Genomic DNA, 69,943 nt, shown 5'->3' on the forward strand with positions numbered 1-69,943 from the left:
TTTGTAACGGTAATTCAATGCAATTAGTGTTGACGCATCAACACTGAGTCAACATTCTATCAATGTCACCATGCTATATGGGTTTTTATCAATTTACACATCCTTGCTGACTAAAAGTATTATTTCTTTTTTTTTAAAGGAGAAATAAAATACTGACCCCAAACTACAGAAGTTTTTCATTTTAAATAAATGCTGTTCTTTTTTATTATTATTCATCAATGAATCCTAAAAAAAGTATCACAGGTTATGAAAAAAAAAGATATTACTGTAAGCAGCACAACTGTTTACAACATTGATAATAAATCAGCATATTAGAATGATTTCAGGATCATGTGACATGATGGAGTAATGATGCTGCAAATTCAGCTTTACCATCACAGGAATAAATTACATTTAAAAAAATATTAAAATAGAAAATCTTTATTTTAAATTGTAATAATATATTCACAATATTACTGTTTTTTCTGTATGTTTGATCAAATAAATGCAGAATCTGTGAACACAAGAGACTTCTTTCAAAAACATTAAAAATAAATTATTTTTAAAACTTTTGACTGGTACTGTATGTATGTGTGTGTGTATGTATGTATATATATATATATATAATTTCAGTTAACATTTATTTTATTTCAAGAAATGAAACTGTTTTTAGTTAAACAGTAGTTAACCCTGTATTTAAGAAATATATTTTATTTAGAGATAAGCAGTTAGGGTTAGGGTTATACATATAACTCTCATAAGTCAATGAGATCGACAAATGCAAAGTACTTGGAAATTAAATGAAGTTGAGATAATAAAGTAATGCCACATCACAATTTACTATTTTCAGACATTTTTAATTTTAAACCACAATTTAAATAAAAAAAAGTCAAAGAAAGTATATTTAATAAATTGCACAAATATTACTACTGTGATCTAAGCACCAACAAGTTCAAAGAGAGAAAAAAAGTTATTCATAATTAACAATATCAGAGTCTAGAGAGAATAGTACAAAAAGTTATATTACTAGAAATCAAACAAAAACACTAATTTTAACAACATACAACACAAAACGTATGGAAGAAGGTAACAAATGTTGAAGTGGAGTGAATACTGGTCCCACGCGGAATTAAAGTCTTATTTGGACAAAAGAGAATTTCCCATTAGTAAGGCCGGTCTCTGCGCTCATGCCTGTGATCTCCCCTGAAAAACACACAACAGAGGCACTAAGATACATTTGTCACTTACTGGTGAATATGTTGAAAATCAGTTTTCTACCAATTAACATTTTAAGATGTGCAACAGTGTGAATCATCAGAGCATTCACCTTGAGTCCATCTTGCCAGGTCCGAATCCACCGCGGTCACCTCCCTTCCCTCCTCTGAAGCCCCCTCGATCACCACCACGACTGCGGAAACCACCTCGATCGAAACCGCCTCTGCCCCTGTCTCCACCAAAACCACCTACAAAAATAGGTGCATTTAAGCAGCAATCCACTATCTCTAGTAAGTCAGATGCTGCCACAAAATCTAGTTCATTTTCACAGGAAAGATCCTCTTTACCTCCAATCGGCGACATTCCACCTCCACTTCCTTCCGGTTTGGGAGCTTTGCACTGATTACACTCATTTCGCCATGAGAAGTTTAAATTACCACATGTTCTGCATACGCACAAGAGAAAAGCACAGAAAATATGAATTTATCAAGTCAAGTGAAATTTATTAATACAGCACCTTTCCCAATACATTTTTGGTTTGACAAAACAACTGCTTCAAATCAGCCTTCCAGAAAATCATAATCTTAACGTTTATAATATCTTAATGCCTTATAGTCACATTTAGCAGTATTGGACATACTTTTATATCCAACTAGAGATGCATGATAATATTTACACCTTGCTACAAAATAATTTGTAAAGTAGTAAGTAAGTGCAAACGGATTACTTACGGATTTGAACATTTCCAGTCTCCTGCTCTTTGCTGGCCGCCACCGCCATTACCACCACCGCCATTACCACCACCGCCATTACCACCACCACCATTGTCACCACCACCGCCATTGTTACCTGGGAAGCCACCACCACCTCTGCCTCCCCCAAATCCCCCACGGCCCATTGGCCCTGCAAGAAGAGAGCGAAAACCCAAGTCAGAAAAACAAAACAGAGACTAAGAGAGGGAGAGAACCTAAAATACCTCCTCGACCACGACCACCTCTCATGCTGCCACCGCCGCGTCCAAATTCAGCTCTGCGAGTGGCGAAGGACACCTTGATTGGATTTCCATTAAAATCTTTACCTGAGGGGAAAAGATGAATGTGACTTAGACTGGACAGACGCTCTAAAAACTCCAGCTTTGTTTTAGAAAGTAGGCACTTGTGTGGTTCTCTTTCAACATACCATCAAACCAATCAATGGCTGCTTTTGCTGAAGGGGGGTCATCAAATGAAACAGTAGCCTCCCCTTTAAGCTTCCCTGACTCTCTGTCTGTATATAGATTTATCATGGGTAATCCTGTCTTCTTATTGATCTGTGTAAAAAATAGATATTATGACAAGGAGAACTATAAAGGTAGCTACAGCACAATGGAACTTTTTGCTTTTCCACCTTGATGATGCCGATCTGTTTAAAGAAGTCTGCAACTGAGTCCACAGTATAGTTGTCTCCAAGACCTTGCACAAAGATGGTGTTGTTGTCAGAGTTATCCTGCTCCTGCACTGTAACAAAAAATTTAAATTCATAATCATGTTTGAAAATCGTCTAATAATGCAAGTAGCTGCAGTAAGCAGTTGCCGTATACTTACTATTTGGCCCACCAGCTCCATGATCCCTGGGCCCTTTGAAGTGAAAGGAACAGTTATTAATATTACGCATGTACACAAAACATACGATTTACAAACACTTATTACTCATTCGTAATCCTTTGACTTTTCTTTAATGGGGTCATATACATCTGTACAATAAATTATAATTTATGCTCCAGATACAGAAAGCAGAACCTGATGGAAATCTGTAGCAGCATATTTGACTAAACGAGAGTGCCAAGCACCAACCAACACTTTCTAAACATTGTTTCTTATCAACATGACTCGTTTTCAAAATTGACAAAACTGGCCAAAATTCAAATAAGTCCAAGGACTCAATTAGCAGATTCTTTCCTCCCATACTGATAGCTGTAGCTTGATTTATCCTCATACGTTAACCGAAATACATGCCGGACAACTTCATGTACTTGCTTTTATATCACAAATCTCTCATTTTCTGGAAAGCTGTAAACCATGCAATAACCATCTGATTCAAACCCCTGCAAAACCATCCGACCATACGTTTACAGTCTGCTTTGCAATGAGCAGCTATTGGGTCTTTTGTTGTTGTTGGTTTTTGTCATCTCATTGGTTGTATGTAAAACATGCATAGCTAATAAGGACAACTTTGAACTGAATACCACTTTGCAACCAGTCACATGTCATTCACCTTTTTTATTAAGAACCTAGTAACTCCATTAGCACTGAACACCACAGCAATCTGTGACATTACGACCCATTTCATCAATGACAATATGTTCATAGGCCATGTGATAAGGTTCTCATTCTCCATCCCACAAAAGATGATTTCCAAACAGCCAATATGTCAGACACTGCTCAATGCTTTTTGTCTATGAGTGAATCTAGACATTGGATTTCCCAGCATAAGCAACCATTTTCAACTTTTATTCAACCACAAGTAATTTAGATAACCATTAGAATAGTTACCAACACCACTGATGTTTTAAAGAGATTACAATGATCAATGATGAACCACAATCTTACACATTATACCAGTCTAATCAAAAGAATAATATTGAAACCCAAATGGTATACTTTCAGTATTAGTAAATATGACCATGACTCACTGTATTAAACAGACGTTCCTCAACTCTAAAGCGTAACAGCCTTTAAGACCACCTTTAAGTTCACAATTCATCATCTTCAGCAAATATTCCTTCCACATGAAACCCATGACCATTTTTACTGGATCTAGCTTCATTTCAAATTGTATTGTAAACGACCCCTTGTTATACCTTTAGATTCTTTTTGAGGTAGTTACCAGTTAGAAACAGTGTAGTGAACACAAGCATGTTGGTTTCCAGCTGGTGCTGACATGTTCAAACAATTATGAACATGATATTCATATTTCAAACTGTGTGATACACTGTGGAAAAAAAAACAGATGTGTAATTTAAATCCTTCCATCTCCAGGCCTCCATTCCTGTTGTTTTAAATAACTTTTTCATGTACTTTTTTGTGTGTAGAATTATTCCATTAGGACCTTCAACAGACCAGTACAACCCTAAAACCACCGGACACAAATTAATTTGAACAACCAGAACAAAAGAATCCAGATGTTTGCCACATTAGAAACCTTTTGAAAAGCAAAAGTGCTCAGAGTATAAAATGGGTGCTCCAAAAAAGGAAATTCCAAAAAACAAAAACAAAAAAACCCACACATATTGGAATCGTCACGATAAATTCCAATAACATTTTAAAAAATTGACCAAAAATGAAAACCAGTAAAAGGTACAGGAATTTTTTTATTTAAGTTTGATGAATATTTTGAATGTTCAACATTCTCCCAGACATTTGAAGACATGCCGTCCCACACTGTACAGCTGATAAAGGTATGTGCATATCACCGTTACTGTCCAGCCACTAAAAAACAATACTGCCACAAGCATTGAAGTCTTTTTTAACCACAACTGACTTTATTGCACATCAGCTGGAGCATGGTGCGAGGGTCGCGGGATTTATTCCCAGGAAGCTCATACTGATAAACAAAAATATTAACCTTGAGTGCATTGTAAGCTTCTTTTTGATTAAACCGTCTGATGAATGCATTAATGTAAAAAAAAAAAAAAAGAAAAGAAAAGATTTTGGACTTTCAGATATACCTGCCCAAACACGTATTAACAACCATTTTTCATGTTTCTGATCAATAGATTCTACTTCATTTGAAATTCCAGATCTCCAATTCCAGTAATCGCCTGTGAAAATCCATCTAAAATAAATGAATAAAAATCTAATTTTAAACTCTGAAAATTACATTGTATACCTTGTCGTTTGTGTAGTAAACACTAATAAGAGAATGTATTTGCTGAAAAATTGCACTTACAGGGATAATTCACCAAAAAAAAAATTATTCTCTTATGTCTTCCATTGTGTTCCACAGAGGACAAAGTCATTGAGATTTGGAACTACATAAGACGACAGAATTTTTATTTTTAGGTGAACGATCCCATAAGGTCTTTTACTAGAACGGTTTACAGACGACTTTGTTTCTACCTTAACCGTGCATAATGAGAAAGCTGTTGCTAAATGTATTAAAGCGTAGTTGTTTACCACTTATATTTACCACACACACAAGGTGGTTATCGCATTCATTTCAGTGTATCCCTTTAAAAATATAACGCAAATTTCTATGTGACATGACCAGACACCCACTCCTCCCTCTTAGACCAGGCTCTCTTTAAACCCCTGAAGTTCCTTGTTTGAAGAGTTTGTCACTTACCACCAAACTTATTGAATCCTCCACGATCGCCCATTCTGACGGAGAAGGAGAGAGAAGCAAGACGAATTGAAGGTTGATGAGGGTTGTGCCCCATTTCACTCTTGAGGCTGGAAAGGGCCCACCCAATCTCCATCATCCTTTCTACAAGTTTCCCGTTGCCCCCTTTCTTTTCTGCTCCCTCTCACTAGGTTCATCTTTCCTCATAACCCATTAGGGAATTTTGGAAACCCATTTGATATTCCTTCCCCAAGTCATGCAGGCCCTCTATCATAACCATTTGGCCTATTTTGCTCAAAAGAATTACCATATATTTTTTACCATGCAGCTTTGCAGTGCATCTGTGAACTCAATCATTCTTTCACCAAATCAAGTATTTTCTTTTATCAGTTTGAAGGTACATCTTTAGCCCAGGACCTTCACCCATTATATACCAAACGGTTTCCGTGTTCTGTTTCTTTGGACAGAAACTGCATACACTGCATTCAGTTTTGCATTAAAATTAATAGACATAACTGATGTGACCACTCTCCCCCTTTTGGATTAATCCAGCTGTTCCATACTGTTTTGGGATCCTTTTAAGATTTGAAAGGACCCTTAAACTTTATTAATAATCACACATTCCTTGTTTATTCTTGACTAATCTTCACTTCCCCAGTTGTCTAGAGCCTGTGTTTCTGTTTTATCTTCTTCAATAGGAAAAGCCTAAATCGCTGAACCTTGTAGAAAACAGCCTAGGAGGAGATTTAAAGATTCATTAAAGCATTGCAACACACAATAATCCTGTAGGAGAGGATGGAGAAGGTTTAGAGAACAGGTGAGATCACAGCCAGATGGGATTGATCTGCTGCTTCAAATAATTATGCTAATGTAACATTTTAACCTTAACTTGCCCGAGTTTATTATTTTGGGGGGTTTGTAAAAGACTGTATGTTCTTGAAACTACGGATGCACCAATACTTTACTTGGCTGATACCAGTGAGACTTTTTTCCAAGCACATTTAGGGTTGAATGTTTAAAATCTTCCTGAACTGTTTACTTTGCTGATCACCAGGGCATCTGGGGATGACAAAATGGAGCACAAGCAAGAGTTTTAGCACTCTCTCACTTATGTTCTCTCTTTTGCCCATTAAAAACATCTGACTGAATGAATCCACTGAAACAAGTCAAACACCTCAACGTTACTTTTGAAATTCTAGAAAATTCTAGGAAAGCATCTATAGTCATTCACAATATGCTTCATGTTAACGTTTTTTAACGGCATCAGAACATTTTAATATTGTATCCAACCTGATTACTAGTATCGGTGCATCCCTACTTAAAACTAATTGCATACTAAAACATAAAACCATTACTGAAAAATGGGAAATCATAATGAAAACAATGTACTATACTGCTAACACTATATGTAAACAAAACGTAAATAAAACCTAAAAATACAATGAATTATAATAATAGTAAACTCCTGTCCTCGTCACAATGTGGACGTGTGAAGGAAAACGTGATGCGATGCACTCCCATAGACAACTAGTAAAATTATCAACTTTTTGCCACAGGACAGACCACCTATAATTATTTTTTTTTGTTTTTTTGCCGGTAAGTCAACGATTAACAGATTCTTATTAAAAAAAACAAAAAAAAAAAAAAAACCCTGGTCATTCATTGCAACTTCTGATTAGTTTTTGTTCAATATTATGTGAACCTTTGGCTGGTTCCATCTTGTGAAGGGTGTAGACACGGAAATATTCAGCACACTGGCACCGACTTAACGTCATGCATCATTTTAGGTAAATACATGAATATGAGGATCACCAATAAATCATACACCAGACCATTCTGGCTCCTGATTGGACAAATTTTCTGTATTCAGTATCACTTTTTGTCCATATTGCTGTTTTAAGTAGACCGAAACTTTACACCCCAAATCAAAACACTTTATCTGTAGTTTACCGTGGTCTAGGCCACCATTTACTTTCAGCCCAGCCAGTCGATGTGGTGTAACACCGTTGGCTCTATTTTAACCTTTTACCTGAAAGTGTTATTTTTTCCCTAAATGACACACTGATGCATACATGTGAACTTTATGTGGTGAAGGAGATGAAGAAGAAGTGTGTGATATGAATGTTTGCTTACCCCATTCCTCCTCTGCCACGGGGTCCTCCACGACCACCTCTGTCAAACCCACTCCCTCCTCGACCTCCAAAGCCACCTCCACGACCACGTCCACCTCTACCATCCAGGCTATATCCGCCATCCTGACCACCATAGCCTCTTCCTCCTCCATCCCCACCACTCACTGGTGGGGAATCCTGGTTGTAACCTAGAAATGAAATACAATATATTTAAATGGAAATACATTACATGTCTACCTTAAACATTTAAGCCTTTCATTGTAATCGCTTTTTGAAATAACTTTTTGAGTGGAGATGTACAACATCTTGATACCATATAGGTTATTGACCAGAATTAGGGCCTATTTACACCTGGACACTTCATGCATTTTCTCTGATCAGATAGCTATTCGATAGTGAAAAGACAAGGTGTAAATGCCCTCCGAAACACATTTGAGATGGATTTAAATCTCATCACTCAAACCACTTCAGGAGGATGAAACTGGACAAGCGTAAATGCATCTGGCTGTTGAAACCACATACATTTTACTCCTCCCAAAATGTTAAAAAAATAAACGTGTGAGCGTGTTATAGGCTCCCAGTAGCAACATATCACAGCTCTACTGCAACACGAATCGCCACAGATATGGCCCGACGCACACGAGTAGCCCATCTCTTCAGCAAGCCGACGCGCAAACTGCCACAAAAGAAACTGAAAGTTAGCTGTCGCATCCTGAAGCTCAACACACAATCAACTTCATTAAAAGTAGTGAGACTAAATTATCTTACCAGTGCTGATGTCACTTTCTCTCCTATTGTGGTCTTTGACCTTGAAATTGCCGATGATAAATAAATTGCAGCTCATATACCTGTTGCTTTCGTTGACGTGAACTCCATTCAATTTGCATATACCGTAGGAATTGAAGAACAAATTTATTTACGTTTTGCAGAGACGCATTTATGTGGCCAAGTGTAAATGGAAGTTAACAAAATGGATAGCTAGCTATCCAATCAGTAAAACGCATGGAGTGACCAGGTGCAAACAGGCCCTTCGATATCAAATTTTGCATGCTCATTTCCTCTATTTTTACATTTAGACTACCTTTGCCGTCATCTTAATACTAGAATACACTACACGACTTTTGCCCCGATTTACAGTCTAGATGGGTTTACGCTAGTTACCGAAAATCAGAGCCAGTCTGAAAATCCCGTAGTGTATGATGGGCACAGACTCATATTTTCTAGTTTCAGACTAAGATTTATTCCAGTCAGAGAAAATAAAAAAATTTAAGCCAATTTTAGAACACGATTTGATTACATTTGTCATGCGCATTTGTGAGGAGCGAATATATGCGTGAGTTTGTGTTTGTAACGACTTGTAGGGTGTGATCCTCAGTCGTTAAGTGTATGATGCCCAGTTTGTCCTCTGTAACCATTTACAAAGTCAGCAAGTGAATGATGTTGTATGATGTATTTTAAAATATGTTCAGATTTTAAAAGTTGTGTACACTGTTAAATGTAATCTTCATAAAATTTAAAAATGAATATGCATTTTTCATACTGTATATTATAATGTTGTGATGCCTAAATTCACTGGTAACATGATTTGATTTTTTTTTAATGTAGACAAAAAAGTATAGAATTGTAATATTTCTTTAAGAATTTTTTAATAGGTTTTTAGAATTCGATTTAATAGTCAATAAGGTCTGTGGTTACAATTACGTGTTTTGTTCTACAACATAAACATGAATATTCAGACCATTGAACTTTTTAAAAAAGCAAGTTGCTAACAAGTTTCTAAATATAGAAAATGCCAATTCTCTAGTCTTAGAATTAGAGACCGAACAGCTTTATTTTCTATTACCAAGATCGTTATATAGCGAATCAAATCAAACTTCTATATGTTAACTTGCTGAAGGAATCTCTCAAGCTCACCTCCCTGTCCGTGCTGATTTTGTTGCCCATAGTTTTGAGGTGGAGGAGAGCTGTAATTGGAAGATTGGTTGTAAGGACCTCCTCCATGCTGAGGGGGGGACTGGTGTTGGCCCCCGCTACCCCCATATCCACCGCTCTGTCCTCCACTGCTCCCATATCCTCCAGACTGACCCCCACTGCCACCATAACCACCCCCACCCTGCTGCTGTTGCTGCTGACCGTAGCCAGACGACTGGGAGCTGTTCCCATAGTTACTGAAACACAAAATAGGTTTAACATGTTCTTATCAATAATGCCATATTCTGGGCATAACAAACCTAGAATTTAGACACACTGACAAAAAGATTCACCAATGAAATCTCACCCAGAGACAGACGAAGTAGCAGATTGATGCTGGTTATATCCTGAGTAAGAAGACTGCTGGTTGTATCCTCCACTTTGAGCTGCTGGAGGCTGGCTGCTGTTATTGTAGCCTCCAGAGCTGTACGACTGACTGGATTGAGTATAGCCCTGAGAGGGGGGCTGAGACCCATACCCTCCTAAAAAAGATAAAGTCGCCATGAAATGGAAGTTGTGATAGTCTTTTCTTGCCTATTGTGAAGTATATACCGAGTGAAACTGCTTCTTGAACAAGAAAAAAAATGAAGGGCAGGATTGGTTCATTGTGGTTTGCTACTGCTGTGATCTCATGTGAGTGACAGGTTGCCCCGCCCCAGTAAACACATCAATGTTGCCAAATCCGTAGTTTTCCCACGTAATTGGACTACTTTTACACTGTTGCCACGGGTTGTTTTTTTAGTTTGTGGGTTTAAGCAACCCTCTCCACCCCCCCCCCCCCCCCCCCCCCCCGTTTTGGTTTGGTTTGGTTTTGGACCGGGTTTTGAATAGCATTGGACTGGTTTTGTTACGCAAACCTGGCAACCCTGAAACATCATTTGAAGAGTTGTAGCAATTGGTATGTGAAGTTATTTTGATGAAAGAATACGAGGGCACATGAAAACGGATAAATCATTTAATATTAAATACTGCATTATTCCATAAAAAAAAGAGAATTGTTCATTTTGATTTCATGTTGACTTTAACTTTCACAGCATTGCCGTATAATACCTGACTGGGACTGTCCATAATTGGAGCCGTATCCACTCTGATTATAAGGAGCAGAGCTGCTCTCTGAGTTTTGGCTGTATCCTCCTAAGCTCTGCTGGCTGTAGTTTTGGCCAGGGGGTTGACTGTAACTCTGGTTGGACTGTCCTCCATAGCCACCATAACTGGGCACAACAAAATCAATTCATTTTTTTAATGATAAATGTGAGAAATCTTACGATAAATGCAATATTACGATAAGACTTTGGAAAGGATGCATTTAACTTACCCATGGCTTGAGGTTTGAGCATAATCTAAAGCGAAAAGACAATGTACATTATACATGGTGTTTATTTTTTGTTTTTTAGTAATTTATATATACTGGCAAGATCATGAATCTGCATCTGATCAAAAGACTACATTGGCTTTGGGAAGATAGAGTACTAGTCTGGGGATAGTTCACCCACAAACGAACATTATGTAATATAATTATTTTAGAATCGTGACATTTTACCTGTATGAGTAACGTTTGTGGAACAAAAAATATGATATTTTGAGAAATTAGGCTACCCTTTTTTCTCCATACAATTAAAGTCAATGGTGACCAAAACTATATACCAACATTCTTCTTTCATGCTCCACAGAAGAAAGTCATACAGGTTTGGAACTACACGAGGATGAGTAAATGATAACAATTTTCATTTTGGGGTAATCTAACTATTCAACTAGACAAGCTCCCGTTTTAATAAATGAGCCCTCGCTCACAGTTCTGTAATCGTAATGGGGGCGTTACATTTTTTGTCGCGTCGCTACCAGTGTGATGTAGAGGATATGCCTGAATGTAGCTAAACTGAATTTAAATCGAGAAAATATTCAGTATGGGCTCAGGGTAAATTAGGTCAGTAATAGGACAAACCAGCTCAAATTGAAAGAGCTGCAAACAAAATGGCGGATGCCGACATGTTCTTTATTTCGCATTTTCACAAATATTATATATGCTCCAAATAGGTCCATTGCTTCTGTAACACGTACATTACATCACTTCGACATTTGTGAGTGAACAATACAAATGAAAATTACTAGGTACGTTTTGCATTAGATACTATGTTTCGTCAAAACCTAACGTTAGCGATTATAATAAAAGACAAATAATAATAGGCCTAATAAATACGTTGACCTATCTTACCATTTGACGCCATGATAGCGCTTGAAATCCTTTTAGGAGCTGATGCAGAAGCCCAATTTGAGCTCAGTCACCTTTGGTTATCATTTACCAACTGCGCAACTGTGCGGAGAGTGAGTGAGAGACTGATGAGTGACGCTGTTATGTTGTGTCGGTATGAGGTATGAACCTGCAGGCGGCGCAGGGTCATTCTGAGATTCGGTAATATTTCACCTTTTTAAGGTGGTGGTTCACCAAAATGGAATACTAAAAGCTTTTCACAATAGGCTACTTTGGTACGTTCATTATAATGAATAAAAAAATATTGCATTTAAATAATTTTTATCATAAAATAAATAATGTCTTATATCTGTACACTAAGCATGTTGTCATGTCCCTGAGGCACTTCACTGAATTTGTACTTAGAAAATATTTAACAAGATGTGCGCAGTGTCTAAAATGTTTGGCAATATTGTAAGGATTTATTTGTTACTTTCTTGTGAAAAATATTTTTCTAAAAAAAATGCAAGATATTTGATAAAAAACAGACTATAAAGTTGTGTCCCTCAGTCTGAACTCAACCCCATCACAACAACTATTCTCTGCACATAATAATTTAGACTCCACCCATGTGTGACATCATTTACCTCATTCAGGTCTCTTTAACAGATACCCCCCCCCCAACAAAAAAGGTAGGCTATATCTTTCACAGTGGTTCAGAAGATGTTTATGTTTATGTAGATATCATACTTTTTATTAATACTTTTGATGCTTATTATAGTCAAGGGAGGGTACTGTCAAATTTAACAACTCACCCCATCACATAAAATTTTATTTGAATCCATAAGTATATCCAATGTACTTAGTTCATTGTTGCCATACATGGTCTACTCTCCTACACTACAAGATGAGCATCACATATCTGTATATTTCTCATTGTTTCGGGATTGAAAACTTGTGACAGGGCTGAGTTTTTCAATTAATTTATGAATAATTTTAATTTAAAAAAAAAATACTCATGGTTTCAGTGAAGACATACTTACCAAAATCATAACTCAATTATTTTGTTATAAATAGAATATTTGATGTAATGTGTCTACTTAAAAAGCATGTCAGAAATGGCAGCAACAGCAAAGACAGTGTTGTGCATGCAAATATGTTGACCCGAAAGGAGGGCACAATATGAGAAAGAGACAAAACAAAAAATATAACATTGAAGTAAATGCCTCCCTTCAAACCCCGTCACGGTATTCTCAACCTTGTCACATTAAAATTTTTTGGGGGAAAAAATAGGTAAAGGAAAGCATTTCTTGCTGATTACCATCTGACATGTTAAGGATTAACACAATACAATTGTGGTTTTAGTTAAACATCTAAATTAATATAATATAAAATAAAGAGACCACAAACACACAATTTGTTTATTTTTAACTTCAGTCCCATAAGATTTTTAAAATTATCAGATATGTTACATTTGTAGTTATTAAATTTTTATGTGGGACACATGAGCAGAAGGTAGATGTTTGTTTTATAGCAAGTTATGTGTGAAATCCTTTTTAAACCAATTCCATTTTGTCCGTTGCGAGGTTGAGAATTAAAGGCATTTAAATCAGATTTTTAAAAAAAAAAAAAATCTTTAATGCCTGACGTGGGAAAATATAATTTTTGGGGGATTTGATATGTGCCTAATGATGTGGGGTATTTAGAAAATTAATTATATGTAAAAAATAATAATAATAATTAAATTAAATTGGAAAACAACATTTTTGTTGTAAAACAAAAATCCAAGTTGAAATATTACAGAATCCCAGGAATGACTTACAAAATATTTACACACTACAGTCAATTATACAGTAACCACATACAATTAAAAACCACTTAAAAACTACACTAAAAGGGTCTTTTGAAAAATGTATTTTCTTGAAATTAAAAGCATCTTTAGTTACGTGTGAGTCTTAAAGGGATAGTTCACCCAAAAATAAAAATGTTGTACTCCCTCGAGATGTTCCAATTCCAAACCTGTACGAGTTTCTTTCTTCTGCTGAACACAAAAGAAGATATTTTGAAGAATGTTGGTAACCAGACAGTTGATGGCACCCATTGACATTCATAGTATGAAAAAATAAACACTATGGAGGTTAATGGGTGCCGTCAAACTGTCTGGTTGCCAACATTTTTCAAAATATCCTCTATTGTGTTCAACAGAAGAAACTCATACAGGTTTGGAACAACATGAGGATGAATAAATGACAATATTTTTGGATGAACTGTCTCTTTAAAAGTGTATAATGTATGAAATAAATCAAGATCAAATCGCTTTGCAATGACTATTAAGTAAATATCATTAAAAAAATAATTAAAACCACAAGCAAAAGAGAAAACACAGGTGACATGCTAATTTAATATAAATTCTAAAATTATAGAAGTTGTTACAACACTGGTATAGAATGAATGAGTGAAAGCAGTATTTGTAATGTGCAATATATGCCTTATGCAGTCAAATCAATTTGATTTTTCATTACAAATATTCAGAACAAAAAATACAAAATCATACTGAATTTATCCTATATAGGATATTGGCATTTTAAAATGTTTTGAGATCTTGGTGACATTACTGCAATTGCATAAAATATATCTAATACACAATAACAACAGTATATAACAACTATATCTGTGCTTAGGCAGGATAGGATGGCCAGATCATGTCATATAAACATGGTACATATTACATTATTAAAAAATAATCTGCAACACCTCTGAAGCTTTGCATTGATTACATTTTTGCACCACAACAGCATTCAAAAACATGGCAAATCAATGCCCCACAGACAAAACTGGTGGTGTTTAAAAATGTAAGACTGTGTTTAACTTGTACATTGCATCTACTTAAGGAATCTACTATCTCCAAAAGACTACTAACGCAATAGAGAGGCCTAGAACCAGAGTTGTTTGACTTTCACTCCTCCAGGCATGACCAAAAAAGGGAGCTTCTGGAACTGTGGTGCGGATGAGGCTCGCAAAGCTTGAGACTCTGGAGTAGATACCTGGTCGGTTCTTCTGAGCACACCCAAGTCCAAAACTCACAACTCCTGCCTGAATCCACGTCCCATTGCCAACAGGACAAACCAGAGGCCCTCCAGAGTCCCCCTGAAAGAGGAAAATTATGTTATTTACATGGTAGGATGTCAGTGCGCCAGCAGTATAATAGTAGTAACATACCTGACAGGAATCCTTGCCTCCCTCCATATATCCAGCACAGATCATGTCTGATAGGACGTCAACTGTTACTAAATCAGATGACAAAATCTGATACATTGATTGGCAGGAAGACTGGTCGATAATGGGCACTTCCACTTCCCGTAGCGCCCCAACTCCAGTGAGGGAGACTATTTGAAAGGAAAGACAGGGAAAGCAATTTACAAAATGGAAATTATTATTATTAAACTGACATAACATGCAATGGGAATAGAAGTGTAATATCTATAATGCTTTGTCCAGACATTTTTTGTCAGGCAGCTATATCACACATAAATTTGTTACTGACACAAAGCAGTCTTATCTCTTATCTATCATTTCTGTGTCCTCACATTGCAGGACAATGAAAAAAATCTCTTAAATCTTATATGTTGCACGTCAATTTCATCAATTTCCATTTTAGGTTGTCAGAAATACTACTTAAACGTCTTGAAATGTTGTGAGTTTCTCATTTAGGGTCATGAACATGCCTGCAAAGTGTCAACACTGATGTGTTGTGGAATATGTGTTAAAAAAGTTTTAGATATTAAGAATCTGTTAAGAAGTTTGTTAGCATTAAGTAAATCCATCCACTTTTTATCCTCCTTTACCACTCACATTTCTTGGCTAACTCAATGCTGCTGCATATTTTCACAGTTAAGCCATTATTTAAATGTCCATGATTGCTTCTTCTGACTTCACCTTGTCCACTGTAACTACCACTACTGAAATGGTAAGAAATCCAGCTGTCCCTCCCAAGGAAACATCACATCCAGAAAACATTTGCCACATGTTTAGAGTAAAATCTCTGTTATTTGCTGTGGTTACCCCTTATTTTCTTGTTGATGCACTTACCGCCCTCTTGAGCGTGTCCCCAGCCCGTAACGTAGCATAAGGTTCCACTGTTGAACTGGAAGCCAGCATATGGCAGACACACAGGTTGAATCCTGTCTGACCAGGTGACCGGAGAGCGCAGCTGCACTAAGGCTACATCTCTGCCCTCCTGAGGACTTGAGTATCCTTCTGGAACAACCACCCGCTGCACCTGACTGACCATCTCAAACTGGTTATAGCCATTAAGCAGATGGCGTCCCATGTACAGGCGATATGAAGACACTTCTGAGGGGCTGAGGGTAGGAGATATAGAGAACATTAACTTCTCTATAATCAACACAGGCATTGATAATATTATAATAAAAATACTTACTTGGGAAAGCAGTGTGCAGCAGAGAGGACCCAATTTTTTGCAATTATGGATCCACCGCAAACATGACCGTTGGCTCCCATCTGAATGTCCACTTGCCATGGCCACGCACCTGCTGATGCTTCAACTCCTCCCACAATGCGTTTACCTAGCGGAGGCCTGCCGCACACTTACGTGAACAGGTCAGAGGAGATTTAGTGTACATACACAGTGGAGGGTTTTCTTACCAGTTCACACCTGCCCTACAACTCCCCTAGAGTATCATTACATCTTCTCACTAATAAGGAGTCACACAAACAGGGGCATGAGACGTGAGTAAAAGCTGTTGCGGGTAAGGTTACAAATTTAAAGAGAGAGGGAGGAGAAACTTCTCAGAATGATCTATTAAGCTATTCAAAAATAAAAATAAATGTATTTCTGAATCCAAAGTCATTGTGATATGTAATGTGAGGCTTAAAGTAAAAAATGTCTACTGTCTAAGCTGAAACAGTAGAGCATGGTTCTAGAAAGCTCAAGGTCATGGGTTTGATTCCTAAGTTGTTTTCCTTAAATGCAATGCAAGTCATTTTGGATAAAACATCTGTCAAATGCATAAATGGAAATTAAAAATAAATGTTGTTTAGCATATTTTATTATTAATTTAAAAAAAATTTCAATGTAAAAAATAAGCAACAAATCAATTTGTTTTAAATTATTATTAAAAGAAAAATAGGTAGGGAGGACACTTTTGTGATCATGTGACAAGAAAATAGTAGTACAACTAGAAGACCCATATAGACCCAGAAGATCATGATTTATAATATCAAATATTTTGGCCTTTTACTAGAAAGTTATGCTTTGTTCAAATCAAATGGGGTAGCCTTAATTTTGGTTTTTAACTTGATCAAGTATTTTATTACTACATTCAGATCATTTTCTTCATATCATTTTAAAAAATCATTATAAACATTTCAATTCGTATGAAAACAAAACAAAACATGACTACAAAGATTACATGATTTTTTTGTATAGATTTCTCTATAATCTCAGACACACTGTCACTGACCCATAAACTGAAAAATAATTACCTTGTGCCACACACGTTGACAGCCCTGTATTTTGTAGGACACAAAAAGACAAATAAGGAATTTAATGAATGCAGTGAATCCAATAAGACCATCACTACACCCTAACAAGACTTAGCCTACCTGTTACCATCAAGACAAGGAGCAGCTGCAGGCACGAATCAGTCATTCTGTTCAGTTGGCAGAGTATCTATAAAAAATGCGTGTTTTAAAAATTATACTATAATAATTTGCCCTAGGAGTCACCCTTGGACTCTAATTTAACAAAAAACAATCAACATTGTTGTCAAAAAAGTTGAGTCCAAAAACTTACTTGTAAATGAATGTCAAATGTCCTAGCCTACCCAAAAGGGATATCTCAAAGTCGGATAAAGCGCGCGAACAAGAAGAAAAAGGCAATGAACACTGTTTATTTTTAGGGCACAAAACAAAACCAAAAACGATTTAACCCCGAAAACACAACACTTTAATCGCGACAAGCTACAGATTTGTGATGCCTCGTCTTGAATACGGTAGCTACATATTCGTATCTTCAAACTATAATTTGCATGACATTTGAGAACAAAGATTTCGATGTAATCGACATGGAAGAAAAGATAACCGAGCGAAAACGCAGAAATGTTCATTTGCCAGAGAATGTATGAATGTACCTGTGCGTTTCTACCTGCTGCCAGCATCCAATCACAACGCGCGGTCTCAATCTCCTCCCAAATAATGAGCCCGTTGTTCTCGCCATAAAGAAGATTCACACAGTGGAGGAGAGCAGAATTCCTGCCGTTCGTGTTGAACAGTTGGATTAAGTTGAATAAGTTTCGGAAAAAACGCAGACTTTCAGTTCAATTTACTTTTATCTTTTCTCAAGCCACACAATAATAATTTGTTCACTATAGGCGCAATTGATTCCAGCGATATAGGCATTTTAAATACCATAAATTCGAATTTTGCTGCATATTACTTGAAAAGAAGCCACAATAAGTTTAATATTCAGAATATTTAAATAGTTTTTTTCATGAAAACATTTTCGAACATTATTTGTAATGTTATTTTCTGCATTTACATGCAAGGTTCGTAATCACTATTAGAAAAATGGTATTTTTAGTAAAACAGTAACTAATTTACTGTTGTCCACTATATTCGTAGAATATAGTTTTTTATATAAAATCATGGTTATAAACATAATTGCTGCTAAAACCCCCATGGTTACCTTTAAATATCTGCCACTCTTTATCCACAGCTACCATTTTAGTAAGAACACAAAATGCTTCATCAAATAATTTATTTTTCAAAAGAATAGAAAACAATTGGCTATTAACTATATATCAGTATCAGTGGTATAAAAATCCCTTAAAGATTTAGTTACCAGGTATTGTTCCTTACGCTGGTATTGTTCCTCTTCTACACAAGTCATTCGACCCTCTTTATCATATATATATATATTTTTATATATACATACCCACATCCCAGTGTATATAGGGATCAACTTTCACCTAAAAGCCAGACAGGTGCTGCATGTGCAATAGGTAATTCTATACTGTCTAATGAATAATTCAACATAATGTTGCTTGACTTCACAAACTTTTTTTCTTCAAAGTGCTTTTGCCATTTGAACATGAAGGGGAGGAGTCTGGTATAAATATTAAACCACCTCAAAGAACATACACTCACCGCCCACTTTATTAGATACACCTGTCCAACTGCTCGTTAACACTTAATTTCTAAGCAGCCAATCACATGGCGGCAACTCAGTGCATTTAGGCATGTAGACATGGTCAAGACAATCTCCTGCAGTTCAAACCGAGCATCAGTATGGGGAAGAAAGTTGATTTGAGTGACTTTGAACGTGGCATGATTGTTGGTGCCAGAAGGGCTGGTCTGAGTATTTCAGAAACTGCTAATCTACTGGGATTTTCACGCACAACCATCTCTAGGGTTTACAGAGAATGGTCCGAAAAAGAAAAAACATCCAGTGAGCGGCAGTTCTGTGGGTGGAAATGCCTTGTTGATGCCAGAGGTCAGAGGAGAATGGCCAGACTGGTTCGAGCTGATAGAAGGGCAACAGTGACTGAAATAACCACTCGTTACAACCGAGGTATGCAGCAAAGCATTTGTGAAGCCACAACACGCACAACCTTGAGGCGGATGGGCTACAACAGCAGAAGACTCCACCGGGTACCACTCATCTCCACTACAAATAGGAAAAAGAGGCTGCAATTTGCAAGAGCTCACCAAAATTGAACAGTTGAAGACTGGAAAAATGTTGCCTGGTCTGATGAGTCTCGATTTCTGTTGAGACATTCAGATGTTAGAGTCAGAATTTGGCGTAAACAGAATGAGAACATGGAACCATCATGCCTTGTTACCACTGTGCAGGCTGGTGATGGTGGTGTAATGGTGTGGGGGATGTTTTCCTGGCACACTTTAGGCCCCTTAGTGCCAATTGGGCATCGTTTAAATGCCACGGCCTACCTGAGCATTGTTTCTGACCATGTCCATCCCTTTATGGCCACCATGTACCCATCCTCTGATGGCTACTTCCACCATGTCACAAAGCTCTAATCATTTCAAATTGGTTTCTTGAACATGACAATGAGTTCACTGTACTAAAATGGCCTCCACAGTCACCAGATCTCAACCCAATAGAGCATCTTTGGGATGTGGTGGAACGGGAGATTCGCATCATGGATGTGCAGCCGACAAATCTGCGGCAACTGTGTGATGCCATCATGTCAATATGGACCAAACTCCCTGAGGAATGCTTCCAGCACCTTGTTGAATCTATGCCACGAAGAATTGAGGCAGTTCTGAAGGCAAAAGGGGGTCCAACCCGTTACTAGCATGGGGTACCTAATAAAGTGGGCGGTGAGTGTATATGATCTGAAGTACCACACTGATGCACTAAAATGTTGACTTGAAATAAATAACGTTCAAAAACAATGACATGAATATTACTATTCATTTATTTAAAAAAAATAACAGGCTCAATACAATGCGAATGTACAATCTTAGACCTTTCCCTCTTGGAGAGAGTATTTCTACGTGACATTTAAGGTTAGCTGTGAAAAACATCTGGGATGAAGGGACAGTCTCACTCTCCTCATTTTTTAGTGAACTTGGCCTGCTTGTGTTTAGGAGGTGCCCATTTCAAACAATGTGTGTCCACTGTAAAAACACAAAATGTAAAATGTTTAATGGTTTAAACTTGTAAATACACAACATCACATCCGTAAAGATAGCATAAGAAGCACATTTGCGCATTTTTCAGATCCGTTACCTGTTATTGGGGGTTTCTTGTACTGGGCACTTTTGAGATGTTCCTCTACAAGTTTGGGTGTGACACAGATGACATGCTGACCTTTCCAGTACTTGACCATGTTTAGAGACTGTAATGTGCTGATGATGTCACTCTGAGTGATACTTGTCATCTGACTATGGGTACAGACAGTATGCATTAGTTAATGCTCTTTATCAAAGAATTAGCAGCCTATTTATCTTGCAGCATTTTCCTTTTTTGTCTGAATTGTACAGGTATACAAATGTGCATATAACCTCATGTATTATTATTTTTCATGCAGATTTGTACTTGTATTTGGGACTGGACGTGTACCTGAGGTCTTTGATGGACAGAGTCCCTCTGAAGTCTCGCAGAATCTCTAGTAGTACCCATGACCAGTAACTCCTATAACTCAACTTCCCCAAGTCTGACAGAGGTTTCTCTGGAGACCCCACTGTACTCTCCAGCTTAGATAGCTCATAACCTGAGACGAATTATGACACAAAGAACAATTATTCATCTATAAAAGTGCTTATATCAGAGGCAAACAATTGGTGAAAGGTGAATCAGGGGTGAAACTTACTAAATGCAATTAGAAATTTTCCATATCCTCTTCGCTGGTATGGAGGAAGAGTGAGAATACAAGCAACATTGTTCCCATCTGGAGACTCTTTCTCCTGCTCATGAAAAACATACATCGATAAAGCGTGTTAAATAAGATAAAAATTAACAGCTACACTGCATAAATACAACTGACATATGTCAAAAACAAACAGTAGAAACACTTCACCTTAGAGAAGTAACCCACAATATGCGCTCCCTGTTTGTTGACTTCAGTGAGGATGTAGAAGATGAACGGCTCCACGTCAAAGTAAAGTGTTTTATGATCCAAAAACAGCTTTGCCAGGAGACACAGATTCTGACAGTAGATCTACAGCGAGAAGGACAATGAGAACGACAGAAACTGTGGCAAATTCAACTGCACATGGACATGCAGACATTCACATGCACATGTATTAGCAATGTAATAATTCTGTTTAGATTTACAAAGTCTTCTCCAGGTTTGAAATCTATTCATCATGAAATGATTTGTTTCTGTTTCATGTTAAATGTAAGTGCTAGGTGTCATTCATTTGGCTCACCTTATGGTCCTTCCCATCAACTTCGTATACTGAGATATTGTTTCTGCGATAAATCTCTTTGCCTGGAGGCTGACGCCACTGACACTGTGACTGAAACGAGAGCCATTGAGAAACAAAGAAGCGGGAAAACAAAAGAAAGCATATATTTTATAAGAATGTAAACCTTAACCTGTGAAGCTAGAAATGCTCTAAGACAACAAACACAACAAAAATCATTTAAAACTAGCTGACCAACAAAGACCAACACCAACTAAAAACAAATGCTTGTGCAATAGATTGCTACAGTAATGAGCCCTAAAAAGTAAGTTAGCATTTTTGCACTTCTGGTTCCATCGTCTCATTGTCGAAGTGTTTTTGAATGGGTCTTTGGTTAAATGTCTTAAGATCTGTGGATAACACAAGCTCAAGAAATTTTATCTTTAGATTTTTTCTACGAGACAAATAACTTTAGTAATACTCCATTCATTATTTGAAAAAGCGGTTGCTAGCAAGTGGCTAAATGGGACAACAGAGGTTGTCGGGGACATGAAACATCACACCAAAAATTCATCTAAACACTAGATAAATTTCATAGCCTTGTTGTGTTTATAATCACACTCTTGCAAATTATCTTAACTCAAACTATCATATTTTACATAAACATTAAAATATTTGTTGGAAATGTAGTGATTGGTGTAGTTTATTTATAGCCTAAAGGCCCCAATATACTCATGGCGAAGTTCTTTTTCGTTCTTTGCTTAGTGGTAAAACGAAGTTCGGAATAAGAGAACAGGGAGATACTGTTAGCGAACATCTGACACCGCCCACACCAATGAGAGTGGTGTTTAGAGCTGCGCGCTTTCCTCTCAATAACAAAATAAACAACAAAATTGAGAAAACAGCAAGCTTTTTTTAAATGAAGTAGAAAAGCATCTGATCATAGCAAGAGGCCAAATGAACCAAAAAAGATTTCCTCGGCGCACACCTACTTATTATGTAATCGCCACGTACCAATGGTAGTGCAAAGGTGTTTACCAGCCGTAGCAAACTTTTCTGGAAAGCTATTTTTAACTACCAAAACAAACTCCAAAAGAACCTCGTTCTGGCCAAATTTTGTTCGAAATTACGTCACATCAGTTCATTCTTCGATTTCGCTTAAATATATCAGGGCCTTAACCTTTTTTTTTTTTTTTTTTTTTTTTTTTTTTACTTATGGTGCTTTTATTTACTCTAAAAAAATCTAAACATTTGGTGTTCATTTGTGAAGATTGTCTTTACATGCAAGAATCATAAACTTTTGTTGGTCACAGAGCTTATTTTATGCAAAAATCCAAAAGCCAATGGAAAAATCCTATGGGGGAACACATAGGGGAACCGTGTGATCCTAACCTCTGAGTTGGCCTGCAAAAATAAATCATGCCTTCAGCACTCTCTTTGAAGCATTTAAATCCATTAGCCAAGATGTATAGCACCCCCTATGGCACAATGCAAATCAACAACAAAACAATTGTATGGACTGACCAGGTGGTATCTGAAAGTCTTCTCATACTTCATATACTTCAGGCAGTATTCACAGATCCAAAGTTTGGGCTGTTTTCCATAGTCCTCAGGGAATGGAGAAAAGTACCATGCATCAATCTCAAAGTTCCCAATCTGGATCTTGTCCACATATTTTACTTTTGTGATCTGAAAATGAAAGTGACATTGATTAAAATGAGAAAACAGATGGACAATTAATTTAAAGCTATATTGATGGAAAACACCATTAAAGTAGATTATTTATCAATGAGTATTATGCAAATGTTGCCCCTTCTTACAGCCTCATGCTCTTTCTCCAGGGCAGCCGTAGTAGGGTCCATCTCTGCATAAGTCTGGAGGAAAAAATTACGGGGTCAAATAAGTAATAATGTTGGTACTGGACTACTGCTACTTGTTCAGACTTTTAAATGGTTCATATGTGAATACAATTAAAACTAAGGTGAACATGGCTTAGTCATATAATAAATTACTGTTTAAGTTGGAAAAACACCAATCAAATTAAGTACTGTGTGATTTAGATTTGCAGAAAGGTGATAACAGGTACCTTCTGAACGTGGTTGATCTCGTCATGTTTACGCTTCTGGTTTCGGGTGATCTTCCTCTCCGGCTGGTCCACAAGCTCACCCCCGCACCCTTCCTCCACACTTTTTCTCACTGCGTCCTTCACAGTCTTTGTCAGGGCTAAACGAGCCTTTCCAACCCACTCATCTAAACGTCTGTTGACTGCAAATGACAAAAGAGAGCATGTGCTCAGTGAATCTCTAAGAACTACAAACCTGTAAAGCATCTGTGCATGATCAGCCACGAATGGGATTTGAATGCAATTCCACTCACATCCAACATAGTGGACATAAAACTCTTCTCTGCCCTCCTGCTCATTCAGCCTGGACTGAATAACCTCTGCTGAATCTGAAAGAAAAGTACTAAATAAATAAATAAACAAACCAACAAACAGTATATGCATGCTTATATTACGCATTTCTCAATCAGCATGTTTTTATAAAACAAAAATACGTGATAATACAGTAACGGAGAATTTAACTATAAAATGGCAAATTGTGTGTTTCTGAAATACAATTCTAAATAAGTATTTTAGCTTACGCCATGTTTTGTCCGCACGCTGACACAGATAAGTCTCCCCGATTTCCACCGACACCTCTTGCTCTCTGCCGCCGCAGTGCGACATGCCATCCCCGGAGTGCGGAGTACTCGAGCCCGTGGCTTCTCGTTCTCGATCCGCGGCCTCCGCCTCATCCTCTTCCCCGCCACTGCCGTTTGATGAACATGTTGCTCGTGTTCCCGTATCTAAGCTTCCTCGGTCGGTTCCAGCGTGGCCAGCGTCTATTTCAATGTCCATTCGCTCTTCTGAACCGCAGTTATCGTATGAATTGTTCATGTTTGGATGACGATTACTGGACATTGACATTGCTACGCCAGACATCTTTGTCCATTTGAAAACATTGCGCACCGCGATGATTCGAGCATGCGCAGTGCACTTTTTCAATCCTGCTTTGTGTAAACAGTGTACCACTGTTTTGTATCACTATTGAAAGTATTATGACCACCATTAAATACCAACACATGGTGGGCCACATCAAATAAATAGTTTTCTCTACTTTTACATGAGAGCTATACAGGCTGTTCTAGTTCAGTGCTTTGTCAATGATTAAGAGTTGGTCTTTGCAGACGTTTAGAATGAATATAATAAATATCTAATTTTATCACAACCTGCGACAGAAAGAACAAACTGTTTTGTTGACACAATCGTAAACTTCACTGAATTTCCTGAGTGGTTAGACTCCTTCCTAACTGCAATGTCAACTCCATTTTCACTAACAACATTGACTTAACCAAAAAAGAAAGGAAAAACATGGGTCAGTTCACTGCTTGTGGAGAATTTTATTATAGAGACAGACATGATGATAGTACAGCTGGTAAAACAGGGAGGTATGATTGTTCCTCTGCCTGTACCTCCCCTCTCCCATTGTCAGAGCACTCCCTCTTTCCTAAATTCTTTTTCCACTCTTTGAAGCAAACCCCTCCCACCACCTCTATGAGCTCCACCCCCTCTGTGATGATGCCCAGCCCCTCCCTCTCTGGCTCTATGTCCACCTCCACGGTGACCTACACTCCCAGAATTATCCCAGTAACCGGGTCCCTTAAAGTTCCTCTCCTGCCAGTGTCCGTGGTGTCGTCCGGAGCCACGACTACCACGCTTCCATCCTCTACCCACATGTTCCCTTTCTGGGTGTCCATCCTGTAAGATTGTCTGATCCACATCTTTTGAAATACAAACATTTGGTTTGCCCACATCTTGTCCACAGTTGGATTTTGAAGTAACCTTGTCTTGAGAAATATATTTTTCTTCTTCATTGATCAAAGGCTTCCTGAGCTGTGCTATATTATCACTGAGTTCAAATGCCTGTCCTTGTGCTGTGCTTTCTACCTTTGATATAGTGTTTGGCGGGTCTGAGTTGACATAATTAATCTTATCAGAAGACTGCGTGAGCCAGCCTAACTGTTCCACCCCAGGTGAAGGCATTACATGACGTCCTGATCCACCTCTTCTGCCTCCTCTTCCTCTATGACCTCTCTTGAAGTCACCTTGTTGCCTTCTCTCATGAGTGCACAGACGCTGTGATTGGCCTGTAGTGTGATGACTTTGAGAGGCTTGGGTTGCACCAATGGAATCTGGGAATGAGGAAGGGAGTGACTGACAAGATTCGGCACCAGAGGCATCCGTACCAGGAGAGTCTTGAGCCTGAAGAAAAAAAAAACATCCCTCATTCATTTATTCTTTCAGATACTGACATTGAGAACTCAAAGTCCTCAATTGTCACTCCTCTTCAGGGTGAATATATACATTTATTTATTTTTAAAGTGTGTGTGTGTGTATATAATATATATACTTTTATATAAAATGTACTAACTTTTATGTACTTATAATAAAAATTATATATACATATTTTCTATTATAAATAAGTACACAACATTTACTAAATAATATATAAAAGCATGTATTCACTTTTTTTAAAGGGGTGGTATAATGCCCCATTTTACAATATATAAAATAAGTCTCTGTTGTCCCCAGAGTGTATATGTGAAGTTTTAGCTCAAAATACCCCACAGATAATTTTACAGCATGTTAAAATTGTCCCTTTTTGAGGGTCAGTAAAAACCGTGTCGTTCCATGTGTGTGTCCCTTTAAATGCAAATGAGCTGCTGTTCCCGGCACAGAGGGCGGAGCTTCAAGAGCTTGTGTGTGTGTGTGTGTGTGTGTGTGTGTGTGTTAGCAGCTCCGATTACCTCACGTAGACAAGCACCAAAATGTCAGAAACTGATCTACCTTTTATGTTTAAACTGGAGTCGGACAATGATGGAGAGACTCAAGAAGAAGTGACAACATGTAGATTGCAACAGGACGTTTCTGAATGGTTAGTTGATGAATTTATTTAGCTGATGTGGAGTTAACTATCTTCAAGTCTTTGATTAGCATACTCTGTCATGATAATCTCTAAAATCGCTTGTGTGGGAACTGTTATAAGATGCCTACAGAGTGACATGCTATTGCATTTGTGTTACGTACTGTATTGCATGTGAAAAGACGGATGCGACAGCTCAAGCAGACTCCCAAATGTGCTCTACTACAACAACTCTACTCTTCTCAACATGGACTGCGTGTTCCCTAATGATGTCACTAACCCGGGAGGAATGTCATGTAGTCCCTACCAGCAGTTTGTTGTAGTCTTTAAAAAACGATTTCTTTAAAAGCAAATATCATCCTTTGCTTTGAACTTTGAGCATTGTAACTTTGCAGATGTTGTTTATGCTCAAACAGCAACATCACACACTAACTAAAGTTAGAAAAGTGAAATCATAATCAACCACCCCTTTAATATCATATATTATTTTATTATAAATTATTTTTATTATTATATATCTATATATTTTTTTTAATGCATTTGTGACTCACAAAACTTTGCATTGTGTATGCGGCCGAACATGTCAAATCGGAATGTTCCATCCAGGATTTACCTCATTAATGTGAATTAGGAACCTATTAGACTCTTCCTCTGGGTCAATAACGCCACCCTTTTCCTTCTGCCGTTCCATAATCTTCTGGAGCGCTGCCCATTTCGTTCTAAATTCCCCACCGATGACCACATCCTCCTGCTGTGAGTGAAGCAATAATAAACACAATGTTCATGTGTATCCACAGCATGTGACCAGTGAGCATACATTAGGGTGTTGAGCTTTCAAACTAGACATCCTGGCATAGTCAGCTACAACAAGAGGGACTGCACATCGGACAATGATGCACTGTTTAAAAAAAATCTACTGCTTGGCACTGAACACAAGAGTGACTTTGTCCACTTGACATTTCTAACAATGATAAACGTCATGCCCAGGCCAGTTTAGCTTGACCCAACTGCTAAAACCGTGTCCACAGAGAATGATACACTGTGCCCATATGTCTTACCTGAGTGAAAATTGGAGCAGGGGAGGAAAGAAGAGCATCCAAATCGTAGGTCACAGGCTCTCGACACACAGGGCAAACAACAGCCAACTCCTGTTAATGAAAGAATCTCATTTATATCAAAAATGCCTTTTGTTTACAGCATACCTCACTGCACATTTATGTTTTGCAATTAGCTATATATTTTCAAAGAAATGTTGAAGCAGATTATATAATAGTTACATAATACACAAAATCTTTGACTGGGATGTAATGCTACATATTTACCATTGTAATATGTAGCATTTTGCTCTAAGGCAAAACAGTACAGAAACTATATTAAAGTGTCCACCCTATTTTTCAGGTAAGAGTGGGTGCGGCCATTTGTAATTTGAATGTGTCTGGCTTCCAGTTATTTTTAGCAGTACAAAACAGCTTGTTATGCTGTTTGATATTGCAAACTGGTATTTCTTACCATATTATTTTAATGTAGTGTCTTAATTAAACACTCTGGTTTGTAGCACAAACAGATTTATAGTTTACTGCACTTTGATATATTCTTCTCGTTATTTCTCTATAGCGGCTAATAAATCGGAAGTCTTGCACAGTCACAGAAAACACCTTACTTCTGTGTTGAAAAACAAGGTGGATACAAGATAAGGAGACTGTACGTATCCTCTGCTATGATGAACAGCCCCACCTCTTTTTCCGTCTGGTCTCTAGTTTTATCCTCCTCCAGCTCCCTCTCACGGTCCTGCAGCTCCATCTCAGAGTGAGTGATGTAGCGACCAAGGCAGTGCGAGTGGAAATAGTGATAGCAGCTGGTCTTAGTGAACACTTCCCCTTCCTATGGTTAGGATAAAACAGAGGAAGAGGAACAAGTTCAATTTTACAAACAGGCCACAGAGCACATTATGTGCATATTTTTATGGTACTCTCACAATTAAAACACCCCACCTTAAAGCCGTACAGACAGATGACACAGTTTCCATGGGGAATATTGCTCTCAGTCAGTATCTCTTTAGCTCTCTGTGAGGATAAAATAGAGAAATCATCTGAGACAAACACAAGATAAAAGGAAAATACACTATCGTTTGAGGTTGAAGCATTTTTAAAAAAAAAGATGTTTTATTAGAAAAATGTCTCTTATTTTAAAATGCCATTTATTCCTGTGGTGGCAAAGCTAAATTTTGAGTCTTTAAATTTAAAGTCTTCATTGTCACAAGATCCTTCAGAAATGATTCTAATGTGCTGTTTTGCTGCTCAATACATTTATTCTTATTATTATTATAATCAATGTTGAAAACAGTTGTGCTGCTTAATATTGTTGTGTTGGATTCTTTGATGAATAGAAAGTTCAAAAGAACAACATTTATTTGAAATTGATTTTTGTAACATTAATAATGTCTTGCATCTGAATAAAAGTGTAAATTCCTTTAAAAAAAAACATATTGACCCCAAACATTCGAAAGTTATATGTAGTTATGGACCGAATAAGGAATCTAACCTCTATGAGCTGATACAGTACAGGTGTCCCCATACATGACTCTGCCTCCTTCTGCAAACTGCTCTGTAAACTGACAAAAGAGCAGCATGTGAAAACACCGGAAAGAGTAAGAAGTGAAACAGCACATTCTGAATTTTAAACATAACAATATCTAATAATAATCAATCACCTGAGCAATTTATCATCCGAGAGTCCACGTGGATTGTGAATAGAGATGCAAGGGGATGAATATGGATACTGAAAATAAATAACAAATACACCAACAGAAAGTAAGTTGCTATAAAGGAGTGTCAAGTAAATAGATCCATCAAATATTATAGCAATTTAACCAACAAACCTGAGAGTTCAAATCCATTGTCAGTGTAAGACGGACAAACTGAGAGAGACAGTCCTCCGCAGTGGAGGGATAGAGTACCAAACTGACTGTCCACCCTCTAATTGAGAAAAATATGACATCTTTATTTCTGTTCAGGTTAATAACAGTTAACTATATTATTATCTCCGGAAATTTATGAAAAACTAAAAGAGCAATAAATGATAAAACATTCACCCTTCATCACTCTGAGTAACACTGAGCTCATCCAAGTAGATGGACTGCAGCACTTCAATTTCAGACAGGACACTGTGGTGTCAAACAGATGAGAATTTCGAGTACAACTGCTTTAATGTAACATTAACATGAGTATGACACATCAGATAACCAGAGACGCTGGGTCAAAGGCACACAGTAAAACACTGTTTATTTAGATACTGACAATTGCAACGCCCATGACTACACCGGTTAGGTCCGAACAACTTAACTATGGATTCACTTATTTACTGTTATTCTCGGACAAAATGATTTATGTAGTTTTCTGTATAAATTAGATTGTATCATTAAATTGTTATGTTATCACATATCACGGTATGTAGTGTACTTAGTCACATATGGCAGCTCTCTTGTAAGTTACCGTTAACAAGTAACGTTATGCACTGCAAGTCTTCCAAATAAGGTATTTTAGTTCATATGTCAATCAACTCAGGATTTAGATAGTAATTAGTAATTAATACACGTTTTTGTCAGTATTTTCCAGCAACATAATACTCACTCGCTCTCGGCAGCCATGTTGGCGGTGACGTCACCATTCCACGACATCGGTCAGCTGACACAGAGCCGACTGACAAACAGATGGGAATTTTAAGGATGCAGGAGTTTATGATTCAGTTAGATCCCCTTTTCTTGAAACTATTATTTCTGTATCTCATGCAATCTTTAACTGGAATTATTTATTTAAAGTTGGAAAAAGATTTGGTCATTGCAACAAAAATACCTTCTCACTAATAAGGTCAAAGTCTTTAAAAATATTAAATATATTTTTCCCTGTCAAACATTTCATGACTAAATTTAAAGCTGATATTGATACAGAATGCTCAATTTCACACAGAAACTGTCCATCATTTATTTTGGTCATGTCTCATACTGAACAACTTTGGGAAAATATTGACACATTTATTAAAGTAATATCCAGCAAGATATATCCACAACTTCTATAGACATTATTATTGGATATTTTGATTCTGACCCTACTAAAAATAATGCTTGCTTTGTTATGAATTTTAATTTATCTTCTTTGTAAATTTTAAATGTAAGTTTACCAACAAGAAACTTTTTTTCTGTTTTTGAAAGTTTAAAATGTATCTTAAAATACGATTACATCTTCGGTTAATAAGAAAGTAGAACGTCTTCTATTTGTAAGGACTTTAATTTGTACAATGTAACTGATGTATAGAGTAATATCTTACCCTCATGTTCTTTTTTTTTTTTTTTAATTAGTTTTTTTTGTTTTTTTCAGCTCTTTGACTCTTTTCTCATTTGTATTCTGATGACATTTAACATTATACAAAATGTATTAATGTAAATAAAATTTTATGTAAATAAAAGTTTATGATTCAACAAACATGATTCATGGGTCAAATAAAATAACTTAAAACAAGTAAATTTTTGTACAAGTTGAACAGAGTTGTATTGAAAGAAGAAAGTGAGCATTCCGTTAAAATCATGTTTTATTGCTTATTTATTATTTGCATACATTAATGACATATACCAGGACAATTTTAATCCAACACGAAACATCTCTCACAAATAATAGTGGAACACATTAGACAGTTTGTGTATAGTGTCTTTCCTGGACCAGGCTTTTGATACCAGTGTAAAAACATGCCAGTCAATTCCCCTTTTGTAAAAAGCAAAAAAAAAAAAAAAAAAAAATGGATAAACGTGTAAACAAACGCTGATGTTCGGCACATAATAGTGATTTTATTCCTCTTGGCTTTATCTAAGCGCAGTGTTAACATAAAAAGGTCACATTTCTGATCTGTTAAGTTGACGCAAAGGAACAAAGTTGCAAAGGTGTTTGATTTGTCCTTCTTTCCATATCTTCCAAACACCTCTCCTCTAACAGCATTTCTTCCCTTTCTTCCTCCTCTCTCTATCCCTGTGGGAATTAATATGGACAGTGTCCTTTTCTCTCTCTCTCTCTCTTTCTGCTCGACTCTGGCTCTGTTTCTTGGCCCGAAGGACCATGTGGGTGAAAGCCATGAACATCTGCAAACAGAAAAGAATATAAGGCATGCATATTATACATTTTAATTTAACACATCAAAGTGGACAGAGACACAAAATGTATTTTCTTAATAAGTTGAACACTTTAAACATTCTATTCAAGCTAAAATGTTGATGATTTTTTTCATGAATTTGAGCTTAAATGAACAAACTTAAATATTGAGGATTTTTAAAGTCCCCCTGTAGTCAAAAATTGTATCCATTAAAACACATCTGATCACCAAAATAACACGTAACACAATAAAACGTTTTTTTTTCCTGTGATTTTTTATTTATTAATGCCTTAAAATAGCTTGAATGTACCTCTACACTCTTCCTTCATTTAGTATACGCGGAACCATGAATATGCTAAATTAGCCCCGCCTCCACTCACTCAAAGCAGCTCAGAGATTCACTCGGTCAACTTTACTGTAGTAAACGCTGCACAATGGCAAGTGGAAATACTGGTTTCATTCAGCCATATATGTTTGAACCAGAAACTGATTCAGAAGAAGTGGAAGAGTGAATTATACAGGCTTGTATACAAGTCGATGTATCAGAATGGTAATGGGTTTTATGTATCGCTCTCTACAACGCCGAACACCTAACGGTAATTAATATGATTAGCCTTTTGTTTGACTATGTTATAAACAGAGATTTCTGAGAAACACTGTTGATATTTAAAATCAACCCAAACAAACACACCCCTCCATTCATTGCTCCGCCTCCAAAATGCACAAACACGCAATACAAGACTGGATATGTCTCTTTATCATAGCAGAAGCGAAGTAAAATAAAGCTTGGCGAAAAGCAAAGATGACAAACAAACGACAAGGAAGAACAAAAAATTAACATACAGTACACAAGTATATACAAGCAAGAGATCGTTGTTAGTCACCAGAGGCACACACTCAAATCCATAGCCGCTTTGCCATCGTCGGGCCGAACGGTTCTTAGAATGGTAAGGAAAGGTTCCAGTTGTGTTTCTACTTAAGCCTGGCACGGCACGATTACAAACCGTTCTCAGCCCGGAATTCCCGTTTCGGTAGAACCCATGAAGTGATGTCACAACCAGTGTTGGGCAGTAACGCAGTTACTTTTGACAGTAACTAATACTGTAACGCATTACTTTTTAAATAAATTAACTCCGTTACCGTTACCATATGGCGCGTTGTCCGTTACTTTTTCAAATTAATTAGTTGCTGGAGGGGCTGAGAAGTGTGCGCTGTCATTACACAGTACGAGAGCACTGAAGAGACTGCTAGCATTATACAGAGCGAGAGGACACCTGAGGACACATAACAAACTCACTGGCTGAGTTGTACACGTGAGGCAGCGCGAACACGGAGATTACAAGCTGCACGGAGAGCGCTGAGCACTTGATGCGCATTTAAAACACAGACAGCGAAACGGTATGAATACAGAACACTTAAGTACACATTGCCATATCATTATAAAATAATAAATTTTTTGACTAGATGCTGCATCAGCAGAGAAAGAACAGAAGCTTGCCGTCGAGTCTGAGAGGAATAACATTAGTAACGGCTAACTTACCTCAAGCGATTAAAGCAATGTGACAAAAACACACGCAGACCTGACCCACATGTTTTATGTCGCAATTGTTACCATCTATTTGCATTAGTTTATGTCCAGCTGGTCACTTTTATGCATTCATTAGCCGGCGAAGTTGTATTTTTAAAACTAGTGACGTGATTGATTGCTTACATTGATGTGTTATCTTATTGTAAAGTGTTGCCATTTATATGATTCAAGCTTAAAGAAGATGGCCATATTTAAATATCTGCAAAGGCCAGAGCATTAAAATTACATAAATGTAGACCTATATTACATGTACAGTCTTTCACTTTATTTGCTTAAATTTTAGAACACTTGATTAGACTTGATGTCGGCTGCATGGACACATCAATGTAAGCAATCAAGTCACGTCACTAGTTTTAAAAATACAACTTCGCCGGCTAATGAATGCATAAAAGTGACCAGCTGGACATAAACTAATTTGTCCAGGTTCTCTCTTTATTAAAGTCCAAACTGTTAGAAAACAGCACAAATCGTTTTTCAGTCTGTAAATTAAATGTAACATTTTAAGTAAATTAAACGTTTTATACTTTTTACAAGTTTAAACTTTTCTTTGTGTGTAAACTGACACATTTCACTGCTTATCGACTTGCTTTATATAAACCTCGTACATTTCAAAATTTACCAACCTCTTTTATTTAAACCTGGGAACATCTCAGTGTTTACCAGCTTCCTGAAAATAAACCTGGGAATACTGTTGTCAAAGATTCCGACTTGGGTTTTTTAAAACGAAACAAGTGTGTTAGCGCTCGTCTGTGATTGGTTACAGTGATCAACGCTTCCAAAACATGTTATAAATAGACTTTGGCGCTTACACAGGTACGCACAGGAGCATTTGAATGCAGACGTCTATCAGCGGATCTCTAATATATCCGCTGATAGAAGAATCCGCTATAGACTTTCTATATCCGCTATAGAATCCGCTATAGAGAATCCGCTTTCAAACGCTCCCCTGTGTATCTATGTAAGCGCTCGGTGAAGAGCGTCAAAGATGTCTATTTACAACATGTTTGTCCCATTTATGGTATAAAAGCCGAAGTGCGTCCAGACTTTGAACTTAAACATGGCTGGGGTATCTATTATTGTACTTGCACTGATTTCCACCATCCTGTTAAAAACCTCTTTTTCTTAGGCTAGTTAACTCCTGGTTCACACGGCAGGATAATTAGGCCGATTTTAGCCCCGATTTACCCCTTCCGACAATCTTAAGGATGCTCCGATTATCGTAAATAATCTGATCAGATATTCCTGCCGTGTGTGGTGTGTTAAGACTGCTCTCGTCTGCTCGGAAGGACGTCGGGACCGCTCCGATCTCAAATCGGGGATATCCAACATGTTGGATTTTTTTGGCCCGATTTCTCCTCGTGTGTGGTGTCTCCCGGGGACAAACGAGCACGCAGCCTGTGGACTGTGGCGTGTAGCCAATCAGAAAGCGAGGTGACGAGGCGCAGAGGAAGCACCGGGAAACAAAATCAAAATAGTCCATGCTCGCGTTGTCTCCACTTCTTTGACCATCGCCTTTTCTTTTGGTAACGTTTTTTTTTTTTTGGGGTTAATTTAATAATAATAATTCATTACATTTATATAGCGCTTTTCTAGGCACTCAAAGCGCTTCACATGGAAGGGGGAATCTCCTCAACCACCACCAATGTGCAGCATCCATTTAAAAACAAACTACACTGGTTGTTTACTCTGAAGTCACGTTTGATCTCGAGGGATTTTGCGAGTGTTTCCGTATGACCTGGGAATGCTAGGGAGTCAAATCGGTTCGTGCGTGATGCGTTGATTTTGCCGTGTGGCTGCGCACCACACACTGTACGACCAAAACTGTTAGACCCGTGATTTTTTATCGCCGTGTGTGGGGTCTCTCAGGTTTGGAAAATCGGCCGACAATTTTAAAATCGTTCCGTGTGAACCAGGCTTTATGTCCACGTTTCACGTTCACATGTTCATGTGTTGAGCGCCACCTCGAGGAGCCATGAAGTAGCGACGCTGGGAGCAGGGAAATCTATTTAGAGCGCCTTATTTTATTAATTAAAAATCGATATTTGGCACCAGTGTATTTTTTTACGCGTTTTTAGGCGCTATATGTGAACCGAGCCTAACCGTACCGGCTGGCCCGGATCAGTACGGAATGGAACAGTTGCGCAATAAGAACTGTTCGGCCCGACGGTGGAAAAGCGGCTATTGTTACTCATGTATAGAGCAGAATCAACGTAACCTCTGCTTCTATTTTCAGGCCTTCCCGCTTAAGACTCTCCAGTGCTGGAAAGCTTTTCTAATGTTACCGCGGGTCCTAAAGCCCTCCTTTATATCATAACCCCTCCTTTTCCTGTGATATTCCTCTCTATTGTAATGTCTCTCAGCCATCACTCTTTCTACAGTGTTTCTTCAAATCTCCCTCTTGCTCAATCTCTCGCTCTCTCCTCCCCCATCACGCGTTTACGCCCCCTGCTGCTGATTGGCTACAAGTGAGTTGTGCTGCTCAGTCCGATCCACTTTCAACAGCGTCTCTCAGAAATCACTTACTGCACCTTTAAATGAACTTAAAATTCCAAATTTTGTGAATACAGTTCACAGCAAAACAAACCTCACCTCTTCTACGTTGATATTCTCTTTAGCGCTCGTCTCAAACAACCTCACACCAACTGACTCTCCAAAGCGCATAGCATCTTGGCTGTCCACAAGCCTTTTAGAAGGATCATCGTTCTTGTTTCCCACTATTAGTGATCATAGTGAAAAGGAATATTAAAAGTTGGCTTACAACAAATTCGGGTTTGGAACATTTCTTTTCATATCACAATACATAACCAGGAAGTAAATTAAGTTAATAAAACGCAAAGTTGTGTGTTTAAACTAACCTAATATTTTGCAGACGTTGTCACAGTTCTGTGAGATTTCGTTTAACCACCTTTTCACGTTGACAAATGATTCAGGGTTTGTAACATCGTAAACAATGATGACACCATGAGTGTTTCTGTAATACCTAGAGGAATACAGCAAACATGTAAGGGGGAGACGAGAGAGATCATAAAAATGGTCAAACAGATCAAAACTTAACGGTTTGACTAGAGCGAGGCTTACGTCGAGGTGATGGTTCTGAACCTTTCCTGCCCTGCAGTGTCCCAGATCTGGAGTTTAACTCTTTCTCCGTCAATCTCTACTGTGCGGATCTTGAAGTCAACTCCAATAGTGGTTATGTAACTTCCTGTGAGGAGCACAAGACCATGATTTTATAACATTTCAACTCCTTAAACACTGTCAAGCAAGCATACACTCTCACTTTGTCTTGGACATGAGAACACAATGAATCAGATCATATATTTACAGACCCTTTGCCTCACTTTCGGTCTCTCTCACAGACACGCATTCTGTGCCAAGCAGACTCACCAGAGAATGAGTTGTCTGCAAATCGTAAGAGCAAACTGCTTTTCCCTACATCTGCAACAGAGTCAGAGTAGCATTTGTTAAATGTTCATCTGTAATACCTCAGTGCATTTATATTTTGAATTAAACATGACAGTATTTTCTATAATAAAACAAGATTATAGTAATAAATAGATATTTATATTAACGGTTTAAAAAAATGAATATATGAGAATAAAATGGCAATAAATAGTCCCCACAATAAATAAAAATAAGTGCAATGGCATAGCGTGAACACAACAACACTAACAAAAATGTCTCAAATCGTCCAACTTAACACTGCTTAAGATGTCCCTTTGTGACAAAGGTCACAAATATTATCACAAATAAAAATACTCAGGGGTGAACTGGCATTCATGAGCCTATTCATATCTTTACAGAGACAAATGCTACTTAGCTGCACAGTTACAGCGTGTCAGTGGCCACACCAGACTAGATGAGGCAGATGTGGTTAATACCACAGAAAAATAATTACAAACATGAACTCTTGACTTGAGAATGCATTACTGAGAGTAAATAATCAAGATTACACATTTGCAAACAAACAAAGAGTTCTATGAAAGTGGATGCATAAACAGGCTTGTTAAAATCAGCATTAAACAAATTCACAAATTTTTTTATTATTAACAATTCATCCAATTAGCTTCCACTTAAATGTTTTTTTAACCTTGTAGTGTTTAATTAAAATGTCATAACTAGATCTTTGGGTGAAACAAATACATCTCTCTGGGGATGTATGCCAAACTGTCACTTTTTGTGAAGACCACCTTCAAAATCCTATACACAACTGATGAATTGAACCAAGTCCCTGCCTTATTTTTATTTATTTTTTTATCTGATACACTCAGATGTATGTCACAATACGGAAGAAAATATCTGTTGTTACTTCTATTTCAATGCAACGTTTTAAAAAAAGAAGCAGCAAAAAGCATAAAGAATCCTGTATTTTGTTCATAAATGGGGATATTAAATGCCTGGAGAAAGGTTTATAGTAAATTCACATAAGCCAGTTATGCATCCATGATACATAACTTATTTATGTGCATTTAATATGAAAGCAAAGGACAACTACAAGCGATGTAGCTAAAACTTTCACAGATCATTTCGTCACAGTACGCATACCACACAAGTGCATAGTATGCATACTCATGAACTGTTCAAATGACTAAATTTATGTAGGGATGAGGACTGATGTTACTCACTCACACAGTTTCATTTCAGCTTAAATTGTGAAATTGCACAACAACATTCCAGTAAATGCACAAGTCTCGAGCATTCTTAGTAATGGACAGGGTGCTACAGAAATAGTTGGGCTTAAACACTTATTTTTTTGCCAAATATGAGTAATTCTCTCTGTCTGATTGGGTTCTCCATTAAAGAGCCAGATAGAAAAGCTGGAACAAAAACATAATTTGTTAGCAAGTGTATAAAAACACAAAAGTACTGACTGGAGTCACCAATGATGAGCAGCTTGAAGAGGTGATGGTAGTCTTTTCCCGCCATTCTTCTGTTCAAAATGTGTCCTCATGAAACAAGTTTAACAGCTTTCAACACCTTTATTTCACTTTTCCTGAGTCTTAAAATGCCAGGAGGTTTAGAGTTTTGGGTGAAATACTCCAAGCATCATGTGATAGTCTTTCCAGTTTTCCTCAGAATTCAAGTGTGAAATGATGCATCAGTTTGATTTCACTGCATTCCCATTTATGAATTAGTGATTCTGCATTGCCTGTGCAATATTTTACCATTTACCATTTACCATTTAAAACACTTTAAATTTCAAGTAATATTTCCATTGCTTAAAATCTATGTGAAATGTACTTTTCGTCGCCTCGCCTTCAAGAGCAAACACATTACCACATTTTGTGGTTAAGTATCAAATGACTCGGGTTACAAAGTGAGCAGTTCTTTAATCACCGATGGTGCTCATAATGCCGAGTTATGAGTGCGTCAGGGACCAAATTACCCAGAAAAAAAGGGCAATTTGTTTGAGATCCAAGTTGTTTTGTTTCCAAATCTTGATTTCCCAGATATGTAGATGGCATCTCGGTCACAACAATTCCATTCCGCCTGTTTAGCCAATGCATGCAGGGGCTGGTAGCTTCCCTCGCTTTCAAAGATCACTGTTACTCAAAGACACTGTAGGAATGCAGGTTTAAGCCGGAAGTGATATAAGTCCTAGTCGGTCCCCTTCAAGCCCTAATCCTAGAAAAAAGAAGGAAAGAGACAGGTATTACTTATGGGTCTTGTTCAAATTATTTAGACATGCACCCCTTTTGCCCAGAACAGCAGCTGTGGCACTAAATTTAGCTTCTCCCACTCTGACAGACAAATGACACCCTCGAAACCACATGCACCAGCTTTACGCTAGGATTTATGGATGGAAATCAGGATATATGTACACACACATCTTTCCCCTTACAATTGAAACCAAAACAGTGGACAGAACGATTAAAAGCCCACATAAATTTTACTGCTGAGTCAAGACAAAGCTAGAGACTCCGTAAACTGGCCAAATGTTCCATGAAAACAGGAAGGGACGGTTTTTCCTGAGCTGCCGTTGCGAGGAGGGTACAGGCTTCTCATTACAACACATTTTTTTGTCTAAAATGAAGGCAATATGATAAACAGTAATGTCCTTCAGGCAAATGAGATCCTTTTAACACGAAAAATGTGGAAGAGAAGTGAAACTGACACACCTAAGCCTAGGTCCGCTTATCAGACAAAAAAAAAAAAAAGTGAAAACCATTTTGGTGCCACTGCCAACACATCTAAATCTCTCAATGCAAACACGTCAAAATTAAAAGTGAAACTACTCGGTGCTCTAATAGCTACTACTAGCAGCTACTGGAATAAACAGTCAAATCACGGGATAATCACAAGAAGGAGAATCATTTGTAGAATTAGAGGCAGATTCACTTTATTCTGTTCGTTTATACGGTAATCATTATTGTCCTTCTTAGATAAGCGCCCTTGCGTCTGTATTACAAGAAAATCTCGCGCAGTAACTTAATCCTTAGAAACTCAGAATCATGGATCGATTAAACAGACACAACTGTAAAAACATGCCGTCGTACCAAACCTCAAGTTGAACTCTCGCCTTAATCTGCTTCTTAAGTTCCGTCTCCGTTAACCACTTGGTCAAACTTGTGTACATCTACTCAAATCAGCAACTCGTCGGCTGTAATTTACTCAGTTGTTTTGAAATGCAGCTAGGCTAGCTACTTAACTAGCCGCAGATGCTCTAAAGATAATAAGATCAAACTCAAAGCTAAAGAAAAACTCACCGAACACACTTTAACCCACATATTCCAAGCACGCTGGGGAAAACACGGAAGACTTGGCACAAGTTCCTGCTAGGGCGGTTGGTTAGTGTCGGGTTAGTCCTGCAGAGAGCACCGGGATCCGGGAATCCAGTGTTAGGGGAAGTTCGGACAGTGTCACAGCGGCCGCAGAGATCAGATCCGCCTATCTGAGGGCGCCGCACCTGAATGTTGAGTCACTCTCATCCTCATCATGTGCCCGAGTTTCTTTGTCTCCTCCTCCTTCTCCTCATGCCACTCCTGTTGCTGCTGCTGAGATTGCCATCGCTATTTTGTTGCAACAAACAAACTGATGACATTCCAGCCACACTTTTGAACTGAGTCAAAACCAAGCTTACCAACAGAAACAACATTTTTGGCCATTATATGTCTATTCTTCTCATTTAAAATACTGGGTAGGCAGGCCAATACGCTCTGGGACAGGACGTAAAGGACCATCAAATGTTTAAAAGTGCACTCAGCCATTTTTCGCCATTATAAAAAAGTTTTACAAAGAAATCAATAGTTATTTTGAGAAATATGTTTAAAAATGATTTGCACATACGTGAATTTAAAACTCCAGCTGTAGCATAAGGCGTTTTATTTTGCACGAAGCGGGTCGCCTCATGCCGTTTTGAACACAGGCCCTTTTATCCATAGATTCAAAGCGACTTATAAATGAGAACAATAGAAGCAGTTAAACTAACAATAGGACAACAATATGCAAGTGCTATGACCCTTCCCAGTTTAATCTAAAGGCAGTACATTTACTTTTTATTTATTATAGGCTACAAAGATATAGAATAGAAGATAAAGTGTTAGTATTAATGGATCAGGTGTTGCCGAAATAGATGCGTCTTCAGCCGTTTCTTGAAAGTGGCTACTGACTCAGCAGCTCTGGTTGAGTTAGGCAGATCATTCCACCAGCATGGAACAGACCAGGAAAAGGTCAGAGAAAGAGATTTTGTGCCTCTTTAAGATGGCACCACAAGACGGCGTTTACTTGCAGAGCGCAAGTTTCTGGATGGCACATAAGTCTGAAGTAATGAGTTTAGGTATAAGGGACCAGAGCCAGTGGTTGTTCTGTAGGCAAAAGTCAACTGGCAATCAGTGCAGTTTTTTGAGGAGAGGAGTGACGTGTGCTCTCTTCAGCTCGTTAAAGACCACTCCAACTGCAGCATTTTGGATCAGTTGCAGAGGTTTGGTAGTGCATGCTGGAAGACCTGCCAGGAGAGCTTTACAATAGTCCAGTCTGGATAGAACAAGTGCTTGGACAAGGAGTTGTGTAGCATGCTCTTTTAGGAAGGGCCTGATCCTCCTAATGTTGTACAAGGCAAACCTGCAGGACAGGGCAGTTCTAGCAATGTGGTCTGTAAAAGTTCAATTGATCATCAATCACAACTCCAAGGTTCCTGGCTAACCTTGATGGAGTTATGGATGACGAGCCTATAGCTGAATGGAGAAGTTGTGATGAAGTGTTGAGTTGGCCAGGACCACAAGCAGCTCTGTCTACGCAAGGTTTAGTTGAAGGTGGTGGTCCTTCATCCAGCCATAAATGTCAGTCAGGCAGGCTGAGATGCGAGCAGGAGCAGCTACCGTTAATCATCAGGCTGGAATGAGAGGTAGAGTTGTGTGTCATCAGCGTAGCAGTGATAGGAAAAGCCATGTTTCTGAATCACAGATCCTAGTGATGTCATGTAGATGGAGAAGAGAAGTGGTCCAAGCACTGAGCCCTGAGGCACCCCAGTAGCTAGAAGTTAGGTATTAGACACCTCATCCCTCCATGACACCCTATAAAGGACCTACCTGAGAGGTAAGACTTGAACCATTGGAGTGCCGTTCCAGAGATGCCCTTCGTCTTTAGGATTGACAGAAGGATCAGGGGCCCGTTTCAATAAGGAGGTTCAACCAACTCTGAGTTAAAACTTGAACTCTGAGTTGACTTTTACCCTGAGATGGGAAACTCTGAGTTTTCGGTTACAGAACAGCTGAAATGAGTTAGTTCAATCAACTCTAAGTTGACTGACTCTGAGTTAAGCACATTAACCACAACTATAAAAAGCCATTATCAATGGAGCGCAGATATTATGAGTCACCATGGCAACAGCGCCAGACAAAAAGAGGTCTGCGTATTTCTCACCAGCGGAACTGTTTTAGGTTGGGAGAAAACAGTTGCTCGAGTCAATGCTTAAGTTTACATTTTAATTACTGTTATACAGTGTTGGGTGTAATTAATTTAACCACGTAATCTACTGTAATTCAATTAAATGGATTACTCTTAATTCTTCTGTAATTTAAAGTAAAATCTGATGTAATTGCATTAAATACTGCATAGACTATAGAACAATTCTGTTTAAAACAATAGTGGATTTAACATACATTTTTAAAAGGTATATTTTTAATGTTACCTTCTCCCTCTACTCTCTTTGGTCAATTCAAGAATAATTCATGCAATTATTGTTAATTTGAAAGCATTAAAAGTGCAGTTTCTTGTCTCTCCTTGTATTGTTCAAGTGGTTGAGGTTGATATGGGATTTAGTAATTCGTAATAAATAGACCAATACATTCTAGAGATAGAAATTATTACATTAATCTAATTACACTGTTGAAGATGTTATTTGTAGTTAGTAATTAATAACTATTTTAGAGTAACTTACCCAACTGTTATAATATCAGAGGTGAAAGTGGAAGAACATGTTATTCAACCTAATTTTAATTTTCATGTAGGTGCAATCCTGCAGGCATTAAAAGAACGGCAGCTGAAAATGAAATATAAAAACATAATTCAATCAGGTACGACTTGAGCATATCATGGCTGTAGGCTACCTGACATAACAAACATTTAACATATTAAATAAGTAAATAGCATCCAGCAGTGCAGCAGCATTTTTGACATAGGTCTAATTCTGTTTTCACACAATTAAATGTTCATTCTCATTTGACTTCTACTCAGCCAACAGAAAACAAGGCAGAGGCTCACAAAACGGGGGGAGGACCTGCACCACCACCTCCACAAATGCAGAAAAGATGGAGATGGAGATTGAGGGCCTTCATAAAATTGAAGATGTGTTATTTTTTTATATAGGCTATTTTTGATATTTCCATTTATTTTACTTTGGGTTGGGTTTTTTGTTGGTCCCAACAGATTCTGATGGTAATTCTGTCTTTTGGAGCCTCCTGTCCCAACAGAACCCCAGGCAGTTGTAAGTACTCAATACACCAAAAATTATGACAAATAGTATTCTAAAGTTTACTCAATCAAATGCTCATCTTCACAGGACGATGGGGATGAAGAAACAGTTTCTGCTTCCATAGAGAGGCCTACAGAGGTAATGTTAATATTATGTGTCTAGAAATCAAACAATCTACACATTCACATTTCTATGTGGAGTAGCCTAGAATCTAAGTTTATATCTAAGTATAAATGGACATTCTCATCTACTGGCAACCTTTAAGTTGCCAGTTAAGGAGTTATTTAGACTTTATCTTATTAAAAAAATAGAAAAAAACAGCAGTAAAAACAGCAATGAATAATTGTGCCGAAAGAATGAATGAGGTGTTTAAACACCGGTTCCTCTTTAAAAAAGGGGAGGAGACGGAAATAAACTCTGGGTTTACCGAAGAAAACCTGCTCCCGACCAGGTTAGGTTCACATAGTAAGTTACCATGGTAACTGACTCTGAGTATAAGTTACCTCTCTTTCAGAAACGGGCTTGACTTACTCTGTTTTCTCAGGTTTGACATACCTCCCATTCTGAAACGGAAAACCCAGAGTTTCCCTCATTTCAGGGTTAACATACTCAGAGTTTTCACTTAACCTCCTTTCTGAAACGGGCCCCTGGTGGTTAACTGTGTCAAAAGCAATAGACAGATCCAGCAGGATGAGTATTGAGGATTTGGAAGCTGCTCTTGCCAGTCTCAGAGTTTCAATTACTGAGAGCAGGGCAGTCTCAGTTGAGTGTCCGCTTTTGAAACCAGACTGGTTGTTGTCCAGGAGGTTGTTCTGTGTAAGAAAGGAAGAGATCTGGTTGAAAACAACTCGTTCAAGTCTGTAATTTTCCAGATGAAGTGGGGTTACCCGAGCCTGTTTACATGCTGTTGGAAAAGTACCAGTGTGAAGAGAGGTGTTGATGATGTGCGTGAGTGCGGGTACAACTAAGGAAGAAATGGCTTGAAGTAGATCAGTGGGAATAAGATCAAGCGGACAGGTAGTAGGGCGATTTGGAGACTTCTGCCTCTGAAAGCAGAGAGAAGTAGGGTAGAATGTGTGTGTTAGCCGGTAAGATGTGTGTGTCAGTTTGTGGTTTGGTAAATTGGCCGCTGATGGTGGTCGTTTTATTTATGAAGAATGTGGCAAAATCGTCAGCTTTTAGGGTTGATGAAGGAAGAGGAGGGTTGAGAAGAGAAGTTTTAAAAAGCATGCGAGTCAGAAGAATTTTTCATTTTGTTGTGATAGTCAGTCATTTTAGCAGTAGAGAAATTAGCAGAGAAAGAAGAGAGGAGGGATTAATAAAAGACCAAGGTCAGTAGGATCTTTCGATTTGCGCCACTTCCTCTTTGCACCCCTGAGTTTAGAACGATGTTCGCGGAGAACATCAGATAACCAGGGGGTGTGGCACGGGCTGGCCTGGAGGAAAGGGGGTAGAAGTTGTCCAAGCAGGATGTTAAAGTGGAGAAAAGAGTATCAGTTGCACTGTTAGTATCTTGTGTTGAGAGCTTTTGTCCTAGTACACTTGCACATAGATTTTCAGGCAGGTTTCTTCAAGCATCTCAGAGATGTTGCCGCAGTTCTTCTGGATTTAAGTTTCAGTTTTTTCGGTTTCTTCATGTAATCACAGACAGACTGGATGATGGTGAGATCAGATCTCTGTGTGGAGCTCCGGCTGCTTTCAGACTCCTTGTGCATACAAATCTCACTGGATTATTACAATTAATGGCAAAAGGGATGTTTGGAAATGTAAACTGATATTTCCTACTTGCACACTATAGCAAAAGATAGAAATAACTGGCTTTTAAAAGACTTTTACAGAGTACTGTACATGTGTTATACTATACTTTATTTTACAATATTAGTGTTGTACAAAAAACACGTTAACACTTTAGAATAAGGTCTTTTTTGGTAACATTAGTTAATGTATCTAACATGAAATAACAATGATCAATACATTTGTTACAGTATTTGTTCATCTTTGTTAATGTTAGTTAATAAAAATCCAGCTGGTCATTGTTTGTTAATGTTAGTTCACAGTGCATTAACTAATGTTAACTAATACAACATTTGATTTTAATAATGTATTAGTAAATTATGAAATTAACATTAACTAAAATTAATAAATGCTGGAGTTTTTTATTTTAATTCTTAGTTCATGCTAAAGTAGTTAACAAATGCAACCTTATTGTAAAGTTTTACCAAAAACACAGTGTGCCTTACAAGGTACCATGCATTATGTGTGAAAGCAAAACAAATTTTAAAAAACAGTGAACAATAACCAAAAGAGTTTATTTTTTTATTTAAAAAAAAAAAAATCAATTTTAAAAAAATCAATGTTTAGTTGCATTCAAGTAAACCATACATCAAGAATGTTTCACAAAATTCAATTCAAACTCAAAGAAGTGTTGGTGATCAGAATGACAGAGAAAAGGCTCTGTAACTGAAGTTGGTGAACACATCGATTTGGTGACTGCTGCCCCCTACTGTCATAACCTGAAAGATGAATATTGGGTAAAGGTTACAATCGTTCCATTCACAAGCCTTAACTTTCACACACATAGCCAGTAAAGAAAAAAATATATAGGTATTACTGCAATTTGTAGCACCTGTAAAACTTTGATACATCTGACAATGTGAATAACAGGTACACCTACCCTATGTTCAGTGTTTTTGAGATTGAGAGCCAGTGTGTTGAGTGATGAAGGAGAGCAGGGAATCTGAGCTTTCACTGTACCTCCATGTAAACAGTGGGACACATTTGGACCCTCACCTACTGACATGATCTAAGCACAACCACAACATGATATATATATATATATAGTATAATTTTGATGATATATATATATATATACAGTATATATATATACATATATATACTGTATATATAGGATTATGGGGTTTTTTTCTCACCATGTCCTGGTAAAAGACAGCTTCTCTTTGACATCCAGGCAAAGGGAAGACAGAGGTGGGGGACATGGATCGGAGGTGCCATAAAGAGAGCGATGGGCCTCCACCACAGAGCTGAGAGGAAAAAGATAACATTTCATAACAATAGGGGCATTATGCCATTCCATCTTAAAATATATTGAGGGGCATTCCAGGAGAGCAGTACACCATGCAGATAATAACTGATATTTAAAAACAATTATGTCTATACATATCCAGAAAAATGCAGATATACTGGACATGAGATAAACAAGAAAATATAACCTGAGACAATAGTTTAACTGTCCCTGCCAACCAATCACAAGTCCATCTTACCATCCAATCAGAGTCTGTAGCAAGACAGCTAATCCACTTCCCAAACTGGGGGCGTGCGCATTCCTGACCCACCATTCCAGAAACAAATGTGAGAGATAGTGGGATTTCAGTGCTGTATTTTTTTCTTTTATGAGTCACGAATGCATTGTGTCAGCTTATTCGTTTATTCTTTATAAGTAGGAGTGTCTTACCTCATATTTGAAAACTTCAATACAGTGAACTGGCCGATTTGTCCGTGAGTCTGGGGGAGGAAGTTTATAGTCTTATTACACAATGTTTCTCTATTCCAGCTTTCATTTTCTCCAAAGAAGATTAAGGGATATAGAAACAATGCTGTGTCATTCACTAACCCCATATCCTCACAGCACCATCCTCTCCACCAGAGAGTATCTCCCCTTCCCTTTCTTTAAAGCACAGGCAGTGGATGTAGTCAGTGTGGCCCTTCAGTACAGACTGCAGAACAAACAACACAAAGGGAAGGAAAATGAATGGAATCCAACTGTGTAATATATTTATTTAAACAGCTGAACATGCAACAGTGTTTCCCCTAGGATTTTACCCCCCGAAACTACTAGTGTCGCGGAACGGGCGTGTTACGGATACATGGTGTAACATTTTTGGAAATCAAAAAGCATGTCTAATTGAAATTATGAAATTTATACAATTATTAAATTTATGACATTTTAAAAAAAAAATCCCACAAATTTTTTTTTTTTTCCTGGTAATCAAATGAAGGCATAAAACATTAATTTAATTTATTTTAATTATATGAAATTAAACAAACTTTTTGTCAAACAATGTGCTTCACAATGAGCTTTACTAGCTGTTAAAATTAAAACATGGAAGAAAAATTGATTATTCCTTAAAAATAAAGTTTTGATGATCATTTATTTGTATTAGTGTTAGTATTATTATTACATTGAGACAGACCTAAATTCTACTGTACAACGGTAATATATTTCTGTCAAGTTAATCCGAACTTTTATTTTGACGGGTTGCCTTGAAGACCTTTGAATTTCTGTGTTTATGACATGACGATAGTTTTTCTCAAATTAAGCAGTTAAATGCTCACGAAGTGACTTTCAGAGCAGATCTAGAGTCTGGAGATGAAGTGCATGCATTCATGTCCTCATAAAGGCAAAAAACAGCGCGAGCGTCACACGTGCTTCTGTGTGAGTGCAGGGCTGCCAACTTTTGAGTTTAGCTTGGAGTGAGAATTATGGGGTTGGGGGTTCGATGGGGGGTATGTGAAGAAAAAAACCTTGCATCACAAGTTGTGATTGTCAAAACATTTGGTAACTACACAGAATTTTATTAAGTTTAGTGACAACATGGTACAATGTTTAGTTACATGGTAGGCTACAATTACTGGTAGGCTACTGTATTTATTATTGCTTGACATCTTGATTCAATATCGATTCATTTGGATCGATTCATTTGAATTATTAGGTACATGTTAATTTTTCTCAAGAAAAGAAAAATCTCACTAATGCTATAAACATACAGAGAGCCCTGTCAGCTGGTATTATTATTAAAGGTTAAAACTAACCACTTTTGACTCCGGGTGCCTCGACGAAAGAATGCTTCTTGCTGCGAGTCCCACACCCATGCTACTGTATTCTTCACCAGCTCATTAAGGGGATGAAGGATTTGTAACAACTTGGGTATGTATCTGCCAACATAATACACCATACCAAGTACCCTTTTTAACTCACTCACATTTGTAGGTGTCTCTGGGGCGGTGATGGCGACACTCTTTCTGGGCTTGGAGTCACGCCCTGCTGACTGATAACCTGGCCCAGGAAGTGAAGGGAAGCCTGCCTGAACTTACACTTCTGGCGGTTGAGTTTTAGGCCAGATGCGCGGATTGTCTCCATCACCCTTTTCAGGCGGCGGTCGTGCTCTTCCAGAGTGGCTCCGAACACAAGTATGTCGTCCATGTAAACTACCGTGCCCTCGTGATCCTGCAGCAGTTCTTGCATCCTCCTTTGGAATATCTCTGGCACAGATGTTATTCCGAATGGGAGCCGTTTAAAGCAGTAGCGACCATTTGGTGTTATGAAGGTAGTTAACTTTGACCTTTCTTCATCTAGGGCCATCTGCCAAAATCCACTGGCAGCATCCAGAATTGTGTACACCTTACTTCCGGCCAGTTTGTGCAAGATGCTGTCTGTGGTCGGCAAGATGAACTTTTCCCTTTTCACGTTCTCATTCAGTTTAGTAAGACCTACACAGATTCTTACTTTTCCAGTCGGCTTAATCACAGGCACCATAGGCGCTACCCATTCTGTGGGCTCCGCCACGCGCTCTATTATGCCATTTTCTTCCATTTGCTTCAGCTCCTCTTCTACTTTAGGTAGCAGCGGAATGGGTATTCGGCAAGGCGCTGTATGGCTTTGCGTTTTCTCTTAGGACTATTTTTATGGGGTCTCCTTTAAGCAGTCCTAACTCCCCAAACACATTGACTTCTTCGATGTGTTGTATCAGACCCAGGCGGACACCAACAGATCTGCTCAGTATGTAGATCTTTGTAGACTTGTAGACTTTGCCACTATTACCCTAAATTAACAGTCTGTTATTTTTCTCTCTTTAGACTCTTGTGTCTTAGCTAGGAATTGCCCCAAATGGACCACTTTTCCTCCTGGACTTTCCAGTTTAGAGGTAACTGGACTAAAGCCGCGTTTCCACCGCAATTACCAGGAACTATTTGTCCCAGGAACTTTTTTCATAGGAACTTTTTTTGCCCCAGAACGGTTGCTCACTGCGTTTACACCGTGGACTAAAGTACCGGGAAGATTAGTCTGGTGACGTTGAACTGCGTGCGACTGCTCCTCCCAGTCTGCGCATACTTGTTTTGAGTTTTAAGTATTGAAGAGATTCAAGCTGTGCTGCTTTTGTGTGCGATCTATTGGTTTACTAACGAGGTAATTAACAAAACGGCAGAAAAGAGACGAACACTAATACCAAAGCGTATTCATTTCAGAAAGCTCGTAATGCTAGATATAGAAGTAGACAACGTTTGTTATCAGCTATAGCGGACATGACCGTGAGATGGATGGGACGAACGCGCGCCATCCGGCAGAGAGAACAAGGTAAAATAACCAATCAGCATGTTCAGCGCACAAGTCCCACCCCGAAAGTTCCTGAACTCTGAAAAAGTACTACCTCGCCAGCAGGGACTTTCTGGGGGGGAAATTTTTACCCCGGAACTTCATTTAGACCCTGGTTCCTGCAGTGTAAACACACGGAGTACCACCCCAAAGTTCCTAGTTCCTGGGGAAAGTTCCTGCGGTGGAAACGCAGCTTATGTTTGGAGGCGGCTATAAGGCGGCTATAAGTAGCCTCATTTATTATCGTTGTATCAGCACCAGAATCTATCTTGAAGCTAACTGGAGTATGGCATATCACTAGAGTTGTGCGCCATGGTGGCTCTGTATCGGTGATGCACTGTAGCCTCCTTCTTGGTTGTAGTCTCATCTAGTGAGCCTAAGAATAAGCTGTCAACTTCTTCAGTCACTTCTTGTATCATTCTGGTTTTGCATTTGTTTGCAAAGTGACCAATTTTGTGGCATTTATTACATTCTCTGTCTTTAGCTGGGCATTTGTCTCTTGCATGCCTGCACGCACATCTTCCACAGTTTTGCCTTCCATTTTCTTTTCGTCCTCCGGTTGCCTCGTACTGTGTGTTTTTCCACTTACTTTTATAAGACTTTGATTTAATTTCATCAACGTGCCCTGATGTGCCAGCCTCGCTGTTCTGTTGCTTCACTAGCTCACAGTGCCTGGCCATGAACTGCCTTTATCAGAGTGAGGTCACTTGTCATTTGTAGCTTCAATGAAAGATCTTTGTCTTAAATCCCTATGACCAGTCTATATCTTATCGCCTCATTCTCATGAAAGTCACAGTGAGCTGCGAGTTCATACAGGCGCCTCATGTACTGTTCAACGGACTCACCCGCCTCTTTCGTCCGCGAGTGGAAAAGTGCTCTCTCGAAAACCCCGTTCCTTTTTGGCACAAAGTGCTGGTCAAATTCCTCTTCCTCCAAGACGAATGATTTGTACACTTGTTCTGCCTCTGGGCCCATAGAATAAATCAATGCGCTGACCTGGACATCGGCTGGCTCTTTGTTAAACTTCGTTGCTACTCGGTACCTGGAGAAGCGTTGTTTCCAATCGGCCCAGTCCCTCGAGTCAGCGTCCCGTGTCGGTTCATTTCTGACACCATGTGAAGTGTTGCTATCTTCGTATAATATATATTTACGAGGAGACAGTAGATTGTCTTTAGCTCGACTTGTCGTAACCTAACACACGTGAATCTGTTGTTTACTTCCTGTATATAACGTACGTATACGTAGGTACTGATGTATGCTCAATCACAGATCGTAACAGGTTTACGTGACATAAGATAAATACGTCAAATATGGTCCCTGGAGTCTAACTGACCTTAAAGACGCCTGTCTCCATGTCCATGATGTGAATGTTATTGTCGCCGCCTCCAACTATTAAGCCGTTGTCCTGCAGAAAAATAACAGGGATCAAATTGCCAAACTATGCATAGACATACACAAATATATAAATGAACTTGTAGTAATGTAGTAACATAAATTAATGTTTTGTCAAACACTCCCATTTAAACAACCGTTAACTACAATATATGATTACATAAAAAAAGCATGTATTAGGGATAAACAAAACAAATAGTTCAAGTACAAACCTTCGGGTTAATGATCATTGCATTGATCTCTGGAATTTCAAGACTAGTCCTGTATAGAATGAGACATTGAACAAACATTTGAGGTGACATTCACACAATAATGAAAGTCAATAAATTGAATGTATGAATTATACAATTTGTTAACTACATTAGTTAACATGAACTTACAATGAAAAATACTTTAAAGCATTTAATAATCTTAGTTAATTTTAATGTCAACATTTACTAATATATTATTAAAATCAAAAGTTGTATCTGTTCATGTTATTTAATGGGCCTGAGCTAAAAATGAACAATTGATTTTTTATTTATTAACTAACGTCAACAAAAATGAATAAATATTGTAACAAATTTATTGCTCATTGTTAGTTAATATTTATTAATGCGTTAACTAACTGAACCTTATAGTAAAGTGTTACCAGTATATGCAAATCAGAAAGATAATCATTGACAGTCTCTCACTCATAATTGGGTTTCCTCGTCCATGCGGCTTTGGTGCTCTGCGGAGACATAAATAGAAGATGCGCTGACTGAGGTATTTTCTGCAAATATTACTGTTTTCACAGTGTCCGTATCCATATGCACAAAGCAAAACTATGAAAAGGAATAAGCATTTTTTTCAACCCAATAAAAACCCATTAACATTTACTGACTCTTACTTTTTTGATGAGCTCTGCCCAACTCCAGGCACTGATCTCTCCATTCCCAGCACTCAGGAGATGAGTGTCCGTGGAGAGTAGAGAGAACACCGGACCGTCATGAGCTGAAACAATTAAAAACCCTTTCACTTGTTAATGTTGCAATATTGGATAAAGGATCGAATATTCCCTGAACCATATACTCTAGGTAATGGTTGAGATTTAGATCATCTAGGACACATGTAGTGAAGGTAAACAAATTATCTGTTATAAATGGTCTAACCAGTGAAGTTTAGGATGGGCTTCTGACTCCCCTCTGATGCATCTGGACTCAGTGCAGCCGAGAGACTGTAAGAACAAAACTAGTAACTAAAAGAACACGTCAATAAGCATTCAACATCAACACAATCACCATATAACGTAGCCAGGCCTACATCAAGAAACATTAGGGGACATATTGACTAACGCCACTTAAACTGCTATCATAACTGCATGTTTAACCTGTTCTCTCACCTGAACACTGCGATCTCTCCATAGTTATTACCCGCTGCAAGGAAACGACCGCAGGGAGAGAAACTCTGCGAGAACACGGACATATGCAGGAGCTGGAGAAAGATTTTAAACATGTGTCACGAACACTGTTGACAATATGTTATAAACGTATAGGTGCACAAATGTAATGGTCTGCATATAAAACTGTATATGATACATTTGTGAAAACTGGTGAGCATCAATGTATTACGATGTAGGTTTCCTAAGTTATAGTTCGAGTGATTTAATTATCAATGCTGGCTTCTTATTCAATAAATTGAATAATATCCTGGTCGTATCACTTACCTCAACTGGACCCATCTTCCGGGAGTTCATTAAAGTAACTTGAAAATCCTCGTTTAATTTTCTATACAAAACCTTTTCGTATTACTAGTGCTGCTCGGCTGCTCATAGGTGCTGCTCGGCTGCTCATAGGTGCTGCTCGTTCAAAGAGCGTCGCGTAAATATGACGCAATTTACAACCTCCACAGACAGACCAGCTACAAGTTACCAAAAGCTGGTGCTTTGGCACTTGATTACTTTGGCACTTGATCTGGACTGAAGGACTCTTGAGTGTTGTTGTATTATATGATGATAATTGTTAATGTTTTTTTTTTTTTTTTTTAGCATTTATTAAAATAAAAAAAAGTTTATCAATCATCAAAATAAATGAAAAAAAAAAAATGCTACAACGGTTACCATGGTATATATATGTATATATGGTAGCGGATGATGTTAATGACCACAATTTAATTGTAGCACCAATTTACTTTAGTAGGCTATTGTGGGAGGAAAATTACCATGTCAAATTTCTGTAAGAGGGGGTCTCAGGTTATAAAGCTGTAATGCTTACTTTTTTCATTTTAAGACTTTCTCCAATACTCATTTAATATGACATCTGAACCGACTATAATGAAATTGGTAGGTTGATTTTCTCAAAGCATAAAAATAAAGTCACACTATCAAAACACTGATATGTTTATTTGAACATCTCATATAATAACAATGGTTCTAAAAAAGGTGTGAGATTGGGGCAGGGCCACCTCTTTATCTGAGAAAGCCGACTGAAAGCGTTCATTAAATTGGACACAGCTTTAAAGAATATACTGCTGTGTATTTGGTATCCACTTCAACTTCAGCACCACAAACTAAAATTTCAGACAAGAATATTCTACTGCCATTTTATTATTCACAATTCTTTTTTCCAACAAATAAACAAAGGAACAGACTCGGTCCACATATGCAGGAACAGAATATCGTCCATTCTGATCACCAAATTACAGACGTTCATCTACATTCAGAACAATGTAGCAGACAGAAAACCACTGAACATGTGTGATTTTGTGTGTATGTGTATGTATACAAATAGCATCTGTTGGCACAGAGCAATGGTTGATGAGAGCTTCAGTGTCTCAGCTGGCCTCCTTACATTAATTACAGCATAATAAAGGTAAAAATAAATCCTCCCTTTTGGGATGAATTACAAATAACCAAGTTTCAATAGACCTTCCTCTAATAATGGTGAAAATGTCACCATTACAACTAGTCACATTTCTAGTCTCATCCATGTGATACTGAGATGATCCAGTCCAGTGAGAGTCAGAAAGGAGAGAAAACAAAAGAAGTGTACAATTATTCACTCATTTCCTCCGTCGACTGTCTGGAGATCTGCTTCTCGACTTCCTGCTTGCACTGTTGATGGAAAACAGAGATGTAGATCAATATTAGTAATAGCAACGGTTGAAAATTATAGTATGTGCTGAAATACATAGGTCAGAACTGACCGTCGAGAGGGTGGAGAATGTGCAGGTCTTCGTTGCCTCGCTGGAGGGGAGTAACTGAGTGACCTAGAGTCTCTCAATGAGTCTGCTGGCACTCTTTTGGGCCGTGGAGGACTGCATAGTTAAAAAAAAAAATAGTTAGACGGTGGTTTAGAGTAAAGCAGCAAAATGGGACGTAAATGTTTATTTTGCCAATTTGTGTCTCTAATGTGACTTATTTCAGTGGGATAAGGGATATTGAATTGGGGGACTTTTTTTTTATTTCCCAAAGATAATGCTACACAGATACATAGATGGGTTCATGTGGATCAGCGTGTACTGTGAACCGAGACACTGAAAACACTATCATGAGCTGCTTGCATATAAATGAGCACAGTACTGGGCTTCACTTTGAAACATGCAGTGCATATAATTCTTTAAACGCAGCCTTTATGATTTGATAATGGCAGGCCTACTATAGCTTAAAGTAGCTTACAGTAGCTTAAAATATTGCCCTGTTGGATCATGCTCATAAACTGAGAAAGTAAAGTCAATTTTGATTCCCTGTTGACTCAAGGTGGAAAATCCATTATTCCTTTAGTAGAGCAATAAAACAACAATTAATAAAACGGGAAAAACATTCTACCTTTTCTTCTCTTCTTGCTCACTTTCTGATGAGGATGATGACGACGACGACGAAGCTTTGCTTTTTGCCATCTTGCCAGCATCTCTATTTGTACTTGCTTTAACACCCCTGGAAAAACAAACATTCAAATTAAGTTCCATCTATTAAACTGAACTACATAAACGCTAACTGACTATGCACTTACCCTTTTCCTTTCTCTGTTTCAGTGTCTGAGCTGTCTGATGAGGATGATGATGATGATGATGATGAGGACGACGATGATGATGATGATGATGAGGAAGATGAAGAACTTGAGCTGCTTCTCTGCTTCTTCTGCTGTTGGCCAGAGCTCTCCTTCTCTGGTTTCCCGTTCACTGCAGTCTTTCCTTTCATTGATGGCTCGTGGTGCCGCTCATGGACAGATGACGGGGTCTGGCCTCTTAATCGGTCACCTGGTGTATCCCTGCTTTGTGATTGGTTGGTCGTTGGTGATCTAGAACGGGCAGGAAGTTCACGGGAGTGAGAGCGATTATGCAATTGATTAGAAGGGAGACGAGTCTCACGATGAGGGGAGGGAGATGGATGTTTGGAGTTCCTTTCTGGTTGCTTATTTCTTGTCTGTTCATCAATTTCCCTTGATCTCTTTTTATCTGCATCTGTTGACTTTAACCCCTTCATCTGTCTTTGAGGAGAGGGTGAGGTTGAAGAGGTCGAACTGGAGGATGAGGATGATGAAGACGAGCGGCGTGGAGGAGTGGGATCTTTGGGTGGTGCCCTCCTTCTTTGTTCTTGCTCTCGTTCTCTCTCTTTCTCCTGTTCACGCTGCCTCTCTCGCTCTCGATTCCTCCTCTCCTGCTCTCTCCCCCTTTCTCTTTCTCTTGACAACGAACGACTATTTCTGCGCCGACGTACTGGAGAGGGTGAACGACGAAACCTAGGTGTAGAGAGAGAAAAATGTTGTAATAACCGCACCTACAATACATTTTTGTTATTATATTAAACTTAATTTAAAACTCTGCTAATTACAGTGTAACAGAGTGTAGCTCAAAACCCCCTAATGGATTCATCTAAATAATAATAAATACATTTTATATCGGTAAGTATTTCTTTTTGAAAGACATTCATACTTTGTGACAGTAAGGATTTAATGTTTCCAAATATTTTTATTTCAAGTAAATGCTGTTCTTTTGAACTTTCTATTTAACAAAGACATCTGAAAAAACTTACCACATGTAGCAAAAATTCTTGAGCACCAAATCATCATATTAGAATGATTTCTGAAGGATCATGTGACACTGAAGAAGACTGAAGTAATGATGCTGAAAATTCAGCTTTGTCATCACAGGAATAAACAATTTCCCTCTATCAAAACAACTGCATAGAACATACCTGTCTGAGTGCCAGAATTACAGTTGAGGCATTAACTTGCTCTAAATAGTGTATTCATAAGATTCTATACATCTGAATCAGTTTCAGGGAAATCTGTAAGAAGGGATTTTGTTCATTTCAACTGCTTCTGAAGCTACCAAGAGGTCAAATACAGTATTACAACTACATGCATGTAAAAAGTTTCATGTCTCTTAGGGCAGTGTGGTTGCTCTCCCCACACTTTATTATTTGTATTCAATAAACCAAGATTTGCCTCACCAGGATTGTAGTGGAAGTATTAGAATTTCTCCTTGTAAAATGTGAAGCATGGTCATAGACCAAGCAGTATCCACTGCAAAGGGGCATATTTTACGGAATCACTGATTTTACATTAAAAAAAAGACATTCAAAGGATCATTTTTACCTTACAGAGCTTTGTAGATGTACCTTTTTGAAATCCAAAAGTGAAATAAAAGTAATGCACTAGCTAAATGGCCATGTTTTCCTAATAATTAATACATTTATAGACTATCAAATCAAGTTGTTGGCATTATTACTTTTATGTGAATAAATAAAGGTACATTTATAATTTCTTAATTTGTGAAAAGTGCTTTTTCCTGTCACCATGATATAATGCAACAAGGATTGCTAAATTCAAAGTCCAACAGATTTTTATAATAGACCTACTCTGTGTAAAGATAAAATAATGATACTGGAATCTTTCTAATGTTATTTTCCTGCTCCTATAATTTGGCTCCATGTCTCAAGTGAAAATTGCCATTTTGAAATATGTCACACTGCAAAATCACTCAACAACCCATTTCCATAATGCCTACTGCGACTACTTTTAATGTTTAGCTTTTCTAAAAAAAAAACATGGTAATCTGACTAACCTGTAGGGAGGACTTTGTCTTCGAGGACTCCTGGATCTGCTGCTCCTCATTCTCCTATCCCTGGAACGCTCTCGTTCTCTGTCTCCTGGCCTTGCTCTAAATCGGTCCCTTTCTCGTTCTCGGAGACGTTCTCGGCTGCGATCCCTTCTGAAAGGAGATGAGTTTCGTGGAGGTGACGGTCTTCTCGCTCCTCGTCTAGGACTGGGGGAACGCGAATGTTGTGGGTCCTGGTACTGTCGTGGTGGGGTGCGTTTTGGTGAAGGCCGAGCTACTGTCTGTTTCACCTGTGACACGTTGTTCCTTTCTTTTCCCCTCTGAGACAAAGGCGACATGTCTTTCTTTCGGTCACTCTGTCGATCTCTTCCTCTGCCAGGAGAAGGGCGTGACGACTCTCGTTCCATCTCTGACGGGGGGTATCGCTCGCCTCCACGATCTCTGCTCTGAGATTTGGGTTCTTCTGAAGGCGTGTACTTGTCCCGGCCTCTCTGAGGGGGTGAAGGAGGCGGGCTGGAACTCTCGGTGGGAGTGTACCTTTCTTTTCCACGGTCTTTGGTTCCTGTGGAGGGAGACGAGGAGTTTCCAGGTCTCCGGTCTCTCTCCACATCTAGTTGTCTCTTATCAACGTTGTCCCTTTTTCTCTGGGGCTCAGGAGGTGAGCTCTGTCTTTGTGTGGCAGGGTACACCTTCTTGCCTTCATCCCTCTCCCCATCCCTTCCTCGATTCTCCTTCTCTCTACGTGCAATAGCCAGAGCGATGACAGCGTTAGGAACCAACTTACTGGCTGTGCTGCTGTCTTTTGAACTTTTCTTTTTTTCATCATCCGAGGATGATGACGATGAGGATGAGGAGGATGATGATGAGGAGCTGTCACTATCACTCTCGCTGCTGCTGTCACTACTGCTGCTGCTGCTGCTGCTACTGCTACTACTACTTGCAGCTTTGTCTTTCTTCCCAGGCTTTTCCTTTTGAGTCTCTTTCTCCTCCTTTTGGTCTTGAGGACTCCTCTCCTGTCTCTTGTCCTCTTCAATTTTCCTGTCTTTCTTGCCAACCTCTTGCTCTTGCTCACTTCCTCTGGCACCTCGTCTGTCCTCAGGTTGACAGCTAAAAGAGGACTTTCTGTCTGATCGAGACACCTCTTGGCTTCTGGTGCGGTTTCTCTCCTTTTCTCTGTCGCTCTCTCTGGCTTTTCTCAGAGCCTCTTCCTTCATCTCCTCCTCTCGTCTTCTGTCTTTGTCTCTCTGTTCTGCTCGCTCCTTCTCCAGTTCACGATCTCGTTCTTTTTGCCCTCCATTGGCGTAAGGTGAACGTTTAGCAGGAGACATGGAATCATTAGATCGGTTTCGGTCTCGTTCCTTCCCTTTATCACTCTCCCGTCCTTGGTCATCCTTTCTACTAGACAGGATTGTTTCTCTATCACTATTCCTCTGTCTGTCTCTTGCTCTGTCCCCATGGTTCTCCATTTCCCTGTCCCTCAGGGAAGCTTCCTTCTCTCCACTGTGTCCTCTTCTCGTTCTATCTTTACGTGGAGGAGACGGGGATGAGGATGAGTCATGTTTTCTTTGACCTTTGTTCTTTCTCCCATCATCCCCTTGGTTCTTGTCTCTCTGCAGCTTAGGAGTCGGAGAGCGAGACGAAGAGTCACGCCTTTTCCGCTGAGAGGGTTTCTGTCTCTCTTCGCTCCGTTGTCTTCGGTCTAGCTGCTGCTTACGTGGTGGAGATGGTGAAGAGGAGTTGTGTCTTGTCTGAAGGGGTTTCACCCGCTCTTCACTCCGTGGTCGTCTATCCCCCCTCTGCTTTGGTGGAGGAGATGGCGATGAAGAGTTGTGTTGCTTTCTCTGTGGTTTTTCTTGCACTTGTTCTCTATCAAGTTTTTGGCCTTTGTCTCTTCTGTTGTGCTCAGGCGTTCTTGAGCGTCTTGGTGATCTCTAAAAGTGAGGAAGACAGAATTAGAGAAATTGCAAAAACAATTTTTTTTTAAAAAAAATCAACTAGTTAAAGGTTTGCCTGAACAACCGCTTGATTAATCTGGCTCAAGGAAGGCCTAAATAATTAGGTCAGTCATCAAACATTTGTATGACAGGTTCTTGCGTTAAATGCAAGAGTCTCTAGATGCATTTTTAAATGTTGGGCTATTTTTAACTTGACATGCTATTTTAAAACAATGCTTATGGCGAAGTGCTCCAAAAAAAACGATGCGAGATGCGACAATGGCCAAAGACACCATCTGAACGTGTTTGGCTGCAATTTAACATGGACATTGTGTGTAATAAAGAAAAAAATATATACACAAATTATAAATTAAATTAATTAATAAAATATAAATAAGTTTAAGGTAAGGTAACAGGAAAGACCATATCTAAGAATTAGTCGAATTCACTAATCAAGTGAAAGGAATAAATCAGATTAAACTAATACTGTGTGCATATGCTTCTAAGACTTCCAAAAGAACAAATGAATTACCTCTCTGACTTCCATCCTCTTTGGACTTTCCTCAATACGGCCGCGTCGCCTCCTGTCAGGGGATCTTCCTTTCCTCCCCTCATCTGGACGAGAATCTGATTTATTCTGCTGCTTCCCTCTTTGGGGGGATTGGCTGAAAACAAAAAGCATGCATATATATATAAACATGAACTTTCACTAATTAAGACCATTTTGATAAACTAGACCATCTCAAACGCTGAGCACGCATTCATACATTTTCCATATAATTTAAACCTATTTGAAATAAATCTATTTAAAGGCACACTGTGTAATTTTTCACCACTAGAGGTCGTTTATTCAAAACAAAGGCGTAGCTTGATGACGCCTTGATTTCATGGAATCATGAGAGTTGTTGTCTTCACCTCTACAGCCGGTGGAGAATACGACGGGACTCGGGCAGAAATCATATTCATGGATGACCGGTAATGTATTAAAGATTTACTAACATTACGAAAGCAGTTGGAGTCGAACGAGGCCGCTGGAGCGATTGCTAATGAGAGACAAGCACGACACACAGCTCAACAGCAGTGGAGCTTTTATTATGCCGCAGACCACTTCCGCTTCTTCCGGTCATGTGTATGTGGGGTAACGCAGCGCTGTTTTAACATATTAGATACATTTGAGTGTGATCAAAGTTGTTATAATGCTACTTTGTGCGTTCGCTCTGCGGCTACTATATGAGACACTTGTTGCACACTGCAGTGAGCTAGATCGGTATTAGGCATGGTAAAAATGGTACTCGCGGTAAATCAAGAACACGAGATTTAAACAAAAAGACTAATCATTGCTATACAGCTCAACACAGTTAGTTTTCTGTTGATGAATGTATCCAAACAGTTGCTCACTTGTCTAATAAAACACATAATATATTAAAGCATCTTTAGTGTTTCCATGGTTTCTACAAAATAAAACCGGAAATCGAGGGTAACGCGTGTATGATCTCATTGATAGGTGATGCACAGACATGGTCCGTGTCCTGGTTAAAACTGCTAATTTCTCTGGATTTAAACATTCTTAGAAACATTTGGGATAATGCAAGTACACAAATCAACAAAATATATAACATTGTTCTAGTGGTTTTTAAATATTTTGATCCAAAAATCGTACATAGTGTGCCTTTAATGGGGGAAAAGGTTGGAAAAAGGTTTTGCAAATGCAGTACGAAAAAGATAAAAGGCAACTCAATGTAAAGAGTTATCCCTTAGTACACACTATAAAATGACAAAAAAATAGTCATGTCGTGTAGTGTGCACATGGCCTTATTTATTGTCATGTTACCTGCGAGTTGGGCTGGAAGATACACTCTGTTGTTTTCGGCTCTTATTGGGAGGAGCCTCATTGTCACTCCTTTTTCTTTTTCTTTTGGATGTTTCCCTTTCATCTGACGAACTGTTGCAAGTTACATTATAACAATTAAATGTGAATAAAGAACGCGTCATCTGTTCACATGTAACTTAAAACAATGAGGAGAAAACCTACCTCTCAGTGTCACTCTTCACTGACCCCTCCCTAAAAGCAAAGATTTTTGTTATTTGAGCAATAAAAATAAAAATAAAATTGTACCGTGTCTACACCGGATGCAACAAAGCGACCATATTAAATCCATTTGCTCTATGTTCAGATGTAGCGTGAGTGCTTGGAGTACGTCAAAAATAGACCAGGCATTAGTTTACTGTCAGGAATTTGTTGTGTAAAGTTGCACTGTGTCCAGTGTAGAAAATATCACCGAAGATTATAACGGATTCTATTTGCTTTAGTTGCGTCGCTCACGTCTGGTGTAGACATGGTGTTAGGGGAGAGTGGGGCATTAGATGTGTCTGTGGGTAAGCTGTGTCACCACCTTTATTTAATTAACTGTGAAAATTTGTCATTGAACATATAAATCATAAACATTTTATTGCTAAATGCTAAATCAATAAAAAAAATTGACATGTAAAAATAAAATAAATTGCATCTCAAAATTAATGTATCCAGGTCTACAAATATTTATAAAAAATTACACTATGTTTATTACCACATGAACATAATATTGAATTAAACCTTCTCCTGGCTGGTTTATGAATAATGTGGAGCAAATTAAGACTTGAGAACAGTTTGCAAATTAAAAATATAATTCCCACATTCATATATTTAATTTGAAATTAATTTTGAAATTGTAATATTTCATACTGACTCAATTAAATAGATTTCACAAAATAAATGTAGGAGTATTAATTAATTTTACCCAATTTCTTCTTGCCAAGAGGGCAACAGAAGAATAATTAACAGCATATTGTTATGTAATGGAACAAAATTAAAAGCATTAAATGAAACCTTTTATTTTTCTTCCTCTTGTCCTTTTTCTTCTCTCGCCGAGGGGAAGGTGAGGGGCTCTCAGAGCTAAGAGTGAAAATTGATTTATAATTATTCTCTTTAAACTTATGTTAAGCATTCCAAATTCCTCCTTTATTCTCCAGTTTACCTTTCTCTGCCTTTGATTTTCTTTTTCTTCTTCTTCCGGCTCTTTTTTCGCTCAGTAGATGAATCTGAATCATCAGACTCAACAATCCTGAAAGAAAATGGTGAGAAACATACAGAACAGTAAGTACTTAGATATGGTATAACGCAAAGGCTTTGACTTCTCAAAAGATAAAGTACTCACTGGTACTTCTGCTGCTGTTTCTCTCTTTCCAGCCTCTCCTGCTCCCTCTTTTCCTTCTCTCGCTCCTTCCGGTCAGGATGAAAAGATGAGCCGTCAACGTAGTCAGAGCTGATACCGAACGCTTCTCTCAAACGGTCATTTTTTTGCTGGTTAGCAGCTGCCAGAGCATGCGTCTCAGTCACACTGTTAAAGAGTGCAAAATGTAGATGAAAAAAAAAAATCTAGTAGCAGTGCACAGAAAAAGGCCAACATAAAAATCTAAATGTCCGTTTGAATGGTCTGAAGTAATACTCACACTGGCTTCTCTGTTGGAAGAGGTGCAGGTTCTTCTCTTTCTTGCAGCATCAAACGAAAGGTGTTGACTTTCTCTTCGATCTCCTCAGCAGAGTACCTGCCACACAAGAAGAACTGGTCAGAGGTCACTCTTAAGATCTCTTTGCTCTTTAAGAATGATCATAACAACACAAAAACATGTTTTTGAAAAGTCTCTTGTGCTCACCAAGGATGTATTTATTTGTTAAAGCACAGTCAAAACAGGAATATTGTGAAATATTATTATTATTAAAAACAACTATTCTTATATATTTTAAAATGCAATTTATTCCTGTGATGGCAAACCTGATTTTTCAGTCATACGATCCTTCAGAAATCACTCGAATACTCTGATTTGGTAATTCGTACTGAAACTTTTACCGCTTAGATATTTAAACTTTTTTTGTTGTGACTGACATGTTCGTCGATTTAAATTTGATACTGAGAGTTCAGAAGCCACTGGGAGGAAATACGTAGGCTACATTCTCTATGTGCAGATCATTAACACAAAATCATATGAAAAATTCTCTTCAGGGGTGCGTTTCCCGAAGTTGGCTAACGATGCTTTCGGGAAACGCACCCCAGATTAGGATCTCATCTTACCCCTGCTCCTCCATCATGTCCTGCAGCTCGGCACATTTCACCTCCAGCTGTCTCTTCCTCTGATGCTCTAGGATTTCAGCATTAGGTTGTCTGTTCAGCTGGCTCTCCAGTCTCTCTCTGTCTTTCTCATCCCGTTCTCCTCCGCGCTCATCCCTGTTCCTCTTCACGCGTACGCTAGAGAGATTCCGCTGAACGTAGCCGTTCGTGCCACTGCCTCGCGGCGTGGTCAGCCCGATGCCATTATACATCTCTGCTCTGAGAGTTCAGAAAGAAAATGAGAACTTGGGGGGCTTGTCTGAAGTATAAAATCATTGGCTACCCATAAGCCAATCACATAACGCAATCATCTCTCTCTCCAACTTAAACATCACCTCCATTCAAAATGTTTAACAAACAGTTTTCTTGTTCGGGCTTCAGTTTGCAAATGCCGGGTATATTCTCCACAACAGAGCGAATTGCATCCCATATCTCCATATCCGCGGTCGTTTTCGATTTCCCTAACGGTACCTAAAATACAATCTTAGGCCCCGTCCACACTACTGCGTTTTCGTTTAAAAACGGAGACCTTTTGCTACGTTTGCACCTCCCGTCCACACTAAAACGGCAAAAACGGAGACCCAAAACGGAGAAGTTTAGAAACGCTGCCGATCCGTTTTTCGTTTTGAAACTCCGGAGGGCGTTTTAGTGTAGACGGGTCAAGACGGAGGACTTTAGAAACGATGACGTAGTAGAGGCTCCCGCTCGGCTCTATGATTGGGTGTCATCAGTCATGGCGTATATCTTTGCTAGCAGCTGTTGTACAAGTAAATTCTGCATTTTACAACGCTATAACTGCCTACATGCGCCGGAGTCAAGCTATTATTCGAGCGATCTGTGACAATTCCCGTGTGCAGCGGCGGCGTTGACCGTACATGGAGCGTCGGTTTGGGGTTAACCCAGAGCATGGTGGGATAATTTTATCAATGAAGTTGTGTTTACACCGGCACGCGCATGCCCAGTGTTGGTGAATGGTCACGTGATCCGCGTTTTCAGTCGTTTTAATGTGGACGGAGATCAATTCTAATACGCAGCTAAAACGCTGGTGTGGACGGAGATCGTATTCGTTTTAATTCTCCGTTTCTAAACTAAAACGCAGTAGTGTGGATGGGGCCTTAAACTCTGCGCTTAAAGTCTACGCCACGGCTCTCAGCCCGCCCTCTGTTCGTTGATTGGCCGGATGTTTTCAGGCCGGAGGAAAACTGAGAGATAGGTCGCTAACTCAGACTGAGTACAGAAGCGAACTGAAATTGAGCGGAAGTACGAAGTCTGACGTAGTCAGGCTACTAAGGGCTGCCTTGATATTGCGCAAGTCTTGAGTGGATTTATCCATTTAACCCTCAGAGACCCAAGCAGAACTGCAATGGTTGTATGAAGCAATTGAATAATACCACAACAGTAGCAGACACTCTGAAATGTATACACTGAAATGTATCACAAAAAAAACGTTTTGGAGGGGGGAAGTTGCATACTTTGCATATAAAACAGCTCCCTATACTCAGACAAAATTGCACCAGTCAGCTGACACAATTCTAGTTACAAATTCTATTCTATTTACAAAGTAAGTTTTGACATGTAACACCTTTTATTTTATTTCTATGTATCTACTCACTGGACATTTTTTAACATGCACAAATGAGACCATTTTCCTAGCAAAAATAATGCTGAGTATTAGGGTTAAAAAAATGCTATTGTTTACACACAATGGAACATATGAATGGTACAAATGATTCCTTTTTCCAGCTCTTTTCTAAGCTGTTTTGTCAACTTTTCACGACTGTATTCTTACTGGTTGATATTGAGTATTATTGTTTTATTCATTTGTGTGCAGAACTGTGTTGCGAGATCACTTAGCATAGCAAAAAATAAAATAAAAAAAATAGTGGTGAAATTGTGCAAGCCTAAAATGCCCAGAATTTAAATTTTGCAACGTTTTTCCAAATTATACCCCGAAGCAAATTTTGCCTAAACAATAGGGTTTTCATTTTATTTTCTACAACTAATGGCTTTCTACAGACATGTAAAAAAAAAATGCATATCAATGCTTGGGTCTCTGAGGGTTAATGTGCTGGGATTCACGAACCACGTTAGTCCAAAAATAGACAGATTCAGCACTTTGTCTAAGACATGGCCGGGGGAAAAAAAACATCTGAATTAGGCTCATGAAACCACACGAGTATGGAAAGTAAAGCAGTACGTTTCAATATATAAGCAAGACAACCAAAGTGTTATTTGTAGGTCATTTACAGAGACTTGTGCTGTGGTATGTTCTACACAATTGATCAAATGATGTTGAAACGTGCTCAAAGTTATGACAATGAATCACAATAAGCCACCCAAGAGAGCATTAAAGTCGTGTTAAACGCTCCAAATATCCCATAGTATGCCCTACATGCTGTCTAGGTAGGCGGCTCATTGTATTTTAACAGAGAGACACTGTATCGCGAGCATGAGATGAAGAACGGTCTTAAACCAGCAGCAGGCCGAGGCCTCCTGTACTGCTAATACTTCCTTCACACCGCTGTCCGCTGATTCACTTTCACTTGTGCTGTTTATGTTGTTATACATACTAAATACCACCAGTGTTTACTTGTATAACAGAATTTGGTTTGTTTTAGCGCGCTAACTGTGTCTTTGGGGTAACAGGACCACTCTACAGTACAGCATGCTAACTGGCCATTATCGTTAAGCTTCTGTTACGTGTGCGCTACGTACCTCTGTGATTCCGCTCAGGGAGAGAACAAAAGTAGAACCTTTACAGACCAAAGACCGAGCAAATGTGCCACTGCTAGCGGATTCCCAACGATTCTATATCAGATAATCCTTGTAAAAATAAAAACGATGTACGCAACGTTGGCTAGAATGAACAGGTAACGCTCATTTGGACGTCATCGTGTCGATCTCGCGAGAAATTTCGGGGAATGACTGTCGACTACATTTCCCACAATTCCATTCACGCACTTCTTCTTCTTCTTTTTCCTTTTATTGGCAACCGCACTTAACAGTGCATTACTGCCATCATCAGGTAGCTTGAAACAGAAACACTTTCCTATATTTCTTAAAGGAGCTGTTTGTAAGATTGTGGCCAAAACTGGTACTGCAATCACTTTCAAATTACTGTAGAGCGGTGTATCCCCTCCCCCTCCCCCCTAGTCTCGCGTAGCCAGACCTTCAGACTGACGGCTGAAGGTCTGGAACTCATAGCAGCTTTCTTTGGCCAAGGCCCGCCCACAAGGCCGTTTGACCGACATGTCAAACAACCAATTACAGTTCGTTTCGTTCAGCGTCACGTGGAAATGTCCCCACAACAACAGACCGGCGTGCAATAAGTCAGTCAGCATAGAAAATCAAAGGAGGAGAAGAAAACCGAACACAATACTGAATCGGCCAGCTGCGATGTCAGCGTCTGTTGTTTCATGTTTGCCCGCAAACGCGGCTGATATCCCCTTCACAGTTAGGTATTTCACTTGATCTTCCATAATAGATCATAGCTGTCAACATTGAACATTGAATATAAGGGAGATTTCCCGGAATCCATCCCCAAAATAAGGGAATTTTTCTTACCCACCACAAACTAAAAATAAAGCACTAATCATTAAAAGTCTAAAGAGTTTATAACTACAAATGAGTGAGAGAGAAAGAGACAGTTTGTGTGTGTATTAGAGAAAGTGTGTCATTTTTTATCAGAGAATGTTTAAATAGGCCTACTAATATCAGTTTACGAGGGAAACGGTACGTGGTGCTTCGGGGGCTGCTGGAGATGATTAGGGAGAGGTCAGTGCTCCTTTACCGATCAAAGCGCGCGCTGACACGGAGTATAATTGTTTATACTTGACGCGTCCGCACGAGCGCGGCAAAGATTACGCATTGGGTGCGCAAGACCGGCAAGACCCCATTTCGCTTGGCTGTGTGCACAGCTTTTTTTGTAACAGCGCGCGCGGCGCCGCATCCGAGGATGAACGACTTCAAGCCGAATCTGCCCGAGCATGTCTCACACAATCAGAGCGTAAAAATACGGGATATTTTACGGGAAAATAATAAAACGGGAAGACAGCGGGAAAAGAGCTAAAATACGTGAGAAACCCGGAAAAACGGGAGGGTTGACAGCTATGTAATAGATAGGAGGGGACACACAACTAGTAAAGTTGGATCTGCTGGGAATCCTTATAAATGCTGACAAAGGGTCGGCCAGGCTTGGAAAATAATACTCTTCCCAAATCCCGTCGGCAAACAGGCTAAAATATTTCTTTTTGTCTCCACTAAGTGCCTCAAACAAAACTCCTGGACATCTCTTAAAGAGTCTACGCCGTGAACCTCGCATACTTTTGAGAATCCTACGTTTAGCTGATCTTGATAAATGCTCATTGTCACTCATGTAAACACAACAGTTTTTCTTCCGCAATCACACGTCTGCGCTTTGTTTCCCGGCAGACCGAAAATAAACGCGACACTCGCACCCCCCGGAAATCCGATCAAATTCAACCAATCAGATGACGACTTCGACATTCCTGAAGTGTTTCCAGTTAAGTGTACCATATGCATCAGACGTTTAGCCAACGTTCCGTGGGCGTGACGTCTGAGGCTGAGACTACCTCCCCCCTGACTCGAGGTTGCCAGATAGGTTGCAGGATCCCGCAGGAACGTGACGAGCTGCAGCTGTGGTAACTAGAGCAGAGCTGGCAACCCGGATGCCGCAACACTACTGACTTCGTGATTGGTAGATAGGTGGAGGGAGGAGCATCAGACCAAAACACAACATGACAACATCAACATCAGTTGAGGGCTGCAACTTCACTTTTTAAAGGACAATATCCTGGCATGATATAATATGACAATATTTCAACCCTACTGTTGTCAGTGATATAAGTATTTGAAATGAACATGATTTCTTAATGTCTAGTGACATATCAGGGCCATTTTATGATTAATTGAAATAAATTTCTTACATACAGCTTCCTTTAACATTTCTACCCCTCCCCCTTCCATAAAAAAAAACTCTGGCGCTGCGTGTTCAGCTCCTCCAGTTTGCACCCCAACTCCCTTTAACTCCCACTTCCCACCATAACCTTATTTAACCCTCAGATTAACTTTCCCTGTCCCACACTATATCTGATTCACGCATTCAGCGTGAGACCCAATTCTCACGCTCTCACGCTGAAGTGTCAACCCGGTCGGTCAAATGCCTGAAAGATGAGTTTATCTATAGATCTACCTGTTGATCGACTAGTTATACCGCAAATTAGTTAAAATATCCCGTAATCTAGAGCGAGCGTGCATGCGAGACAGATATTGTGCTCCAAACCGCGCGCGCGCACGGCAGAGAGAAGCGAGCGAGAGACCTTGCGTGTGCAGACAGCATCCCACTGTCATTCAGAATCACAGATTACTCTTTTTGAAAGTATGACCAACATATGAATTTTCACCGGAAAATGTCGTCTGAACAAGTTAGAAACATCCAGAGGTGGAAAGTAACGAATTACATTTACTCGTGTTACGTAATTGAGTAGTTTTTTGTGTACTTCTACTTTTTTAAGTAGTTTTTAAAATCTGTACTTTTACTTTTACTTAAGTATGCTTTCTTTGAAGTACTGTACTTCGCTACATTTGAAATCATATCCGTTACTGAGTAAAAAAAAAGAAAAAAGAAAAAAAAACACACTCCGGAAACTACTGCATTGATTGAAGGGCGGGAGAACAAACGCGCAAAAAAGGTGACGCAGACACAGCTGAAGCTGAAACCGAAGCGCCAAGCGAATTATGGCCAGTATGAAAATACTTTGTAGAAAAAAAGCGTAGTTGTCCTCGAGGATAGATATCCAATTTGCAAAAAATGTGGACGCAAAGTGGCTGCAAAAGGAGGATATAGGACACCATCCCTCCTGCAGATAAAGGTATGTCCCGATTTACGTGATGCAGAGGGAACCCCGGAATCCAGTCATGAAAATGAAATTTACATAACGCAGATGTCACGTAAAACACGCAAAATAATGGATGGATGAATACATGGAAAGTAGAACTGTGCAATAAATCCAATCGCGACATGGTCTGTGAATATTTAAGCTTAGCACAAAAATACTGCATGTAAATATAACCCTATTTGTTCTGCTGAGCTGCGCCGCTTTGTCCACTACATACTCAAGTACGCGTGACATTCAGAGTCTCACAAACAATTTGAGGATATGAATACATGAACATTTCCAGAGCTGCTCTGAGAGAACGCCTAATGAGCATTTTCATAATTTTATTTGAGATAAACCATTGTCAAAGACACTTTGAAACACTATTTTACACTTTTGGTCTTCACTACAACCCGTCAAAATAAAAGTTTGGTTTTACTAGGAGAAATTAGGACAGAAATATATTACTATTATAGGCATACAATAGAACGTAGCCTACTTCTCTAAATAATAATAATAACAACAATAATAATACATTTTATTTAAACATTATTTAAAGGAATATATTTTTTGTCCATGGTTTAATTTAGTTAATCTGTTTTTGCAGCGCTTCCCCCAAAAAATAAAAGGACACAATTTTAAATTTACATTTGATTACAACCGTTTTTTGATAATATATTTGGATTAAATCATAAAAAGAAACATTAATTTTCTGAATAAAATACATTTCATAGGACAATATTTTTCTTAAACATTTTAATAAATTATTAATGTTAAAAATAAGTTGTTAATCTAATTCATTATCAATTATCAAATTTAATTGATTAGACATGTTTTATTGAAATTTTAATAAACAAAACAAACAAAAG

General features: G+C 38.6%; 7 protein-coding genes across 10 annotated transcripts; all 7 read right to left on the reverse strand.

The window, feature by feature from the left end:
• Positions 1-822: 822 nt before the first annotated feature.
• Positions 823-11,928, reverse strand: fus (FUS RNA binding protein). Of its 2 annotated transcripts, none has more exons than XM_056255234.1 (15): positions 11,830-11,928; positions 10,933-10,957; positions 10,668-10,828; positions 9,925-10,099; positions 9,561-9,814; positions 7,648-7,834; positions 5,518-5,552; positions 2,778-2,810; positions 2,581-2,690; positions 2,374-2,503; positions 2,189-2,272; positions 1,926-2,097; positions 1,542-1,639; positions 1,307-1,442; positions 823-1,182 (listed from the first exon to the last, which is right to left on the reverse strand). In XM_056255234.1, exons 1-15 carry the CDS (start codon positions 11,840-11,842, stop codon positions 1,143-1,145), a joined length of 1,653 nt encoding a protein of 550 aa, XP_056111209.1. In that variant the 5' UTR covers positions 11,843-11,928; the 3' UTR covers positions 823-1,142. The 2 variants fall into 2 exon arrangements, with proteins under 2 accessions (XP_056111209.1, XP_056111207.1); XM_056255232.1 differs by having other exon boundaries at positions 2,171-2,272.
• Positions 11,929-14,518: 2,590 nt separating this feature from the next.
• si:dkey-16l2.17 (serine protease 33) lies at positions 14,519-17,560 on the reverse strand. Its single transcript, XM_056255260.1, has 6 exons — positions 17,431-17,560; positions 17,311-17,334; positions 16,247-16,412; positions 15,895-16,166; positions 15,025-15,191; positions 14,519-14,952 (listed from the first exon to the last, which is right to left on the reverse strand). The coding sequence occupies exons 1-6, from the start codon at positions 17,474-17,476 to the stop codon at positions 14,704-14,706; spliced, it is 924 nt and encodes a 307-aa protein (XP_056111235.1). The 5' UTR covers positions 17,477-17,560; the 3' UTR covers positions 14,519-14,703.
• Positions 17,561-20,246: 2,686 nt separating this feature from the next.
• kat8 (K(lysine) acetyltransferase 8) lies at positions 20,247-24,722 on the reverse strand. Its single transcript, XM_056255248.1, has 11 exons — positions 24,340-24,722; positions 24,073-24,147; positions 23,783-23,961; positions 23,517-23,570; positions 23,221-23,385; positions 21,721-21,810; positions 21,369-21,509; positions 21,162-21,255; positions 20,912-21,062; positions 20,579-20,733; positions 20,247-20,466 (listed from the first exon to the last, which is right to left on the reverse strand). The coding sequence occupies exons 1-11, from the start codon at positions 24,677-24,679 to the stop codon at positions 20,402-20,404; spliced, it is 1,509 nt and encodes a 502-aa protein (XP_056111223.1). The 5' UTR covers positions 24,680-24,722; the 3' UTR covers positions 20,247-20,401.
• A 395-nt stretch (positions 24,723-25,117) lies between these two features.
• rnf25 (ring finger protein 25) lies at positions 25,118-30,356 on the reverse strand. Its single transcript, XM_056255247.1, has 10 exons — positions 30,290-30,356; positions 29,752-29,823; positions 29,539-29,635; positions 29,371-29,438; positions 29,202-29,271; positions 28,652-28,723; positions 28,395-28,541; positions 27,719-27,808; positions 27,274-27,411; positions 25,118-25,999 (listed from the first exon to the last, which is right to left on the reverse strand). Exons 1-10 carry the CDS (start codon positions 30,334-30,336, stop codon positions 25,226-25,228), a joined length of 1,575 nt encoding a protein of 524 aa, XP_056111222.1. The 5' UTR covers positions 30,337-30,356; the 3' UTR covers positions 25,118-25,225.
• Positions 30,357-31,226: 870 nt separating this feature from the next.
• si:dkey-16l2.16 (ras-related protein Rab-35) lies at positions 31,227-38,536 on the reverse strand. The gene is made up of 6 exons (XM_056255266.1): positions 38,253-38,536; positions 36,769-36,819; positions 36,463-36,586; positions 36,240-36,364; positions 35,974-36,098; positions 31,227-31,785 (listed from the first exon to the last, which is right to left on the reverse strand). Exons 1-6 carry the CDS (start codon positions 38,305-38,307, stop codon positions 31,636-31,638), a joined length of 630 nt encoding a protein of 209 aa, XP_056111241.1. The 5' UTR covers positions 38,308-38,536; the 3' UTR covers positions 31,227-31,635.
• A 7,128-nt stretch (positions 38,537-45,664) lies between these two features.
• Positions 45,665-52,859, reverse strand: thoc6 (THO complex 6). The gene is made up of 13 exons (XM_056255257.1): positions 52,765-52,859; positions 52,441-52,532; positions 52,211-52,275; positions 51,949-52,052; positions 51,752-51,789; positions 51,290-51,338; positions 51,019-51,090; positions 46,926-47,028; positions 46,767-46,816; positions 46,576-46,638; positions 46,225-46,335; positions 45,969-46,097; positions 45,665-45,807 (listed from the first exon to the last, which is right to left on the reverse strand). The coding sequence occupies exons 1-13, from the start codon at positions 52,792-52,794 to the stop codon at positions 45,727-45,729; spliced, it is 987 nt and encodes a 328-aa protein (XP_056111232.1). The 5' UTR covers positions 52,795-52,859; the 3' UTR covers positions 45,665-45,726.
• Positions 52,860-53,625: 766 nt separating this feature from the next.
• Positions 53,626-66,105, reverse strand: srrm2 (serine/arginine repetitive matrix 2). 3 transcript variants are annotated; one of them, XM_056255239.1, is made up of 14 exons: positions 65,893-66,105; positions 63,142-63,391; positions 62,522-62,617; positions 62,227-62,409; positions 62,047-62,133; positions 61,899-61,964; positions 61,065-61,094; positions 60,864-60,977; positions 59,565-59,697; positions 57,105-59,029; positions 55,049-55,777; positions 54,865-54,972; positions 54,243-54,353; positions 53,626-54,150 (listed from the first exon to the last, which is right to left on the reverse strand). In XM_056255239.1, exons 2-14 carry the CDS (start codon positions 63,387-63,389, stop codon positions 54,099-54,101), a joined length of 3,882 nt encoding a protein of 1,293 aa, XP_056111214.1. In that variant the 5' UTR covers positions 63,390-63,391; positions 65,893-66,105; the 3' UTR covers positions 53,626-54,098. The 3 variants fall into 3 exon arrangements, with proteins under 3 accessions (XP_056111214.1, XP_056111215.1, XP_056111213.1); XM_056255240.1 differs by having other exon boundaries at positions 60,864-60,974; positions 63,142-63,396; XM_056255238.1 differs by having other exon boundaries at positions 63,142-63,396.
• Between the last annotated feature and the right edge of the window lie 3,838 nt (positions 66,106-69,943).

The sequence above is a fragment of the Rhinichthys klamathensis genome, unplaced genomic scaffold (genome assembly GCF_029890125.1).
Source record: "Rhinichthys klamathensis goyatoka isolate OS25496 unplaced genomic scaffold, OSU_Roscu_1.1 h1tg000119l_1, whole genome shotgun sequence".
Classification (NCBI taxonomy): Eukaryota; Metazoa; Chordata; class Actinopteri; order Cypriniformes; family Leuciscidae; genus Rhinichthys; species Rhinichthys klamathensis.

Excerpts from the sequence above, each read along its gene's own strand:
- si:dkey-16l2.17 (XM_056255260.1), bottom strand. The coding sequence starts at position 17,476 with ATGACTGATTCGTGCCTGCAGCTGCTCCTTGTCTTGATGGTAACAG. Across the intron at positions 17,335-17,430 it reads CCTTGTCTTGATGGTAACAG|GGCTGTCAACGTGTGTGGCA; the intron begins GTAGGCTAAGTC and ends TACAAAATACAG. Across the intron at positions 15,192-15,894 it reads GGGACACGCTCAAGAGGGCG|TCTCCCTCACTGGAGTTGGG; the intron begins GTAAGTGCATCA and ends CCTTTCAAATAG.
- si:dkey-16l2.16 (XM_056255266.1), bottom strand. The coding sequence starts at position 38,307 with ATGGCGGGAAAAGACTACCATCACCTCTTCAAGCTGCTCATCATTGGT. Across the intron at positions 36,820-38,252 it reads GCTCATCATTGGTGACTCCA|ATGTAGGGAAAAGCAGTTTG; the intron begins GTCAGTACTTTT and ends ACTCTGTTGCAG. Across the intron at positions 36,365-36,462 it reads TTCAGAACCATCACCTCGAC|GTATTACAGAAACACTCATG; the intron begins GTAAGCCTCGCT and ends GTATTCCTCTAG.
- thoc6 (XM_056255257.1), bottom strand. The coding sequence starts at position 52,794 with ATGAACTCCCGGAAGATGGGTCCAGTTGAG. Across the intron at positions 52,533-52,764 it reads GGAAGATGGGTCCAGTTGAG|CTCCTGCATATGTCCGTGTT; the intron begins GTAAGTGATACG and ends ATCTTTCTCCAG. Across the intron at positions 46,098-46,224 it reads CTGTCTTTTACCAGGACATG|ATCATGTCAGTAGGTGAGGG; the intron begins GTGAGAAAAAAA and ends GGTTGTGCTTAG.
- rnf25 (XM_056255247.1), bottom strand. The coding sequence starts at position 30,336 with ATGTCGTGGAATGGTGACGTCACCGCCAACATGGCTGCCGAGAGCGA. Across the intron at positions 27,809-28,394 it reads GAGACCAGACGGAAAAAGAG|GAGTTGGCTGTTGTTTGCCC; the intron begins GTGGGGCTGTTC and ends TTTCATTAACAG. Across the intron at positions 27,412-27,718 it reads CTGCTCCAATTTTCACTCAG|CAGGAGGATGTGGTCATCGG; the intron begins GTAAGACATATG and ends CTTCACTCACAG.
- srrm2 (XM_056255239.1), bottom strand. The coding sequence starts at position 63,389 with ATGTATAATGGCATCGGGCTGACCACGCCGCGAGGCAGTGGCACGAAC. Across the intron at positions 61,095-61,898 it reads AAGAGGAAGAAAAATAAAAG|GGAGGGGTCAGTGAAGAGTG; the intron begins GTTTCATTTAAT and ends CTTTGCTTTTAG. Across the intron at positions 54,973-55,048 it reads GAAACAGAGAAAGGAAAAGG|GGGTGTTAAAGCAAGTACAA; the intron begins GTAAGTGCATAG and ends TTGTTTTTCCAG.
- fus (XM_056255232.1), bottom strand. Across the intron at positions 2,811-5,517 it reads AGGATTCAATAAGTTTGGTG|GGCCCAGGGATCATGGAGCT; the intron begins GTAAGTGACAAA and ends TTCACTTCAAAG. Across the intron at positions 2,273-2,373 it reads AGCCATTGATTGGTTTGATG|GTAAAGATTTTAATGGAAAT; the intron begins GTATGTTGAAAG and ends TTTTCCCCTCAG.
- kat8 (XM_056255248.1), bottom strand. The coding sequence starts at position 24,679 with ATGTCTGGCGTAGCAATGTCAATGTCCAGTAATCGTCATCCAAACATG. Across the intron at positions 23,962-24,072 it reads TTATGTCCACTATGTTGGAT|TCAACAGACGTTTAGATGAG; the intron begins GTGAGTGGAATT and ends TGTCATTTGCAG. Across the intron at positions 23,571-23,782 it reads AGATCAACCACGTTCAGAAG|ACTTATGCAGAGATGGACCC; the intron begins GTACCTGTTATC and ends TTTTTCCTCCAG.